Source organism: Triticum aestivum, chromosome 2B, assembly GCF_018294505.1.
Source record: "Triticum aestivum cultivar Chinese Spring chromosome 2B, IWGSC CS RefSeq v2.1, whole genome shotgun sequence".
In the NCBI taxonomy this organism is placed as follows: Eukaryota; Viridiplantae; Streptophyta; class Magnoliopsida; order Poales; family Poaceae; genus Triticum; species Triticum aestivum.
In genome coordinates this window covers 534,876,878-534,948,966 of record NC_057798.1, presented here as the reverse complement: position 1 = coordinate 534,948,966, position 72,089 = coordinate 534,876,878, and the positions used below count along the sequence as shown (strand labels likewise).

General features: G+C 45.1%; 1 pseudogene; it reads left to right on the top strand.

Annotated features, from left to right (window-relative positions):
• The first annotated feature begins 32,315 nt into the window (after window positions 1–32,315).
• LOC123039284 (uncharacterized) lies at window positions 32,316–55,231 on the top strand (annotated as a pseudogene).
• Window positions 55,232–72,089: the final 16,858 nt, after the last annotated feature.

Genomic DNA, 72,089 nt, shown 5'->3' with positions numbered 1-72,089 from the left:
CGAGAAATATTTTCTTAGTCCTCACTAAGGATATTCTTGACCGCTGTCCAGTGATCTACTCTTAGATCAAAATTGTACTCCTTTGCCAAACTCAGAGCAAGGTATACAATAGGTCTGGTACATAGCATAGCATACTTTATAGAACCTATGACTGAGGCATAGGGAATGACTTTCATTCTCTTTTTTATTTTCTACCGTGGTCGGGATTTGAGTCTTACTCAATTTCACACCTTTGCAACACAGGAAAAAACTTTTTCTTTGACTTTTCCATTTTGAACTACTTCAAAATCTTGACAAGGTATGTACTTATTGAAAAAACTTATCAAGAGTCTTGATCTATCTCAATAGATCTTGATGCTCAATATGTAAGCAGCTTCACCGAGGTCTTTCTTTGAAAGAACTCCTTTCAAACACTCCTTTATGCTTTGCAGAATAATTCTACATTATTTCCGATCAACAATATGTCATTCACATATACTTATCAGAAATGTTGTAGTGCTCCCACTCACTTTCTTGTAAATACAGGCTTCACCATAAGTCTATACAAAACTATATGCTTTGATCAACTTATCAAAGCGTATATTCCAACTCTGAGATGCTTGCACCAGTCCATTAATGAATTGCTGGAGCTTGCACATTTTGTTAGCACCTTTCGGATCGACAAAAACTTCTGGTTGAATCATATACAACTCTCCTTTAAGAAAACCATTAAGGAATGCCGTTTTGACATCCATTTGCCAGATTTCATAAAATGTGGCAATTGCTAACATGATTCAGATAGACTTAAGCATCGATACGAGTGAGAAAATCTCATCGTATTCAACACCTTGAACTTGTTGAAAACCTTTCACAACAAGTCGAGCTTAGTAGATAGTAACACTACTATCAGTGTCCGTCTTCCTCTTGAAGATCCATTTATTTAACATGGCTTGCTGATCACCGAGCAAGTCAATCAAAGTCCATACTTTGTTCTCATACATGGATCATATCTCAGATTTTATGGCCTCAAGCCATTTCGTGGAATCTGGGCTCATCATCGCTTCCTCATAGTTTGCTGGTTCATCATGGTCTAGTAACATGACTTCCAGAACATGATTACTGCACCACTCTGGTGCGGATCTTACTCTGGAAGACCTACGAGGTTTGGTAGTAACTTGATCTGAAGTTTCATGATCATCATCATTAACTTCCTCACTAATTGGTGTAGGAATCACTGGAACTGATTTCTGTGATAAACTACTTTCCAGCAAGGGAGTAGATATAGTTACCTCATCAAGTTCTACTTTCCTCCCACTCACTTCTTTCGAGAGAAACTCCTTCTCTAGAAAGGATCCATTCTTAGCAACAAATGCTTTGCCTTTGGATCTGTGATAGAAGGAGTACCCAACAGTTTCCTTTGGGTTTTCTATGAAGACGCACTTCTCCGATTTGGGTTCGAGCTTATCAGGTTGAAAACCTTTTTCATATAAGCATCGCAACTCCAAACTTTAAGAAACGATAGCTTAGGTTTACTGCTAAACCATAGTTCATACGGTGTCGTCTCAACAGATTTAGATGGTGCCCTTTTAACGTGAATGCAGCTGTCTCTAATGCATAACCCCAAAACAATAGTGGTAAATCAGTAAGAGACATCATAGATCGCACCATATCCAATAAAGTGCGGTTACGACGTTCGGACACACCATAACTTTGTGGTGTTCCAGGTGGCGTGAGCTGTGAAACTATTCCACATTGTTTTAATTGAAGACCAAACTCGTAACTCAAATATTTGTCTCCATGATCAGATCGCAGAAACTTTATTTTCTTGTTATGATGATTTTTCCACTTCGCTCTGAAATTCTTTGAACCTTTCAACTATTTCAGACTTACATTTTATCAAGTAGATATACCCATATCTGCTCAAATCATCTTGTGAAGGTCAGAAAATAGCGATACTTGCCATGAGCATCAACACTCATTGGATCGCATACATCGGTATGTATTATTTCCAATAAGTCAGTAGCTTGTTCCATTGTTCCGGAGAATGGAGTTTTAGTCATCTTGCCCAAAAGGCACGGTTCGCAAGCATCAAATGATTCATAACCAAGTGATTCCGAAAATCCATCTTTATGGAGTTTCTTCATGCGCTTTACACCGATATGACCCAAACGCAGTGCCACAAATAGGTTGCACTATCATTATTAACTTTGCATCTTTTGGCATCAATATTATGAATATGTGTATCACTACGATCGAGATCCACCAAACTATTTTCATTGGGTGTATAACCATTGAAGGTCTTATTCATGTAAACAGGATAACAATTATTCTTTAACTTCAAATGAATAACTGTATCGCAATAAACATGATCAAATCATATTCATGCTCAACGCAAATGCTAAATAACATTTATTTAGGTTTAACACTAATCCCGAAAGTATAGGGAGTGTGTGATGATGATCATATCAATCTTGGAACTATTTCCAACACTCATCGTCACTTCCTCTCAACTAGTCTCTGTTTATTCTGTAACTCCTGTTTCAAGTTACTAATCTTAGTAACCAAACAAGTATCAAATACTCAGGGGCTACTATAAACACTAGTAAGTTACACATCAATAACCTGTATATCAAATATACCCTTGTTCACTTTGCCATCCTTCTTATCCACCAAATATTCAGGGCATTTCCGCTTCCAGTGACCATTTTCGTTGCAGTGTAAGCATTCAGTTTCAGGCATTGGTCCAGCTTTGGTCTTCTTCACAGGAGTGACAACTTGCTTGCCATTCTGCTTGAAGTTCCCTTTCTTTCCCTTTGCCCTTTTCTTGAAACTAGTGATCTTGTCAACCATCAACACTTGATGCTCTTTCTTGATTTCTACCTTTGTTGATTTTAACATCACGAAGAGCTTGGGAATCGTTTTCGTCATCCCTTGCATACTATAGTTCATCACAAAGTTCTACTAACTTGGTGATGGTGGCTAGAGAATTCTGTCAATCACTATATTATCTGGAAGATTAACTCCACTTGATTCAAGTGATTGTAGTACCCAAACAATCTGAGCACATGCTCACTAGTTGAGCGATTCTCCTCCATCTTTTAGCCATAGAACTTGTTGGAGACTTCATATCTCTTAACTTGGGTATTTGCTTGAAATATTAACTTCAACTCCTGGAACATCTCATATGGTCCATGACGTTCAAAACGTCTTTGAAGTCCCGATTCTAAGCCGTTAAGCATGGTGCATAAAACTATCAAGTAGTCATCATATTGAGCTAGCCAAACATTCATAACGTCTGCATCTGCTCCTGCAATAGGTCTGTCACCTAGCGGTGCATTAAGGACATAATTCTTCTGTGCAGCAATGAGGATAAACCTCAGATCACGGATCCAATCCGCATCATTGCTACTAACAACTTTCAACACAATTTTCTCTAGGAACATATCAAAATAAACATATGAAACCAACAACGCAAGCTATTGATCTACAACATAATTTGCAAAATACTACCAGGACTAAGTTCATGATAAATTTAAGTTCAATTAATCATATTACTTAAGAACTCCCACTTAGACAGACATCTCTCGAGTCATCTAAGTGATCACGTGATCCAACTCAACTAAACCATAACCGATCATCACGTGAGATGGAGTAGTTTTCAATGGTGAACATCACTATGTTGATCATATCTACTATATGATTCACGCTCGACCTTTCGGTCTCCGTGTTCTGAGGCCATATCTGCATATGCTAGGCTCGTCAAGTTTAACCTGAGTATTCTGCGTGTGCAAAACTGGCTTGCACCCATTGTAGATGGACGTAGAGCTTATCACACCCGATCATCACGTGGTGTCTGGGCACGACGAACTTTGGCAACGGTGCATACTCAGGGAGAAGACTTCTTGATAATTTTTAGTGAGAGATCATCTTAAAATGCTACCGTCAATCAAAGCAAGATAAGATGCATAAAGGATAAACATCACATGCAATCAATATAAGTGATATGATATGGCCATCATCATCTTGTGCTTGTGATCTCCATCTCCGAAGCACCGTCGTGATCACCATCGTCACCGGTGCGACACCTTGATCTCCATCGTAGCATCGTTGTCGTTTACGCCATCTATTGCTTCTACAACTATCGCTACCGCTTAGTGATAAAGTAAAGCAATTACAGGGCATTTGCATTTCATACAATAAAGCGACAACCATATGGCTCCTGCCAGTTGCCGATAACTTCGGTTACAAAACATGATCATCTCATACAATAAAATATAGCATCACGTCTTGACCATATCACATCACAACATGCCCTGCAGAAACAAGTTAGACGTCCTCTACTTTGTTGTTGCAAGTTTTACGTGGCTGCTACGGGCTTAGCAAGAACCGTTCTTACCTACGCATCAAAAACCACAATGATAGTTCGTCAAGTTAGTGCTGTTTTAACCTTCGCAAGGACCGGGCGTAGCCACACTCGATTCAGCTAAAGTGAGAGAGACAGACACCCGCCAGCCACCTTTAAGCACGAGTGCTCATAACGGTGAAACCAGTCTCGTGTAAGCGTACGCGTAATGTCGGTCCGGGCCGCTTCATCTCACAATACCGCCGAACCAAAGTATGACATGCTGGTAAGCAGTATGACTTGTATCGCCCACAACTCACTTGTGTTCTACTCCTGCATATGACATCTACGCATAAAACCTGGCTCGGATGCCACTGTTGGGGAACATAGTAATTTCAAAATTTTCCTACGCACACACAAGATCATGGTGATGCATAGCAACGAGAGGGGAGAGTGTTGTCTACGTACCCTCGTAGACCGTTAAGCGGAAGCGTTATGACAACGCGGTTGATGTAGTCGTACGTCTTCACAATTCGACCGATCAAGCACCGAACGTACGGCACCTCCATGTTCAGCACACGTTCAGCTCGATGACGTTCCCCGGGCTCCAATCCAGCAAAGCGTCGGGGATGAGTTGTGTCAGCACAACAGCGTGGTGACGATGATGATGTTCTACCGGCGCAGGGCTTCGCCTAAACTCCGCGACGATATGACCGAGGTGGAATATGGTGGAGGGGGGCACCGCACACGGCTAAGGAACGATCCGTAGATCAACTTGGTTGTCATGGGGTGACCCGCTGCCCCCGTATATAAAGGATCAAGGAAGGAGGTGGCCGGCCCTAGGAGGAGGGCGCGCCAAGGGGAGTCCTACTCCCACCGGGAGTAGGACTCCTTCTTTCCTAGTCCAACTAGGAGAAGGGGGGAAAGGAGGGAAGTGGAGAAGGAAGGGAGAGGGGGGCCGCGCCCCAAACCCTTTGTCCAATTCGGACTGGGCTTGGGAGGGGCGCGCGTCACCTCCTGGCTCCTTCCCACTAAGGCCCATTAAGGCCCAATACTCTTCCCCGTATTCCCATAACTCCCCGGTACTCCGAAAAATACCCGAATCACTCGGAACCTTTCCGAACTCCGAATATAGTCGTCCAATATATCGATCTTTACGTCTCGACCATTTCGAGACTCCTCGTCATGTCCCCGATCTCATCTGGGACTCCGAACTCCTTTGGTACATCAAAACTCATAAACTCATAATAAAACTGTCATCGAAACCTTAAGCGTGCGGACCCTACGGGTTCGACAACTATGTAGACATGACCTAGAACTATTCTTGGTCAATAACCAATAGCGGAACCTGGATGCCCATATTGGCTCCTACATATTCTAGAAGATCTTTATCAGTTAAACCGCATAACAACATACGTTGTTCCCTTTGTCATCGGTATGTTACTTGCCTGAGATTCGATCGTCGGTATCAAGTACCTAGTTCAATCTCATTACTGGAAAGTCTCTTTACTCGTTCTGTAATACATCATCCCACAACTAACTCATTAGTTGCAATGCTTGCAAGGCTTTAAGTTATGTGTATTACCGAGAGGGCCCAGAGATACTTCTTCGACAATCAGAGTGACAAAACCTAATCTCGAAATACGCCAACCCAACATATACCTTCGGAGACACCTGTAGAGCACCTTTATAATCACCCAGTTACGTTGTGACGTTTGGTAGCACACAAAGTGTTCCTCTGGTAAACGGGAGTTGCATAATCTCATAGTCATAGGACATGTATAAGTCATGATGAAAGCAGTAGCAACATACTAAACGATTGAGTGCTAGGCTAACGGAATGGGTCATGTCAATCACATCATTCTCCTAATGATGTGATCCCATTAATCAAATGACAACTCATGTCTATGGTTAGGAAACTTAACCATCTTTGATTAACGAGCTAGTCAAGTAGAGGCATACTAGTGACACTATGTTTGTCTATGTATTCACACATGTATTATGTTTCCGGTTAGTACAATTCTAGCATGAATAATAAACATTTATCATGATATAAGGAAATAAATAATAACTTTATTATTGCCTCTAGGGCATATTTCCTTCAGTTCACCCTCGGGGCTAAGGGTATGTACCAGTAGCTATGTGTTTGATCTCTCTCTCTCTCTCTCTCTCGTGTTCTTGATTTGGCAAGATCTTGATGTACCGCAAGCTTTGCTATTATAGTTGGGATCTTATGATGTTTCTCCCCCTCTACTCTCTTGTAATAGATTGAGTTTTCCCTTTGAAGTTATGTTATCGGATTGAGTCTTTAAGGATTTGAGAACACTTGATGTATGTCTTGCATGTGCTTATCTGTGGTGACAATGGGATATTCACATGATCTACTTAATATACGTTTTGGTGATCAACTTGCGGTTCAGTGACCTTGTGAACTTATGCATAGGGGTTGGCACACGTTTTCGTCTTGACTCTCTGGTAGAAACTTTGGGACACTCTTTGAAGTTCTTTGTGTTGGTTGAATAGATGAATCTGAGATTGTGTGATGCATATCGTATAATCATGCCCACGGATACTTGAGGTGACATTGGAGTATCTAGGTGACATTAGGGTTTTGGTTGATTTGTGTCTTAAGGTGTTATTCTAGTACGAACTCTGTGATAGATCAAGCAGAAAGAATAGCTTCGTGTTATTTTACTATGGACTGTTGAATAGATCGATCAGAAAGGATAACTTTGAGGTGGTTTCATACCCTACAATAATCTCTTCATTTGTTCTCCACTATTAGTGACTTTGGAGTGACTCTTTGTTGCATGTTGAGGGATATTTATATGATCCAGTTATGTTATTATTGTTGAGAGAACTTGCACTAGTGAAAGTATGAACCTTAGGCCTTGTTTCCTAGCATTGCAATACCGTTTGTGCTCACTTTTATCATTAGTTACCTTGCTGTTTTTATATTTTCAGATTACAAAAACCAATATCTATCATCCATATTGCACTTGTATCACCATCTCTTCGCCGAACTAGTGCACCTATACAATTTACCATTGTATTGGGTGTGTTGGGGACACAAGGGACTCTTTGTTATTTGGTTGCAGGGCTGTTTGAGTGAAACCATCTTCATCCTACGCCTCCCATGGATTGATAAACATTAGGTCATCCACTTGAGGGTAATTTGCTACTGTCCTACAAACCTCTGCACTTGGAGGCCCAACAACGTCTACAAGAAGAAGGTTGTGTAGTAGACATCAAGCTCTTTTCTGGCGCCGTTGCCGGGGAGGTGAGTGCTTGAAGGTATATCTTTATATCTTGCAATCAAATCTTTGAGTTTCTTGTTTTATCACTAGTATAGTCTATAAAAAACTACAAAAATATGGAATTGAGGGTGCCTCATATGCTTCATCTTTTTAATGTCTTTCGAGAAAATAAGGATTCTGATAATTTTGCTCAAGTACTATAATAAGAATGCATTAGAATGTTTGGCAATAAATATTTGAATGATGAGCATAATTGCAATGTTGTTAGTATGAATTCCTTGAATATCCATGATGCTAATGATATGCAAAGCCACAAGCTTGGGGAAGCTATGTTTGATGAAGATGATATTTTTGTCCCCCAAGTTTTGATGAGCAAATTTATTATGATGAAAGCATGCCTCCTATTTATGATGATTACATTTATGAAAGTGCATTTGGAGAGGTCATGACTTTATTTAGTGATGAATCCACTATTTCGGAAGAGGTTCCAATTGATTATGAGAACAAAGTTGTTATTTATGATGATTATTGTGATGACACGTATGCTATAAAGAATAAAGATAACCATGAAACTTGTCATCGTGATTTTAATTTTCAATTGGATTATGCTTCACATGATAGTTATTTTGTTGAGTTTGCTCCAACTACTATTCATGAAAACAAATTTGCTTCTGTGGAGAGTAATAAAATTTATATGCTTGTAGATCATGAAAAGAATGCTTTATGTGATAGTTATATTGTTGAATTAATTCATGATGCCACTGAAAATTATTATGAGGGAGGAATATATGCTTGTAGGAATTGCAATAATATCGAGTTTCCTCTCTATGTGTTAAAAATCTTGAAGTTATGCTTGTTTTACCTTCCTATGCTAGTTGATTATTGTTCCATAAGTTGTTTGCTCACAAAATCACTACGCATAGGAAGTGGGTTAGAATTAAATGTCCTAGTCAGATTCTTCATGATTCTCTCTTTATGTTTCAATTCTTATCTTTTATGTGAGCATCATTGAAATCATCATTCCTAGCTAGGGGCGTTAAACGTTAGCGCTTTTTGGGAGGCAACCCAATGTTATTTCTGTTCCTTGCTTTTGTTCTTGTTTAGTAATAAATAATTCATCTATCCTCTGGTTAGATGTGGTTTTATGTTTTAATTAGTGTTTGTGCCAAGTAGAACCTTTGGGAAGACTTGGGTGAAGTCTATGCGATCTTGCTGTAAAAAACAGAAACTTTTGCGCTCACAAGATTAGCTGCCATTTTTTACCAGAGAGTGATTTTAGGTTGATTATTTTCGTGGATGAATTATAGACAAATTCCTCAGGTCCACCAATTTATTTAAGAATTTTTGGAGTTACATAAGTATTCGAAGGATACATATTACTACAGACTGTTCTGTTTTTGACAGATTCTGTTTTCATTGCGTTGTTTGCTTATTTTGATGATTCTATGAGTAGTATCGGAGGGTATGAACCGTAGAGAAGTTGGAATACAGTAGATATTACACATATGAATTTAGAATGAGTTCACAACAGTACCTAAGTGGTGATTTATTTTCCTATACTAACGGAGCTTATGAGTTTTCTGTTGAGTTTTGTGTTGTGAAGTTTTCAAGTTTTGGGTAAAGATTCGATGGACTATGGAATAAGGAGTGGAAAGAGACTAAGATTGTGGATGCCCAAGGCACCCCAAGGTAATATTCAAGGACAACCAAGAGCCTAAGCTTGGGGACGCCCCGGAAGGCATCCCCTCTTTCGTCTTCGTTCATCGGTAACTTTACTTGGAGCTATATTTTTATTCACCACATGATATGTGTTTTGCTTGGAGAGTCATTTTATTTTATTAGTATTTTCTTTATGTTATTTAGAATAATGTTTTGAATCTCTATTTTAAATAAAAATGTCAAGGATAGCCTTTACCATGCTTATTTTGCAAGTATACATGTTGCTGTTTCAAAACAGAAAGTTTACCGTTGTTGCAAAAATTCCCTAGAAAAGTCAGAGAATGATATAATATTGAAACTTTTTGCACACTGAGATCAAATAAATCTTCTACAGTGTAGTATTTTTCTCATAATTTTTGGAGTTAGAGAAGTATGATGAATCTTGCATTCTTTACAGACTGTACTGTTTTGGCAGATTGCTGTTATGTTTGCATATGTTTGCTTGTTTAATGATTCTATTTGAGGATAGGAGTATTAAATATGTAGAAACATTTAGTATGAAATGTTGAATAATAATTTTAGTAATTTTCTACAGCAAAAAATTATAAGGTTTTTGCATTGGTTTATACTAACTTATCTCATGAGTTCTTGTTGAGTTTGGTGTGGATGAAGCTTTCGAGATTTAGGAAACCGAGATATAAATGGAATTAAGGAGACATAAAAGCTCAAGCTTGGGGATGCCCAAGGCACCCCAAGATACTATTTCAAGAAGTCTCAAGCATCCAAGCTTGGGGATGCTCCGGTAGGCATCCCACCTTTCTTCTTCAACAATTATCGGTTAGTATCGGTTGAACCTAAGTTTTTGCTTCTTCACATGATGTGTGCTATCCTTGAAATGTCACTTTATTTTGTTTTTTTGCTGTTTGAATAAAATACCAAGATCTGAAATTCTTAAATGTTAGAGAGTCTTCACATAGTTACATAATTATTCGACTACTCATTGATCTTGACTTATATCTTTTGGAGTAGTTTGTCATTTGCTCTAGTGATTCACTTATACCTTTTTAGAGCACGGTGGTGGTTTTATTTTGTAGAAATTATTGATCTCTCATGCTTCACTTATATTATTTTGAGAGTCTTTTAGAACAGCATGGTAATTTGCTTTGGTTATAAAATTGGTCCTAATATGATGGGCATCCAAGTTGGGTATAATAAAAACTATCATATAAAGTGCATTGAATACTATGATAAAATTGATACTTGATAATTGTTTTGAGATATAAAGGTGGTAATGTTAGAGTCATGCTAGTTGGGTAATTATGAAATTGAGAAATACTTGTGTTAAAGTTGGCAAGTCCCGTAGCATGCACGTATGATGAACGTGGTGTTACAAATTTGAAGCATGGGGTGTTCTTTGATTGCCTTCCTTATGAGTGGAGGTCGGAATCGCGCGATGGTTAACTCCTGCCAACCCTTCCCCTAGGAGCATGCATAGTAGTACTTTGCTTCGAGGGCTAATAAACTTTTGCAATAAGTATATGAGTTCTTTATGACTAATGTGGGCCCATGGATTATACGCACTCTTACCCTTCCGCAATTTGCTAGCCTCTACGGTACCGTGCAATGCCCTTTCTCACCTTGAGAGTTGGTGCAAATTTCGCCGGTGCATCCAAACCCCGTGATACGATATGCTCTATCACACATAAACCTCCTTATATCTTCCTCAAAACAGCCACCATACCTACCTATTATGGCATTTCCATAGACATTCCGAGATATATTGCTATGCAACTTTCCACAGTTCTGTTTATCATGACACGCTCCATCATTGTCATATTGCTTTTGCATGATCATGTAGTTGACATCGTATTTGTGGCAAAGCCACCTTTATAATTCTTTCATACATGTCTCTCTTGATTCATTGCATATCCCGGTACACCGCCGGAGGCATTCACATAGAGTCATATTTTGATCTAAGTATTGAGCTGTAATTGTTGAGTTGTAAATAAATAAAAGTGTGATGATCTTCATTATTAGAGCATTGTCCCATGTGAGGAAAGGATGATGGAGACTATGATTCCCCCACAAGTCGGGACGAGACTCCGGAATTTATGAAAAATAAAAGAGGCCAAAGAAGCACAAATAAAAAAAGAGGCCAAAGAAGCCCAAATATAAAAAAGAGAAAGAAAAAAAATGAGAGAAGGGAAAACGTTACTATCCTTTTTCCACACTTGTGCTTCAAAGTAGCATCATGATCTTCATGATAGAGAGTCTCCTATGTTGCCACTTTCATATACTAGTGGGAATTTTTCATTATAGAAATTGGCTTGTATATTCCAATGATGGGCTTCCTCAAAATTCCCTAGGTCTTCATGAGCAAGCAAGTTGGATGCACACCCACTTAGTTTCTTTTTGATGAGCTTTCATACATTTATAGCTCTAGTGCATCCGTTGCATGGCAATCCCTACTCCTCGCATTAACATCAATTGATGGGCATCTCCATATCCCATTGGTTAGCCGCGTCAATGTGAGACTTTCTCCCTTTTTGTTCTATGACATAATCCCTATCATCATACTCTACTCCACCCATAGTGCTATTTCCATGGCTTACGCTCATGTATTGCGTGAGGGTTGAAAAAGCTGAAGCGCGTTAAAAAGTATGAACCAATTGCTTGGCTGAAACTGGGATTGTGCATGATGGGAGTATTTTGTGTGACGAAAATGAAGCATGGCCAAACTATATGATTTTGTAGGGATAAGCTTTATTTGGCTATGTTATTTTGATAAGACATGATTACTTTGTTAGTATGCTTGAAGTATTACTATTTTTATGTCAATATTAAACTTTTATCTTGAATCTTTTGGATCTAAACATTCATGCCACAATAAAGAAAATTACATTGAGAATTATGCTAGGTAGCATTCCACATCAAAAATTCTGTTTTTATCATTTACCTACTCGAGGATGAGCAGGAATTAAGCTTGGGGATGCTTGATACGTCTCCAACGTATCTATAATTTTTTATTGTTCCATGCTATTATATTACCTGTTTTGGATGTTTAATGGGCTTTACTAAGAACTTTTATATTATTTTTGGGACTAACCTATTAACCGGAGGCCCAGTCCAAATTGTTTTTTTTTGCATATTTCAGTGTTTCGCAGAAAAGGAATATCAAACGGAGTCCAAATGGAATGAAACCTTCGGGAGAGTTATTTTTGGAACAAACGCAATCCAGGAGACTTGGAATGGACGTCAGGGAAGCAACGAGGTGGCCACGTGGGTCCAGGGTGCGCCCTACCCCCTGGGTGTGCCCCCACCCTCGTGGGCCCCTCGTGGCTCCCGTGTCTGACTTCTTTCGCCTGTATATACTCATATACCCTGAAAACATCTAGGAGCACAATAGATCGGGAGTTCCGCCGCGGCAAACCTTTGTAGCCACCAAAAACCAATCGGGACCCTATTCCGGCACCCTGCCAGAGGGGGGATCCATCACCGGTGGCCATCTTAATCATCCTGGCGCTCTCCATGATGAGGAGGGAGTAGTTCACCCTCGGGGCTGAGGGTATGTACTAGTAGCTATGTGTTTGATCTCTCTCTCTCTCTCTCGTGTTCTTGATTTGGCACGATCTTGATGTACCGCGAGCTTTGCTATTATAGTTGGATCTTATGATGTTTCTCCCCCTCTACTCTCTTGCAATGGATTGAGTTTTCCCATTGAAGTTATCTTATCGGATTGAGTCTTTAAGGATTTGAGAACACTTGATGTATGTCTTGCATGTGCTTATCTGTGGTGACAATGGGATATTCACGTGATCTACTTGATGTACGTTTTGGTGATCAACTTGTGGGTTCAGTGACCTTGTGAACTTATGCATATGGGTTGGCACACATTTTTGTCTTGACTCTTCGGTAGAAACTTTGGGGCACTCTTTGAAGTTCTTTGTGTTGGTTGAATAGATGAATCTGAGATTGTGTGATGCATATCGTATAATCATGCCCACGGATACTTGAGGTGACATTGGAGTATCTAGGTGACATTAGGGTTTTTGTTTATTTGTGTCTTAAGGTGTTATTCTAGTATGAACTTTGATAGATCAAACGGAAAGAATAGCTTCGTGTTATTTTACTACGGACTCTTGAATAGATCGATCAGAAAGGATAACTTTGGGGTGGTTTCGTACCCTACAATAATCTCTTCGTTTGTTCTCCGCTATTAGTGACTTTGGAGTGACTCTTTGTTGCATGTTGAGGGATAGTTATATGATCCAGTTATGTTATTATTGTTGAGAGAACTTGCACTAGTGAAAGTATGAACCTTAGGCCTTGTTTCCTAGCATTGCAATACCGTTTGTGCTCACTTTTATCATTAGTTACCTTGCTGTTTTTATATTTTCATATTACAAAAACCTATATCTATCATCCATATTGCACTTGTATCACCATCTCTTCGCCGAACTAGTGCACCTATACAATTTACCATTGTATTAGGTGTGTTGGGGACACAAGAGACTATTTGTTATTTGGTTGCAGGGTTGTTTGAGAGAGACCATCTTCATCCTACGCCTCCCACGGATTGATAAACCTTAGGTCATCCACTTGAGTGAAATTTGCCCTATAAACCTCTGCACTTGGAGGCCCACCAACGTCTACAAGAAGAAGGTTATGTAGTAGACATCACATCTGCATAGTACAACACTAATTAATGTGTTCTGTTTGTTAGCATTGGTACAGTAATACCAAGATTTGTGTATGTCAACACTGTAGATATCGTTGAGGCTATAACCATTCTGTTAGCGGGGAGATGTGATTGATTCATCTATCAAGGTTAGCTGGGAGTTGTGATTGAATCAAATAAATAATGAGATGCACACGATGCAGGTCATCTCCTGCGAAAATATTTTATACAAAATAACCGTCCAAACCCTGTTTATTTAGTTGGAAAACCACTGATATATAATAGTCCATGAAAAAATGCCTTGATGGCCTCATTTACTCTTGTTGATTAAATAAGTTAGCATTATCGAAGTATGACGGTTAGCTTGAATTAGTGTCATCTTGGTTATGTGTTGTTTTTCTTTTGATCATTTTCTCACAATATGAAAATTCTTGCTTATAATTTGTTAAGGTTAAGAATTGTACTTAGGCTACTATTTCTTTTTTGATTTTGAGTTCATTCTCCTTTCCCATAGGATGGCTATGATAGAAAAAACTACAATGAACGGTGGCACCTTCTCGGCCTACATGTCTCTCTCTCTCTCTCTCTCTCCAGCTTCTTTTCTCTATTTATACATTTTTTTCTTACTCTGAACCGAATAATAAATTTTACATAACTACTCATATATCTTGCAACGGATCCAATTTTATAAAAACAGCAAGGCAGCAAGTAATAAAAGTGAACGAAAACGGTATTGAATGCTTCGAAACAAGGGCTAGGGTTCATACTTTCACTAGTGCAAGTTATCTCAATAACGATAACATAATTAGATGATATAATAATCCCTCAACGTGCAACAAAGAGTCATTCCAAAGTCACTAATAGCGTAGAACAAACGAAGAGATTATTGTTGGGTACAAAACCACCTCAAAGTTATTCCTTTCGATCAATCCAATGGGCTGTTCCTATAAGTGTCACAAACAGCCCTAGAGTTCGTAGTAAAATAACACCTTAAGACACACATCAACCAAAACCCTAATGTCACCTAGATACTCCAATGTCACCACAAGTATCCGCGGGTTTGATTATACGATATGCATCACACAATCTCAGATTCATCTATTCAAACCAACACAAAGAACTTCAATGAGTGCCCCAAAGTTTCTGCTGGAGAGTCAAGATGAAAACGTGTGCCAACCCCTATGCATAAGTTCACAAGGTCACAGAACCCGCAAGTTTATCACCAAAACATACATCAAGTGGATCACGTGAATATCCCATTGTCACCACAGATAAGCACATGCAAGACATACGTCAAGTGTTCTCAAATCCTTAAAAACTCAATCTGATAAGATAACTTCAAAGGAAAAACACAATCCATTAAAAGAAGGTAGAGGGGGAGAAGCATCATAAGATCCAACTATAATAGCAAAGCTCGTGGTACATCAAGATCGTGCCAAATCAAGAACACGAGAGAGAGAGAGAGAGAGAGAGAGAGATCAAACACATAGCTACTGGTACATACCCTCAGCCCTGAGGGTGAACTACCCCCTCCTTGGCATGGAGACCACCGGGATGATGAAGATGGCCATTGGTGATGATTCCCCCCTCCGACAGGGTGCCGACACAGGGTCCCTATTAGTTTTTGGTGGCTACAAAGGCTTGCGGTGGCGGAACTCCCGATCTTCATTCGGTTCTGGAAGTTTGAGGATATATAAGAGGTGTTGGCGTCGGGAACAAGTCAGGGGGTCCACGAGGTAGCCACGAGGTAGGGGCACGCCCTCCACCCTCGTGGTGGCCTCAGGACTGTTCTGGTCCATCTCCGATGCTCCGTGGGCTTCTTCTCATCCAAAAATAATCTTCGTAAATTTTCAAGTCAATTGGACTCCGTTTGATATTCCTTTTCTGCGATACTCAAAACAAGGAAAAAATAGAAACTGACACTGGGCTCGAGGTTAATAGGTTAGTCCCAAAAATCATATAATATAGCATATAAATGCATATAAAACATGCAAAATAGATAATATAATAGCATGGAACAATAAAAAATTATAGATACGTTGGAGACGTATCAACCCGCAGTTCATCGTTGAGGCCAAGGAGGAATTGGGTGATGAAGAATTTGTGACTCGGTGTCGGGTCTAGTGCCAAGAGGTGATACATGTGAGTGTCGAACACTTGACGGTACTCACTGACGGAGCTTGTTTGCCGCAACTGAAGCAACTTGTGCATCTCCAGTTCAAACTCATCCACTCCAAATTCCTCGGTGATGGTAGCACATAAAGCTTCCCAAGATAAACCACCATGAGTTTGGCGAAATGCCTAAAGCTAGTGGGCCACTTGACCCTCGATGTAGAGTGTCGCCGTGGTCAGCCAACTCTGCACCGACACATGATAGAGATCGAAGTAGGCACGATAGTGGTCCAGCCAGAGGTATGGTGCACTATCGTCGAAGCGAGGGAAATCGTGCTTGGGTGGCTTGATGTAGTGGTCGCCGTCTGCCCTTGGTGTCGTTGCTCGACGTGCGGTGGTGGATGCAGAGTGGCGATATTGGCCGCCGCCGCGAATTGCATCGTCCCGGCCGTTGGTTGTGTGAGGAGGGGAGGTCGCTGTCGGTGTCAAAACCGCTGATCTCGGGTAGGGGGTCCCGAACTATGGTCTAAGGCTAATGGTAACAGGAGGCTGGAGACACGATGTTTACCCAGGTTCGGGCCCTCTCGATGGAGGTAATACCCTACTTCCTGCTTGATTGATCTTGATGATATGAGTATTACAAGAGTTGATCTACCACGAGATCAGAGAGGCTAAACCCTAGAAGCTAGCCTATGGTATGATTGTTCTTGTCCCCTACAGACTAAAACCTACGGTTTATATAGACACCAGAGGGTGCTAGGGTTACACGAAGTCGGTTTACAGAGAAGGAGATCTACATCCGAATCACCAAGCTTGCCTTCCACTCCAAGGAGAGTCCCATCCGGACACGGGACGAAGTCTTCAATCTTATATCTTCATAGTCCAACAGTCCGACCAAAGTATATAGTCCGGCTGTCCGGATACCCTCTTATCCAGAACTCCCTCAGTAGCCCCCGAACCAGGCTTCAATGACGATGAGTCCGGCGCGCAGATTGTCTTCGGCATTGCAAGGCGGGTTCTTCTCCAAATCCGGCACACCCGTCATAGCGAACAGTGTCCGGCCTCCCAGTAAGGTCGTACTCCTCGGCTTCTGTGCTTTAATAATGGCCATCTCCATGTGTCGAGCGAAGACGAGAGGCCGGGGCATTTTTACATTCGCCACCCTAGTCCCGTAGGCAAGCTGTCTATTTGAAGAGACGGGGATCTTCAGATCCAAATCACACCATCTTCTCCCAAGCAAGCATTCCGCAGAGCGCGTCCAAAAGAGGCCATCCCATCATGACCGGTTGCCGCAGCCCTGCTCATCGCTCCCCTAGCTCGAAACCAGGGGATTGGGAAAAGTGTTCCATCCCTCATAGCCGCCTAATAGAGCTGCAGACCAAAGGGTTCCTCCCGCCCACATACATGGTCCCCGTCCGATCCGGACTAGCCACCTATAATGGCGGGGAGCAAGCGGAGAGATTCCCCAACCCCTCTTGGGGGGAGCGGGTATGCCTTGTCCCATATCTGCTAAGACGCGTCGGGTTTCCAATCCATCCATTCATCCGCGGGCTCCTGGAGTTCTACGGCCTCCAGTTGCATAATCTTACCCTCGCCTCCATACTGCACATCGTGGGTTATGTTGCCCTCTACGAGTTGTTCTTGGGCTGTGAAGCTCATTTCAAGTTATGGAAGAGGTTATTTTGCCTCGTCCCCCGCAACCAAGAGGGATCCATATATCAAGTGGGCGGAGCCGAAATATGGCGCATCGCCCAGATCGGATACCTGCCCGGTACTCCAAAGAAGGTGTCCGGAGACTGGCCCTCGGAGTGGTTTTATGTCGATGACGTTCCCCTTCCGGACCCAGTCCGGACGGGCCTTCCTGATTTTACCAATACTCCGCTGAAGAAACGCCAAAGCTGGCGCCCTCGGAGCCCCCAGGAGGAAGATAACAGGGAAGTCCTCTATCTGATGAACCGGATACAAACCCTGGCCAAATTAGGATTGACAATAATCGAAGTTATGTCAATATGCGTAATAAGGGGAGTGCAGCTACTTCAATATAGGGGAAAACCCATGTGGCACTTTAATGGAGATGACGATGCCTCCCGCTGCGATCGCAAAGGTCCGGACTCCGCCACATCTTTGGCGAGGATATTGTCTGAATTTTACAAAGGAGAAGAAGAGGAGTTCCTTTGCATTAAACCGCGGGATGGATTTTCCATGTATAACCCCCGAAGCTGGGTAAGTTTGTCATCCTTTACTCGACTCTATCCGTTCTTACCTTCTTTGGCGCAATTATTTACCTTGCCATTTCAAAACAGGAACTAAGGAAGGCCGTGAAAGAGTTCAACAGCCCCTATCCGCAGCCAGAGGATCCCGGCCGGGCTCTCGACCCCGGACTTGAAGAAGATCCGGACATATCCGTGGAATTCGTCAACGGGACTTTCTACCAGGAAAGCAGTGGCGGCTCTTTAGTGGCCATCATCACGGATTATCTCGGACTACTTCCCGTGTCGTATGTAAGTAATGTCGGGGTTCCAACCTTCCAAAAGAATTCCTTCGTTTTGCCGTACCTTATGCTCACATGCCGTATTCCTATAGAAACGGCAGTCGGGACGCTGTGCAGAACCCGCGGGGGCCTCTCAGCAAGAGGCGCCTAGACAAGGTAGGTTTAAAAGGAAGGCGGTTAGGAGCGAGACGCAGGCGCAGAGGTATTCATTAAACTTGCCCCGTGGTTATTTGGTATTTTAGCGAGACATGACAGCTTTAATTATGTCCTAGTAGGAAATGCCGGACTATATCCGGGAACCCTACCGGCCACGCCTCCAGCAGCCGGATTCCTGAACCGGATTGACGGGCGGAGGTTGATGTGGGGACAGCACCGAACTGTCCTCCTGCGGAGGATACGGATAGGCTTTCCGCCACAAATTCTGAGGTGGAGAGTGCCATGAACCACTGGCGTCGACGGGTCGTACTTCACGGTGGTATTTTTTTCTGAAGAGGCATTTAATGCCTTCAATTCCGGACAAGCATATATCTGCGCTGCTCAAGATGGACTTACCAGAGCAACGGACCAGTATGTGAAGGATATACGGGTAAGAGAATTTTAATAAGTATGTGTAGTAGTAGCCCCTAAGACTTGAAAAAGTTGGCACAACTGATTTAAGGATCATTAAATGGATAGGTTCTTGTAGAGAAGAATGCCCAGTTGTCTCAAGAGCTGGAGGAATGTAAGGCCCAAATGAAGGCCAATGTAGCCGAACAAGAGGAATCCAAAAAGGCTTCTTCTGGTAATAATTTCCTTCTACATGTTTGTTTGTTCGGCGTGGTTTATAAATCTGACGAAAGATTCGGCAGACAATCCCAGAGGAAATCTGAAGACTGTGGGAGATAATGAGCTGCATTTGCGAAGTCAGCTGAAGGCGGGCGAACGCGTGCTGACGCAGTCTATTCAGGAGAAGAATAAGCTGCAAGATGCTAATATCCAACTGAGCGTCGAATTGAAAGATGTTCGGGCTCAGCTCGCAGACTCCGTGAAGGAGAACCGGAGGCTTCGATGCGGCATTTATAGTAAGTGCTTGAACGAACTGTAGTATAGTTCGGCAAGGAAGCGTATTGACAGAGTTATGTCTGTAGGTATGCTGATGGGCCGTCCTGAAGAGGAGATGCCCGGTTCCGCAGGCGATATGCTGCAAGAGCTTTCACAACTGCACAAACGAGCTCGGTAGGTGATGCAGGGTATTGCCCAGGCCTTTGTGGCCATCTGCTTCCCTTCCAGGAGGCATGAGCGAACTTGTAGAGATGCTCAAAGGAGCACGGCGGCGCTTCCGATTATGGAAGATATCAGCCTGCCGGCAAGGTGCGAGAGAAGCTTGGGCCATGGTGAAGACGCGATACGCCAAGGCTAACCCGAACCATATGGCCGAAGTCGGACCGGTGGGGTCAGATGCACAAGAGATACCCGTTAGTCTGGTATATGACCAAGTAGCATTAGCTGCAAAGTATTCCCAACAGGATTGTAAACTAGACAGCCTGTTGGATGGTATAGAGGAAGAGTACAGCCAGTTTAAATGACTATGTAATTTGAATGGGACCATGTACTCCCTAGCCGGATTGAAAATCATTTGTCATGGCGGACCTTTTCGCTTCAGCCCCCGGATCCGACAGTCCGGGGTGTATCCGAATACCCACACAGTTATGAAAAACCGGGGTATGCGTGGAAACCAGGCGTAGGGGTCATAAGTGCTTGAACAGACAAGTACCCAACTAGTTATGTTATATTACATGGATAGTAAGAAACATCTTCCAGAGAGAATACTTCCGTTAGGGGTTCCTTTCTCTGGGTGTGCATGCATCGATGTGCATGTCCGAACTGCGAATAGAAGCGCAGGAAACAAAACATCTGGGTATTTTCGTTGTAATGAATGAGAACATCTTTTGTTCACCGACCGAATATTCCCTGAAGAACGCTACCTTTCGGCTTCACCCAGTCTGAGGTACACATCTGGCTCAACCGGCAGTAACAATCACAAAGGTGCTCCCCTTATGCCCTAGCCGAATTAACGGGAACGTAGGGCATAAATACAAGAGCCAGGCAACCCAGCATGGCCAAAACTTAAGTCATATCGATGCATACAATGGTGAAGAAAAGGCACATATGGAAAGAAAAATGCATATTTGGCTGGTAAGGAGCCATTAAAGTAGTTGTATTTAGCTTCCGAATAGGAAGCCCCCAGGTATAGTGTGCAAGCATAATGCGGCCGGAGTGCTCAAGGCATCAGTACAGTTTTAAGGTTGTATGTTAAAAAGGAAAAAGGGGGCGAGGAAGGAAGAAAGAGAACATAATTGAAGAGGCGGAGTTAAGGAGACGAACACTGAGTTCGGCGCTAGGCGTAGAATCCCCGGAGTCTGGCCGCGTTCCATGGGTTCGGCTCGAGTCTGTTATCAGATGCACTGTGCAGACAGTACGCTCCTCCGGTGAGAACTTTATCAATGATGAAGGGACCCTCCCACTTGGGTTTGAGCTTGTCCTTCTTCTTCTCGGGGAGGCATAGAACGAGTTCGCCAATGTTATAAGTTTTGGCCCGTACTTCTCTGCTTTGATACCTTCGAGCCTGTTGCTGATAGAATGCGGAACGGGCTTTAGCGACATCATGCTCCTCCTCCAAAGCATCTAAGTTGTCCTGTCGATCTAGCTTGGCTTCCTTCTCTTCATACATGCGCACGCGAGGTGAGTCATGGATTATATCGCAGGGCAGCACTGCTTCTACGCCGTACACCATAAAAAATGGTGTGTATCCGGTGGTACGATTCGGCTGGTCCGCAGCCCCCAGAGTACGGACTCGAGTTCATCGACCCAATGCGTGTCTGATTCCTTCAAGGATCGCACTAGTCTGGGTTTAATGCCGCTCATGATAAGATCATTTGCATGTTTGACTTGACCGTTTGTTTGGGGGTGATAGATGGAGTCATGGTCGAGGTTAATGCCCATTTTGCCGCACCAGGTTTTCACCTCCTCGGCTGTAAAATTCGAGCCATTGTCAGTGATGATACTGTGGGGGACACCGTAATGGTGTACAACCTCCTATATGAAGTCTATCACTGGTCCGGATTCGGCCATTTTAACTGGTTTGGCTTCTATCCATTTGGTGAACTTGTCCACCATGACCAATAAGTATTTTTTTCTTATGGCTTCCCCCTTTAAGGGGTCCCACCATATCCAGCCCCCAGACCGCGAAGGGCCAAGTTATGGGGATTTTTTGGAGAGCGGTAGAGGGCATATGGCTCTGATTGGCAAATAGTTGACAAGCAATGCAATGTTGGACAAGGTCCTGTGCGTCCGCCCGGGCTGTCGGCCAATAAAATCCTATCCGAAAGGCCTTGCTTACGAGAGCTCGGGCTGCCGCGTGGTGCCCGCCTAGTCCGGAATGGATTTTGGCTAAGAGCTGCCGCCCTTCCTCTTCGGGGATGGAGCGTTGGAGCACTCCGGTGGCGCTCTTCTTGTAGAGCTCTCCTTCATGGACTTTGTAGGCCTTAGAGCGTCACACAGTACAGCGTGCCTCATTTTGATCCTCGGGGAGCTCTTGCCTATTTAGGTAGGCCAAGAAGGGCTCGGTCCACGGGGCGATGACAACCATTATTTCGTGGGCCAAAGGTGTTATTTCGGTGGCAGAGCCTCCGATTACGTCAGAAGGTTCAGAATCTGGGGTTGTGTTCGGAGCCAGACTAATAGTGCTGGACTCCCCTTCCCATGCCACGGACGGCTTGAACAGCCTTTCTAAGAAGATATTAGGTGGGGCGGGGTCGCGTTTAGCGCCGATGCGGGTGAGGATATCGGCCGCTTGGTTATTTTCTCTGACCACATGGTGGAATTCAAGCCCCTCGAACCGAGCTGACATTTTGAGGACGACGTTGTGATACGCCGCCATTTTCAGGTCCTTGGCATCAAAGTCTCCATTTACCTGAGATATTGCGAGGTTCGAGTCCCCGCACACTTCGAGGCATTGGATGCCCATGGAGACTGCCATCCGATGACCATGCAATAGAGCCTCGTATTCGGCTGCATTGTTGATGTCTATGTATAATATTTGGAGGACGTACTGAACCGTGTCTCCGATGGGGGATGTCAGGACGACACCCGCTCCCAATCTGGCCAGCATTTCAGAGCCGTCGAAATGCATGCTCCAATTTGAGTACGCGCCGTACTCTTTAGCGAGTTCGGCTTCTGTCAATTCGGCGACGAAGTCAGCCAGTACTTGCGACTTAATGGCCCGCCGTGGTTTCTATGTTATGTCGAACAGAAGGAGCTCAATAGCCCATTTAGCAATTCCGCCCGTTGCATCGCGGTTATTTATTATGTCATTGAGTGGTACTTCGGAGGCCACCGTGATCGAACACTCTTGAAAGTAGTGTCGTAGTTTCCGGGATGCCATGAAGACCGCGTACGCTATCTTCTGATAGTGTGGGTACCAAGATTTGCATGGAGAGAGGACAGTGGACACGTAATATACCGGATTTTGGAGCGGGAACTTGTGTCCGTCTGCCTCTTGTTCGACGACGAGCACTGCGCTCACAACTTGGTTTGTTGCGGCTATGTATAATAGCATGGGTTCGCCAATGTTTGGCGGTCAGAACTGGGTTTGTGGTCAATAGTGCCTTTATTTCTTCCAGTCCGGCCATTGCCACATCCGTCCACTCGAAGTGTTCGGTGCGTCGGAGAAGGCGATACAGAGGTAGTGCCTTTTCTCCTAAGCGGGAGATAAATCGGCTTAAGGCAGCCACACATCCAGTTAGTTTCTGGATCTGCTTGAGGTCTGTTGGGATAGCCAACTGTAACGCCCCGGATACAACTTTCCATATTCGTAACTCCAACTCTTGCCTTTTCCGGAGATGTGATACGTTATTTCCTCCGTGGTTGGGTTTTTGTCTTTCGTTTTGCTTTTGTTTCATATCATGCATTTCATCATAGCATCATGTGCATCGCATCCATATGTTTTCATAAAACCCGTATCCTCTCGTAGTTGCCGCATCACCCCTTGCTTCCATTAACCTTTCTCAGACCAACCCTTCTTTTGCTGTCCGACCATTTGACCCTCTCTGCACAGTGCACTGACCCCCTCGCGCGCGCGTCCGAGACTTGCCCGAACCCGAACGAGTTTGTCATGACCGTTGGGTCCGAATCATCCCCAAAACATCTTTGGTTTCTTATTTGAACTCTCCTAGCCAATCTATTCTGACCTTCGATCTCGATCGGACATTTGCGATCTGTCCAAATCTTGCTCTTCTAAGCCGACCTAGTTGTTGCACATTTCGGAGCCATCCAATCTTGATCGGAGGGCTCCAAATAGCCCTCGGTCACCCCCTCCTACTATATATGGATACCCTCCTCCTCCATTTTCGGAAACCCTAACCCCTAGCCCTTCTTCCCCACTGCCCCGCCGCCACTTGGTGCGCAGCCAAAGGTCGCGCCGCCAAGCACGCGCCCTGTCTCCCTCCTCACGTAGGGCCCGTGGAACCCAGATCGAGGCCCTGGAAGCCCATCTGCGCCCAAACCGTGCCGCCGCCCGCTCCTCCCGTCGCTCAAACCCTCCACCCGAGCGCCTCCTTCGTACCAATCCATGCGCGCCTCGCCGGAGTCCGACCGCCGGACCAGCTCGTCGGAGCTCTCAACGCCGAGGACCTCCTCCTCGCGCCCTCTTTCTTTCTTCCTCTACTGTTTCCTCTCTCTCACACATCTCTCTCTGCAGGAGACTGGCAGCCATGGACAGCCCCAGGAGCTCCCTCGCAGCCGCCTGGATCTGGCATCTCACCGGAGAACGCCGTCCTCGCCCAGATCCACCCATCCCCAGACCTCCTCCGTGCCGCCCCTGTCCTCGTCGCCGGGAGACGCCAGCGCCAGGTCCACCGCCGCATGTGTCCTCTGCTTCCAGGACGAGGCGCCCGCTCGTCCGCGTCGTCGTGCGTTGACCACGGCCCCCAGCCCCCCTCGTTCGGCCCAGCAAGGCCCAACGGCGACCGGCCCAGCCGTCCCCTTCAGCCACCCCAGTACACCACCAAGCCGGCCTGCGAGGCCTCCTACACCGACTGGGCCGAGCCCATGGGTGAGCAGCCCCCCAGTGCCCCTCTGTTTTTTTCACCGATTGGGCCAGACAGATTCGGCCTGTGACGTGTTTTTTTCTGTGCTGCGAATTTCCTAATTATCCAGTGATTGCCAGTTTTTCAGAAAACCCCTTAATGTTCATGCATCAATTATTAGTTAACCATGCATCGGATTAAAACAAATTATATATGTAAAGTGCTTAAAATTTCATGTAGTTTCATAATATGCCACTTTCATCCATGTTTAAAATGTTTAAAATGTTGTTTGTGTTTATTTGCTCAAATGCCATGCTAAAATGATTTATTTCATAACTACGTAACCGTAGCTCGGTTTTAAATAAACTTTATATGTAAATGGGGTGGAAACATGCCTAGATTAACATGGTGCACTTTGTTTTATTGTTTAACAACATTAAAATATGATTTAGGGCAGAACAGTAGCAAATTCATAAATTGCATATGAGATTTTCCGGAGATGTTGTTCGTTGTTCCGGCCTCATTTAAATTTGCCTAGATAGGTAGTTTAATTATGCTACACCTCTTGCCATGTTAATCAACATTTAATATTGTTGGGTACCTAAACAAGAGCAAACTAAATAACTTGAATGTGGTGTTTCGTCAATATGCAACTCGTTGCATATTGAGCTCCACTTAACTTGTATTATCGTTTGTTGCACTTTGCCATGTCATGCCTCATTAAACAGGACATGCATCATACTTGATTGTGCATCATGCCATGTTTATGTGATGGTTGTTTACCATGTCATTTGCTTCTTTCCGGTTTGCTTCTCTCGTTAGCTTCGGTTTCGTTCCGGAGTTGTGAGGATTCGTTCGACTACTTCTGTTCGTCTTCTTCATGGACTCATTCTTCTTCCTAGTGGGATTTCAGGCAAGATGACCGCTACCCTGGATCTCACTACTATCATTGCTATGCTAGTTGCTTCGTTCTATCGCTATGCTGCGCTTCCTATTACTTGTTCTTCAAGCCTTCCCAAATTGCCATGTCAGCCTCTAACCTTTTCACCCTTCCTAGCAAATCGGTGTTTGGCTATGTTACCACTTTTGCTCAGCCCCTCTTATAGCGTTGCTAGTTGTAGGTGAAGTTGAAGATTGCTCCATGGTGGACAGGATTTTGTTGGGATATCACAATATCTCTTATATTATTAATGCATCTATATACTTGGTAAAGGGTGGAAGGCTCGGCCTTATGCCTGGTGTTTTGTTCCACTCTTGCCGCCCTAGTTTCCGTCATACCGGTGTTATGTTCCCGGATTTTGCATTCCTTACGCGGTTGGGTGATTTATGGGACCCCCTTGATAGTTCGCTTTAAATAAAACTCCTCCAGCAAGGCCCAACCTTGGTTTTACCATTTGCCTCACCTACCCCTTTTTTCCCTTGGGTTTCCGGAGCCCGAGGGTCATCTTTATTTTAGCCCCCCCCCCTCGGGCCAGTGCTTGTCTAAGTGTTGGTCCGAACCAGAGCCCTTTGCAGTGCCCCCTCAGGGAAACTTGAGGTCTGGTTTTAGTTGTACGGATTGCTCATCCGGTGTTGCCCTGAGAACGAGATATGTGCAGCTCCTATCGGGATTGTCGGCGCATCGGGCGGCTTTGCTGGTCTTGTTTTACCATTGTCGAAATGTCTTGTAAACCGGGATTCCGAGTCTGGTCGGGTCTTCCTGGGAGAAGGTATATCCTTCGTTGATCGCGAGAGCTTATCATGGGCTAAGTTGGGACACCCCTGCAGGGTATAAACTTTCGAAAGCCGTGCCCTCGGTTATGGGCAGATGGGAATTTGTTAATGTCCGGTTGTAGATAACTTGACACCAGATCCGAATTAAAACGCATCAACCGTGTGTGTAGCCGTGATCGTCTCTTTTCGGCAGAGTCCGGGAAGTGAACACGGTTTCTGGGTTATGTTTGACGTAAGTAGGAGTTCAGGATCACTTCTTGATCATTGCTAGTTTCATGACCGTTCCGCTTGCTCTCTTCTCGCTCTTATTTGCGTATGTTAGCCACCATATATGCTTAGTCACTGCTGCAACCTCACCACTTTACCCATTCCTTTCCCATTAAGCTTTGCTAGTCTTGATACCCATGGTAATGGGATTGCTGAGTCCTCGTGGCTCACAGATTACTACAACAATAGTTGCAGGTACAGGTTATGCGATGATCATGACGCGAGAGCGATGCTTGTTTGTGTTGAGATCTTCTTCTGCTTCTTCTTCAATCAGGGGATAGGTTCCAGGTCGGCAGCCTGGGCTAGCAGGGTGGATGTCGTTTGAGTTTCTGTTTGTGTTTCATCCGTAGTCGGATGTTGATATTGTGTATGATGTATTGTTTTATTCGTGTGGCATTGTATGCCTCTTGTATGTATCCCCATCTATTATGTAATGTTGATGTAATGATATCCACCTTGCAAAAGCGTTTCAATATGCGGTTCTATCCTTGGTGGGACCTTCGTGTCTCTTTAGGATAGTATCGCATATTGGGCGTGACACCAACTGTGACAGAGCTAGGATTTTTGCCGGATTTGCTTCAATTCCTCTATTGGAAACGATGAAGCCGAGCAATTTCCCAGAGGGTACCCCGAAGACACACTTCTACGGGTTGAGCTTGATGTCGTATGTTCAGAGGTTGTCGAACGTAAGCCTCAAGTCATCTATTAAATTATCAACACGTCTTGTTTTGATGACCATGTCATCTACATAGGCCTCTACTGTCTTGCCGATTTGTTTTTCCAGACATGTCTGAATCATGCGTTGATAGGTTGCGCCGGCGTTTTTGAGCCCGAAAGGCATGGTGTTAAAACAGAAGGGGCCATATGGTGTAATGAAGGCCGTTGCGGCTTGGTTGGACTCCGCCATCTTGATCTGATGGTATCCGGAGTATGCGTCGAGGAAGCACAATGAGTCGTGTCTTGCGGTGGCGTCGATGATTTGGTCAATGTGTGGGAGGGGGAAGGGATCCTTAGGGCAAGCTTTATTGAGCTCCTTGAAATCGACACATAAGCGCCAGGACTTGTCCTTCTTTGGTACCATTACCAAGTTTGCTAGCCAATCCGGATGTTTGATGTCTCTAATGAATCCGGCCTCAAGTAGCTTGGCTAGCTCCTCACCCATGGCTTGCCGCTTAGGCTCTGAGAAGCGCCTAAGAGTCTGCTTGACTGGCTTGTATCCTTTCAGTATATTGAGGTTGTGTTCGGCCAGCCTGCGTGGGATGCCCGGCATGTCTGAAGGGTGCCAGGCAAATATATCCCAATTCTCACGCAAGAAGTCTCGCAGTGCGGCGTCTATTGTGGGGTTCAACTGTGTCCCAATGGTAGCTGTCTTTGTAGGGTCCGTTGGGTGGAACTGGAATTTGACTATCTCGTCCGCGGGTTTGAAGGAGGTGGATTTAGGTCGCTTGTCGAGTATCACGTCGTCTCTGTCCACTGTAGCTCGCAGTGTTGTCAGCTCTTCGGCCGCGAGGGCTTCTGATAATGCCTCCAGGGCAAGGGCGGCGGTTTTATTTTCGGTGCGGAGTGCGACGTCCAGATTGCTGGCTAGAGTGATGATTCCGTTGGGCCCTGGCATTTTGAGCTTCATGTACCCGTAATGGGGTATAGCCTGGAAACTCGTGAATGCGTCCTGCCCCAAAAGGGCGTGGTATCCGCTGCTGAACGGGGCCACTTGGAATGTAATTTCTTCGGACCTGTAATTCTCCGGCGTACCGAATACCACATCCAGTGTGATTTTTCCCGCGCATCGCGCCTCCCGACTAGGGATGATTCCCCTGAAGGTTGTGCTGCTTTGCTCAATGCGGCTCCTGTCAATTTCCATTTTGTTAAGGGTTTCCTTGTAGATGAGGTTTAGCCCGCTTCCGCCGTCCATGAGCACTTTAGTGAGCCTGAAGCCGTCCACGATTGGACTAAGGACCAAAGCGGCTGGTGCTCGGACTGTTCGGAAATGAGCTTCGTCACTGGAATTATAGGTTATAGCCGTGTCGTTCCATGGGTTTATTGTTGCCACGTGGCAAACTTCGGCGAGGCTGCGCTGAGCTCGCTTGCGCCTATTATTTGAGGCGAAAGTCTTGAAGACTGTAAATACCGTATTGTTGTTTCCGGCGGGTTGTTGTTCTGCTGTATGGTTTAAGAGGAGATCCTCGCCGCTCTTTGCTACCTACCGGAGTATCCAACATGCTCTAAGGCTATGAGTTGGCGTAGTATCCGGTGTGCTGTGAATTTTGCACGATCCACTGAGCCATTCTTCCAATACGGTTCCGCGCCTTGTATCAGGCTTTGGTTTTTTAGTAATTGAATCGGGTAACTTATGAGAGCTTGCCCTTTTAGATCGGACAAAGGGTTTAGTGAGAGCCGGATTGTCCCAGAAGTTCGTTTGGGTTTTCCAGGCGCTTTCCATCGCGCAGTACTTCTGCACTATGGCCGCTAAGTCAGCGAAGTGTACTATTTCACGGTGACTTACAGCGTTGAGGATCCCTTTGTCCGTGCAATTTTTGCAGAAGAGTGAGATTGCGTCTTCCTCACGACAGTCCTTAACCCTGTTAAACACAAGGAGGAATATGGCCCAGTAATGATGTACTGTCTCTTGTGGCTCTTGTCTGATTTGTTGAATATTGAATAAATCTGGGTGGCTTGGTGGTTTTGAATCCGAATCCTGACCCGATCTGAGACCCAAGGGCAAGGAAGTTCCCGAGATTAACGGCTCGGGCTCTGGGATGCTGCCCAATTTGTTTGACCCATTGGCCGATCCTAAGTTCGGGGTTTGGGTCGTGCCCTCCCGCGAGCGGGTGTCCGGCTCAGAGAGCTTGGCAATCCAGACACAGTTCATCCTCAAAATAGAGGGAGAATTCGTATGGTGCTCCTGCACTACCGCGATCTCATGGGTGACCGACGGAGAATAAATCTCCCTTTGGTCGGGTTTAAGCCCAATCTTATCATAGTCTGTAGCGACGCCCAGGGCAGCGATGCGATCCAAGAGCTCATTAAGGGAAGAGAGCTCCATTGGATCCATCTGTTCGGCGAGTTCTGAACTGACCTGGAGGCAGTTTTTGATGACCTGAGAAGTCATTGTCGGTGCGATAGCCGATCGGGCGGTCATGACGAAGCCGCCCAGACGGAGAGTTTGGCCTTGGGCTAGTGCTCCTTCAGAGGTGATGTTGTCCCTGACAACGAGGTGGGCCATCAAGCCTTACTGCGACGACACAGAGGAACTCTCAATGAAAGCACCAATGTCGGTGTCAAAACCGACGGATCTCGGGTAGGGGGTCCCGAACTGTGCGTCTATGGCTAATGGTAACAAGAGGCTGGGGACACGATGTTTAGCCAGGTTCGGGCCCTCTCGATGGAGGTAATACCCTACTTCCTGCTTGATTGATCTTGATGATATGAGTATTACAAGAGTTGATCTACCATGAGATCAGAGAGGCTAAACCCTAGAAGCTAGCCTATGGTATGATTGTTCTTGTCCCCTACGGACTAAACCCTCCGGTTTATATAGACACCGGAGGGGGCTAGGGTTACACGGAGTCGGTTTACAGAGAAGGAGATCTACATCTGAATCGCCAAGCTTGCCTTCCACGCCAAGGAGAGTCCCATCCGGACATGGGACGAAGTCTTCAATCTTGTATCTTCATAGTCCAACAGTCCGGCCAGAGTATATAGTCCGGCTGTCCGGATACCCCCTTATCCAGGACTCCCTCAGTCGCTGACCCACCAGACGTGGGGATGGCGGGGGCCCCGGCGCGGTTGCTGTGTTCGGACGCAGGGGAGGGGGTGGCAGAGGTGGTGGAGGGTTGATTACCGCACCCGATCCCAAGGACTGCGGCGACGGGGAGCGCTCCAAGGCCTTGCGCGTCTCGTCCACGTCGGCTTGGGTAAGGTCAATTTGCTTGCCGAGGGTTCGCAGCTCCGTGGAGATCTGGTTGTTGAAGGTCGTTTGCACCTCCAGGCGCTTTTTGTTGTCGATCTTCTGTGCATCGCAGCGGTTGAGGAGTGCCTCGAGCATGCGCTTGAGGCTGGTGTTGTTGACGTCCATGGCTGCCAGCAGCTGCCGGGTCTGGACGGATGGCTTGGATGGGGCCGTCGCACGCGCCTGCTAGATCGAACCCCGCCGGCGATGTCGTGTGAACTCGCCGGAGCAAGTCACACCCGTGGCGGTGGATGTTACCGATCTGAATCAGGAGCAACAGAGAAATTTTTTGGCCAGGAATTGAGCCTCTGATTTCCAGTTGTAACGCCCTGATCTAGATCGCACGAGACCAGAGTAGGCAGGAGAGGGATCTAGAGAAGGGGGATGAGAAAACTTGCGGAAGGGGATGAGCAAGGGGAAAGGGGTGAGATTTCAGAATTTAGTTCATACAACTCTGAACCCACACACACGCCTCGTGAGGTTTAGGTACACAGCCCTACCACGGCCAGCTGGCCACGCACACACGCAGACCCACACTTGGTCCCACTCATTAGTCACATGGTGGTGTTGGCACCGTCGGTGCGACACAAGCCTCCAACATCACTACTTTACCATACGCGGGCCACTATATGCCATGCTGGTGCTCTCTTCCTGCGCGTGTAAGTTTTCTTTTTTTGCCGTCAGTGTTGACGATGAAAGGCACCATGTATGATGATTATAGTACAACCACGTTTATTGATGGTGCTAATATAAATGGAGCTATCATCAAAGATAAGATGAAATAAGTTTTGAAAGAGGTCAAAAGGTTAACAAACTCGTCCTACACAAAAAAAAGTTAACTAAACCCAAACAAAAGCGTTTTAGAACAAATTATACTACTCCCTCTGTTTTTAAATACAAGTCTTCGTAGATATATCAATATAGACATTTTTTAGAGTGTAGATTCACTCGTTTGCTCTGTATGAAGTCCGTATTAAAGTTTTTAAAAAGACTTATATTTAGGAATGGAGGGGAGTACAAGACTAGAAGAAGATTCATCGTATTAGCAGAAAAATAGCAAAAAAAATGAAGAGAATATTCATCTCCAGCTTCCACTAGACAATTGCGGCGCCCAATGTGCCGGCTCTCGGGCCGCGAAAAAACAAAACAGTTCTGCTTGCTCCGCCACAGCCGGCTGCCCTATGGAGTCTGGACCAATTAAAGCGCCACGAGAGCCGACACATCGGGCACTGTGCGCGCGTGGAAACTCAGGCGGAAACTTCTGCTGGCCACACGGAGGAGTCGTGTCGCCACGTGAATGCACGCTGGGTCTCCCCCTGCCGCGGCTGCAGCTAGCCAGCCGGCCGGTCTGTAGATCACCACAACCCTCCCCGCAAAAAAAAGAAGAGAGATCACCACTACCCAACGCGTACGGCAATCTTCATCGTCTCGAGCCGCGACCGTCGGAAACCAGAGAAGTGATGCCTGAAGTCGTTCGCGTGCGCCAACCGACGCATCTCACCGTGATGGGTCAAGTGGGCGGTGGCCGCACTTCGCTACGCGGGGTATGCATGATCGTCGGTGTCAGGCTCAGTCCGGCCGCTAATAAGCGCCACAGGGCTTAATATAAGCCCTTGCACTGGTCTAGGATGGTTTACTCCAAAACCGAGTGCTGAAAACCATACGGTCGGTGGGTACGTACTGCGGTAGCTTGATTTGTTGGTTCATTTCTACCCACATATAGAGCTCGAGAAAGACGAGCGGTACAAGTGCAAAGCTAAGGAACCATATAGACAATCGTGAGAAGGGTTACTGTTGGAGGCCATGACGAAGAGCACGCTTTATACGGCGCTCTTCTTGCTCGTTGCCGTGGCTGCTCGAGCGGCTTCTGCCGTCACCGATGGTAAGAACTACTAATACTCATGTACAACCGTTGTAGATAGGTAATTCCGGACGGAGGGAGTATGTTACTTGTCTCACTTTGTATGGAAGTTACAGTATTATGTTGATCATGCATGGGCATGTGCATTGTTCACAGGCCAGGCATACACGTGTGTATACACAGGTTTCGCCTTTCCCATCACATGGTATACACATGCATTGTTCATATACCACTCATCAGACTTGAGATTTGTGTTATGTTGACATGTACATGAACATGGCCAACTGATCTGTTTCTTCAGAATATTTGTCTGTTCACATTCGATCTAACTGGAGTGTATCAGGCCAGCTATGTCAGTGATCTTTCTGGACGAAATATCATGTGACAAGTTATTTGTTGGACATATCAGTGTGTGATCGAAAACGTTGAAGATTCGTTCAAGCTGCAAAATATTCTGATTTCCTTAGCTCAATATCAAGTGCTGATTGTTAACTGGACATTATCACTTGATGTGCAGTATCTTTAAGAACAGATGCCTAGGCATATTTGATTTAAAGAAAATCCATATGAACCTTTGAGGACTATATTTCATACAATTTTTTCCATGATCTCATTTGATTTATTAGATCCAACTTTTGGTACCTGTTTGTGTTCATTTGCACCATGATAATCCGATTATTTGAAAATGTATATCTGTACGTCGATTAGGACATTTGATTAAGGGTGTGTCTAGTTTCATCTAGATTGAGAATTAACTAATCTAAATCCTACACATCATTTGATTTTATGTGAAGATTTATGCATATTTTTTCTTTTATTTGATTAATCAATTTTTTTCTCGAATATGCAAGAGTGTGCATATTATATATTAAAGAAGAAAGGCAAAAAGCATGCCTCCACCGAGATTACAAGAGTATTATTACAATGGATTACTCATTCCTCGCCCACCACTCTAGCCGAAGGAAGAAAGGGTCTACCTTCCCTTTGAACTTCCCGGCTTGCAACCATAACCTTCCTTCCGTCGTAATCCTACCAATAGTTCCCATGATAGAAGGCGATGCCCCTTCGAAGACAATCGCATTCCTATGCTTCCACAGCTCCCAAAGTACAAGTAGGAAGATAGTTGTAGATCCCTCCGATTGTTGCTGTCCATCCCGTGCTTGTCCCTTAACCATAGGGCAAGCGAATCATGTTCCATCGGTGACCATTCCACCTTCCCCAAAGCTTCGCATACCACCGCCCATACCGATCTCGCGAGCACACACGTGAGTAGCACGTGGTTTATGGTTTCTTCCCCCTGGTCACAAAAGGGGCATGCCTCCTGGTGTGGTAGCCCCCTTTTGGCAAGGCGATCCGAGGTCCAACATCTGTTCCTGAACGCAAACCAGGCGAAGAATTTGCATGTGGATGGGGCCCTCGATTTCCAAGTCAGCTGGGCCATTGGGTCCATCGTTCGGCCCCAGAACTTTGCTGCGTACGCGGATCTTACGGAAAAGTGACCGTTGGGCTCCCATGCCCATGCAACAGAGTCTGGTACGTCGAGTTGCGGCTCCCATGTGCTCACTCTAGTCCATAACTCGAGGAATTCATGCAACTCTTGTACCCCAAGGTTCGGGCCAATCTCCATTGCCCAAGCCCCATCCTCGATGGCCGTGGCAACCGTCATTGTCGCCTTTATCCGCGGCGGGATTATGCTGTATATGGACGGTGCGATCTCCTGTGCTCTCATGCCATCAATCCACCGATCTTCCCAGACAAGGGTAGTGAGGCCACACCTTGCTTCGATTCGCGTTGCCGCCCGGAAAAGTTGCAATGCCTCCCTTGGTACCTTTATGCGGAACTCTGTCCATTGTCTACTTTCATCCACTCTTGCCAACCACGGCCATCTAGTTTGCATAGCCACATTAAGCCACTTGAGATTGGGTATACCTAGACCACCAGCCCATTTCGGTGAACACACCGAATCCCATGCCACCGCACAGTTGCCACCGTTGGCCTCTGCCCGTCTGCGCCATAAGAAACCACGGCACACTTTGTTCATCGCAGATATAGTCTTAGCAGGCAAATCCAGGGCCATTATGGCGTGAATGGGCATAGCACAAAGCACCGACTGCACCAACCTTAGTCTTCCACTCTTCGGCATTAAGGCCGCTTCCCATTTTGGTAAGAAGTTCACCATCTGGTCCACCAAGTACTGCAACTGCGATGCCGACTGCTTTCTAAGGGTCAACGGCAGCCCCAAATACTTGATTGGGAAAGCCCCTTTCTGGCAGCCCAATTCCTCACAGGCCATTGTGATCTCCTCTTCATTACACCTAATTGGAAGTGTCACAGATTTCATCATATTTATCCGCAGTCCGGAAGCCTCTCCAAACAGATCCAGAATGTTCTTGCACGCCTCAAGCTCCTCTGGCTTGGGCTTGATGAAAACTGCGACCACTGGTGGAAAAAGGGCCTTTGGTCGCGGTTCGCAACTGCCATTAGTCGCGGTTGCGCAACCGCGACCGAACGGGCGCGACTAAAGGCCCCACCCTTTAGTCGCGGTTGCTTAAGAACCGCGACTAAAGGCCCGTCCACGTCGGCGCCAGGTGGCCGTCGGGGCGGAGGACCTTTAGTCGCGGTTCTTCTGGCCAACCGCGACTAAAGGCCGCCGCAGGTTTAGGGTTTTAGCCCCCCCCTTAAACCTGTTTTCTGTTTAATTTGTATTGTTTTATTTCTTTTGTGCTTTATTTTAATTTTGAAGGAGTTTCACATATTCTACGGTACTACATACATGCATATGAATGTACAATTTCAAACAAATTTGAAATTAAAACCAAAAAGAATTCAAGAGGAATATACAATATATATTCAATATCATCGGATGACCATATACAATTTTGAACAAGTTTCCATACATAATTTAATGCATATAAAGTTCTACGTCCTCGTAATGGTGTTCTCCTTTAGGATGGAGGACTTCCCTCCTGAACCATCCAGCTAGTTCCTCTTGAAGTGGTCGGAAGCGAGCTTCTGGACTAAGCATCATCCGGAGGTTATTCCTCTGAGCATTGGTATCACTCGGAACCCGCTCAGAGGTGTATCTCCGGATCATCTCACAGACATAGTATGCACATAGATTGGTCCCCGCTGGCTGAATATCCTCACCATTCTTAGCCTTTGCCCTTTTGAATTCTAGCTCTTTTTTGAATTCACCGACCTTTGTATCTACGAACCGTCTCCAAACCCTACGAGGCAAAGAAAATTAAATGAACAAGAGAGTTATTAGTTACTTGATATTAGGAAATGAACGAAATAGGCCGATCGATATAGAGCGCAAATGAATGAAAATAATTACTTCTGCAGCATTCTTCTCATGTCGACCCAAAGCTTTGGATCCTTATTCAGAGAGTCGTGGACGAGACATTCTGAGGTGTCAACTTTAATTACTAGCAGAATCCAGTGGAACCTGCGGACACGATACATGCACAGTACGTCATGCATAACTCATCGATTAGCCGGCCACATACCATGCATGGAGTAAACAAAAGAGAATGTGCTCAAGACAGAAACACTCACCCAAAATGGTAAGGAAATAGAATATCACTTTTGAGTTCCTGCTTTGTAAGAAACTGCCACAGGTCTGCCTCCATGTCGGCGGGGTGATGCTCCAACACATATCCATTAACGATGTGTGGGTCAATGAACCCAACATCATGGATGTTCCTTACTCTGCATTCCTTAATCTTCATTCTGCATGTATAATAGCGGACACAACAATATAGTTAGGACATATATATAGTGCAGGCAATATGAACGAGATGGGGTAGAAATAAATCACTTACAGAACGTAGCAACTGATGATAGATTTGTCGAGCTCGCGCAGATTGAAAAGCTGGAACAATTCACTCAGATGAATTTGTACATAGTAATGTTTGAAGTGATGCTCATATCTAACTTCCGCATAAATATATTCTTTGGCGTTTTTATTTTTTATGTAACCCTTGTACCATTTCAGCAGACCTTTCATTTGTGGAGGTAGATCCTGTTCCTGCGCAGGCTCGACGAGAGGCCCATTCTTCACATATGTAATTACTACCTCCTTCACTGGCGCCTCATCAAGGCCTAACAGTTCACGAAGAGTAATACCTAAGTTGGCCGCTTGTTCTCTGGCACTCGTTACAGTCAATCCATGTGCTGCCGCAGCTGCTATGATATCGGGGTCATCCGGACCGGCGGCTTTCACTATAAGCGGGGCAATCGATTGTTTACTTTGTTCCCCGAGCTGGGCAACTCGTTTCCCGCTTTTTTTACTTTCTAATTCCGTTTTCTCGGCCTCCTCCAAGGCTTTGTTCTCCTGGTTCTCCGCCCGCTCTTTCTTCTCCTTCAACATGAGTGCCTGCCTACGAAGTTCACGTGCATAGTCGTCAGGCAGATTCTTCGCGGCTTGGGACGGTGTGCTCAAAAATGACTTAGCCCACTTCTTTTGCTCATCAGAAAATACTGGCTTGGGCTCGGGCTCTCTTTTCTTCTTGCAGTCCGCCTTCCATTTCTCATGATCAGCAGCCGCGGCCGCGGCAGTTTCCTCGGCACTACGTTCCCAAGGCCTTGTGGGGAGAGGCTTCAATGATGGCTCCGGTACCTTTGTGGTCTTAGGTACATAAGGGTCCGGGTTAATAATCCAGGACTGCTTCTGCTTCTTTGCCGGAGGTGGATTGGGGGGCGGCGTCTGATCACCCGCCGGACGAGGACTGGGGGGCGGCGTCTGATCACCCGCCGGACGTTGTGGACTGGGGGGCGTCGGCTGACGTGACGGAGGTGTAGGTGAACCGCCACCACCGTAGGGGGGTGGACTTGTTGTCCTTGGCGCCTCGCCTGGAAACTTGATAAACTTCTTTTGCCATAGAATGAAATGGCGCTTGACATCTCCAAGTCTTTTCTCCCCTTCAGGTGTAGCAATGTCAATCTCCAGGTCCTCAAACCCTTGGACTATGTCCTCCACCGTGACACGAGCATAGCCATCTTGAATGGGGGTGTTGTGGTGGAGTGCTCCAGGTAAACATGGTAAAGCACTGCCGATGGCTACCTTCATGGACATGTTCCCGATAGGATAATACAGATGACATTCTTTCATCTCCTTTATATCGTCCACGGGGTAGCGAGGAGGCTCCGGTGCAGTAATTTCGACCACCAGAGGCTCCGGTGCAGTAATTTCGACCACCAGAGGCTCCGGTGCAGTAATTTCGATCGTCGGTGCATCTGCACCAGCCGGTGGGGCCTCCGTGGAAGCCACACTGCTTCTCCGCTGCTGGCTTCTGAGATCCGCTGGATGATCTTCATGCTGCGCCCGAGCTGCATCTCGTTCGGCTACTAGTACACTCACGGTTTTCTTCATCACATCCATTTCCGATGCCAACCGCGCCACAACATCTGCTTCCCGATCCATCTTTCTCTTCCGGCTTCTGTAACCGTACGGGTCATCGTTCTGGGGGAACCCTATTTTCCACGGAATGTGCCCCATGCCTCGTACACGTCCTCCGTGTTCAGGATTCCCGAGGGCTTTTGTCAGCGCGTCGTTCTCTCTGTTGAACTTGATCTTCCCCTCTTGAGCATCCCTCATTGCGTCAATAAGGGCTTGGGTGGGTTTAATTATTTTGCCCCGGTAAACACAGTCCCCTGTCTCCGGGTTCAGCGTTCCCCCATGCCCGTACCACCAGCTTTTGGCCCTTGGGTCCCATCCCTCCGTACCTGGACGGATTCCTCGCGCCCTCAGCTCGTTCTCCATCTTCTCCCACCTAGGCTCCCAAAGGCGATACCCTCCTGGCCCCATAATATGATTGTACTCCTTCTTAGCCGCATTTTCCTTATTTTTTTCGATATTTGAATGAACTGCTCCGATTTCTTTTGCTTCACAAATTCTGGCCAATCATGTTTCAGTTTCTCATATTGTCCTTTGAAATCCGGAGTCTTGTTCTGCTTGACAAAGTCATGGGCTAGATTTTGCTTGAATTTCCGGAATGCGTCGGCCATCTTATGAAGAGCGAACTGTTTGACTAGCCTCCTCCTCTCCTTGTTTTCCTCAATCTTGTTACCCTCCTCATCGAATTTGTTGTATTCCGGAGGTAGAACGAAATGTTCCATAAGCTTTTTGAAGCAATCTTTTTTTGTTCTCTTATCGACAAAAGTGAAACCAGCAATTCGTGCCTTCTTTGGCTTATTCCACTCCTGGACGGTGATCGAGACGTTGTCTCTAACAATGGCTCCGCATTGGTTGACAAACTTGGTGGCGTTCTTGCGGGGCTCCAGCGGCCTGCCGGTTGCACTGTCGACAACCTCGATGGTGCATGTTTCTCCTTGTTTCATCGTCTTGGTTGCGCCACGCTTTGACGACGTACTCGATTGTTTCGACGATCCGGCCGAGGGCTAAAATAAGAAAGAGAGTCGCGCGCGTTAGTCCACACATATTTATTCAAATCAGTTAGTTTGTATCACCAGAGGCTCAATGTATATATATATACCTCGGCGCCGGAGGTGGTTGCTACTTCCATTTGAAGATCGTCGTTTATCGACGTTTGTTCGGCATCATCTTGCTGACGGCGCCCTTCATCTTCACCGTCAAGGTTCAGATAAGAAGAGATATCATCTTCTTCTTGTCCGGTCGGCACATATAGAATATCGCCGTTTATGATGCCGAACATATGTGCTTCACCGTCCGGATCATAGTTGTCCATAATCGGGTCAGCTCTATCGTCCGCCATTATGTCAGTCCTGAAAACATGTAGTAAAAACAAATTAATTAAGTGAACAAAAAAAAATTCTCTCTCTCTCTCCACGATCTCATCGCTCTCTGTAGAGCAGCGTTGAGGGCGGCGAGGCCGGCCCGAGGTGGATTGGGGGGCGGCGTTGAGGGCGGCGAGGCCGGCCGGCGGCGTTGAGGGCAGCGAGGCCGGCCGGCGGCGTTGAGGGCGGGCGAGAGGCGGCGCGGTGGGCGAGGGAGGCCGGCGGGCGGCGTACGAGGGCGAGAGGGGGCGGCGGGCGCCGTACGTGGGCGAGAGGGGGCGGCGGGCGAGAAGGGGTTCGGGCCCTTGTATTTATAGCCCCCCCCTTTTTTGTTGTTAATTATCAAGTTTTATATACGTTTTTTTGTTAATTATCAAATTTTACGGTTTTTTTGTTAATTATCAAGTTTTAAGTTATTTTACCGTTTTTGTTAAACTAATTAACTAGTTAAAATTAAAAAGAACAAAAAAAGAAAAAAAAGAAAAAATTCCGGTGGCCCGCGGCGCCCCTCTCTCTCTCCACGATCTCGCTCTCTGTCTGAGACCGGTGGCCCGTGCGCGCGCGCGGCAGTACCGAGAGGCCGGCCGGCGGCGTTGAGGGCGGGCGAGCGAGGCGGCGCGCGGCCGACGAGGGCGAGCGAGGCGGCGACGAGGGCGAGCGAGGCGGCGCGCGGCCGACGAGGGCGAGCGAGGCGGCGCGCGGCAAACATACGGCGGGCGACGGCGGGCGGCGTCGAGGGCGAGGGCGACGGCGGGCGGCGTCGAGGGCGACGGCGGGCGGCGTCGAGGGCGAGGGCGACGGCGGGCGGCGTCGAGGGCGAGGGCGAGACGGGGCGGCAGACCTTCGGCGCGGTGTTGAATCGGAGAAGACGAGAAGGGGTTCGGGCCCTTGTATTTAAAGCCCCCCCCCCTTTAGTCGCGGTTGGGGAGGCGACCCGCGACTAAAGGGTACCTTTAGTCGCGGTTGGGGAGGCGACCCGCGACTAAAGGGTAACCTTTAGCCGCGGTTGGAGAGGAGACCCGCGACTAAAGGGCTTTTTTGGCGGGTTTTTGTTCCCGCGCGCAACGACCTTTAGTCGCGGTTGGGCAGGCCAACCGCGACTAAAGGTGTTCTTAAAATACTTTTTCTTTTTCAAAATGTTAGAAATACAAATAATATATCGAAAAATTCAGAAAAATAAAACTAATTCGATTCAATATGTTAAAAACACAAATATTATATCAAAAAATTCAGAATAATAAAACTAATTCAATTCAAAATTCTGAAAATACAAATAATATATCAAAAAATTAAGAAAAATAAAACTAATTCAATTCAAAATGTTAAAAATACAAATAATATATCAAAAAATTCAGAAAAAAAACTAATTCAATTCAATATGTTAAAAACACAAATAATATATCAAAAAATTCAGAAAAATAAAACTAATTCAATTCAATATGTTAAAAACACAAATATTATATCAAAAAATTCAGAAAAATAAAACTAATTCAATTCAAAATTCTAAAAATACAAATAATATATCAAAAAATTAAGAAAAATAAAACTAATTCAATTCAAAATGTTAAAAATACAAATAATATATCAAAAAATTCAGAAAAATAAAACTAATTCAATTCAAAATTTTATACGCCTAGGCAGGAGTATGACTAAATCACTCCAAATTTCATGTATCATCAGTGGTATCTCGAATCATTCGAAAATGGACACCAAACACATCACGGGTAATATAATTCACATGATCCATTCAACAAAGTTTGGTACAATAAATTATTACACATCATTTCTTCCCTTGTGTCCCTGCTTGCTTACGATTGTGCCGTATCCATGGAGCATCCTCATCATTTAACTTAATGCTTGGGTCGGTGTTCACTTTGAAGGGCGGAATTTCAGCAAACATATTATAATCTTCTGACATGTCTGTCTTGTCCTCCACTCCCACGATGTTTCTTTTCCCTGAAAGAACAATGTGGCGCTTTGGATCATCGCATGATGTACTGATCGTTTTCTTATCTTTCCGTTTCCTCGGTTTGCTACTCATGTCCTTCACATAGAAAACCTGAGCGACATCTTTCGCTAGGACGAATGGTTCGTCAAGGTAACCAAGATTGTTGAAATCCACCATTGTCATTCCGTATTGCTGGTCCACCTTTACCCCACCTCCTGTTAGCTTGAACCATTTGCACCGGAACAAAGGGACCTTAAAGGAGGGTCCATAGTCAAGTTCCCATATCTCCTCTATGTAACCATAATATGTGACCTTTTGCCCATTCTCGGTTGCTGCATCAAAGCGGACACCACTGTTTTGGTTGGTGCTCTTTTTATCTTGGGCGATCGTGTAAAATGTATTCCCATTTATCTCGTACCCTTGGAAAGTCGTTATAGTCGAAGATGGTGTCTTGGCCAACATGTACAGCTGATCTACAACATCATTGTCATTCATTAAATGTTTTCTCAACCAACTGCCGAAAGTCTCCATGTGGGCCTTCCTAATCCAGGATTCAGGCTTCCCCGGGTTGTCCGAGCGTAAAATATTCTTGTGTTTCTCAAAGTACGGAGCCACCAAGCTGGAATTGGTCAGTACAGTGTGGTGTGCTTCAGTCAGAGAATGGCCGTCCATACATGTCGTTGATTTCCTTCCGATCGTGCCTTTTCCACTTAGTCTCCCCTCGTGCCGCGATCGAGGAAGACCAATCGGCTTAAGGTCAGGAACAAAGTCAACACAAAACTCAATTACCTCCTCATTTCCATAGCCCTTGGCGATGCTTCCTTCTGGCCTAGCACGGTTACGAACATATTTCTTTAATACTCCCATGAACCTCTCGAAGGGGAACATATTGTGTAGAAATACAGGACCGAGAATGAAAATCTCTTCGACTAGGTGAACCAAGAGGTGCGTCATAATATTGAAGAAGGATGGCGGGAACACCAACTCGAAACTGACAAGACATTGGATCACATCGTTCTGTAACCGTGGTAGATCTTCTGGATTGATTACCTTCTGAGATATTGCATTGAGGAATGCACATAGCTTCACAATGGCTACTCGAACATTTTCCGGCAGGAGCCCCCTCAAAGCAATCGGAAGCAATTGCGTCATAATCACGTGGCAGTCGTGAGACTTCAGGTTTTGGAACTTTTTCTCCGCCATGTTTATTATTCCCTTTATATTGGACGAGAATCCAGACGGGACCTTCATACTGCTCAGGCATTCAAAAAAGATGACCTTCTCTTCTTTGGTCAGAGCGTAGCTGGCACGACCTTGAAACCATTCCGGATGCCGGTCATCAGGGTCTTTCAAACGTTGCTGGTCCTGCCGTGCTTCCTTTGTATCATTTGTCTTCCCATACACGCCCAAGAAGCTTAGGAGGTTCACGCAAATATTCTTCGTAACGTGCATCACGTCGATTGCAGAGCGGACTTCTAGGACTTTCCAATATTCTAGCTCCCAGAATATAGATTTCTTCTTCCACATGGCTGCGTGCCCGTCAGCTCCCTTCGGAACTGATTGTCCGCCAGGACCCTTTCCAAAGATGACTTTCAAATCCTTGACCATATCAAATACCTCAGCACCAGTGCGTTCCGCAGGCTTCGGCCGGTGATCTGCCTTGCCGTTGTAATGCTTGCCTTTCTTTCTTACTGGATGAATTTTCGGAAGAAATCGACGATGCCCAAGGTACACGTTCTTCTTACAATTTGGCAAATGTACACTTTCAGTCTCATGTAAGCAGTGCGTGCATGCATTGTATCCCTTATTTGACAGTCCCGAAAGGTTACTAAGAGCAGGCCAATCGTTGATGGTTACGAAAAGCAACGCTCGTAGGTTAAATTCCTCTTTTTTGTGCTCATCCCACACACGGACACCAGGTCTGCCCCACAGCTGTAAAAGTTCATCAACTAATGGCCTTAGGTACACATCGATGTCGTTGCCGGGTTGCTTCGGACCTTGGATGAGCACTGGCATCATAATGAACTTCCGCTTCATGCACAACCAAGGAGGAAGGTTGTAGATGCATAGAGTCACGGGCCAGGTGCTATGGCTGGAGCTCTGCTCGCCAAAAGGATTCATGCCATCTGTACTTAGACCAAATCTTATGTTCCTTGCGTCAGCTGCAAAATCTTTGAACTCTCTGTCGATCTTTCTCCATTGCGTTCCATCTGCGGTGTGTCTCAACTCCCCGTCCGACTTACGGTCCTCTTTGTGCCATCGCAACAACTTGGCATGCTCTTTGTTCCTGAACAGACGTTTCAACCGTGGTATTATAGGAGCATACCACATCACCTTGGCGGGAACCCTCTTCCTGGGTTTCCCGCCCTCAACATCGTCACCAGGGTCATCGCCTCTGATCTTATAACGCAATGCAGTGCATACCGGGCATTCATTCAAATTCTCGTATTCACCGCGGTAGAGGATGCAGTCGTTGATGCATGCATGTATCTTCAGAACCTCTAAACCTAGAGGGCAGACAACCTTCTTTGCTTCGTACGTACTGGCGGGCAACTCGTTATTCTTTGGAAACATATTCTTCAACATTTTCAGCAAGTTTTCAAATGCCGAGTCAGCTACACCTGCCTGTGCCTTCCATTTCAGCAAATCCAGTGTGCAGCCCAGCTTTTTCAGACCATCATCGCATCCAGGGTACAACGACTTTCTGTGATCCTCTAACATGCGATCCAAATTCTCCCTCTCCTTTTCAGTTTCGCAGCGTCTCCGTGCATCAGCAATGGTCCGACCAAGATCATCAACGGTCTCATCACGTGCCTCTTCTTCACCTTCACCTTCACCTTCCCCTTCACCTTCACCTTCACCTGCCCCTTCACCTTCCCCTTCACCTTCAGCATCCTCCATGAAAGTATCACCGAAATGATCAGCAAGATAGCTTTCATCGATGAAATCATCCCCTTCTTCATCTTCTTCCATTATAACCCCTCTTTCTCCATGCTTGGTCCAACAATTATAGCTTGGCATGAAACCGTGCCGAAGCAGGTGCAGGTGAACTTCTCTTGAGGAAGAGTAACCCTTTTGATTCTTACAGTCAACACATGGACAGATAACAAAACCCTTCTGCTTGTTCGCATTAGCCACTACGAGGAAATCTTTCAAACCCGTAGTGAACTCGCGGGAGAGTCGGTTACCGTACATCCATTGCCGATTCATCTGCATTATTATAATATAAAATATATAATTAACCATCATGCATTTGTTAAAGTAACTAGCTATAAACAATAGAAATTAAACAATGAACAACACACATGCATATTTTATCAATGACACACATGCATGAAAGGTTCAAGTTGCTAACCGCGATCGAGGAGGAACCTCAAGTGTGCCTCCAACACTTCATATCATGTTTGTTTCACGCTGTTGGGCATTTCATCAAACACCTTGTGTGCATAAGAGGAACCAAAAGCAAACCTACACCCCCTTGTGAAGAGAAGTGGCACCAAATGGCTAAGTGAGTGCGCTGAACTGGTATATATAGGGGAGGAGCTTTAGTCGCGGTTGGCCAGGCCAACCGCGACTAAAGGCCTTTGGGCACCTTTAGTCGCGGTTGGCCTGGCCAACCGCGACTAAAGCCCCTCACGTGCACCAGCTGGCCACCGAGCGCCCTGGCCCAAGCCTTTGGTCGCGGTTCGTCTGCCGAACCGCGACTAAAGACTTCATTAGTCGCGGTTCCTACAGTTTCGCGACTAATGGGGCTGGACGGAAGCCTCTTTTTCTACCAGTGGACGTCGTCCGCAAAGATGGACAGACGTTGTTTCATGACAGACGTTGATCAAATGGTGTGGATGTTAGACATGTGACTTTGTTAACTCTCGTCTAGATAGAAATTAGCAAATCCGTTTGATTAACTTTATAGGTATGTTAAAAATTACCATGCATCTGTCTGCCTAGGCCTGCTACCCAACGAAAACTTCAAAAAGGGACCCGAGAAGTCACAGTTGAAGAATGGCACGATGGTGACGGGGAGCTACTCGGTACCATACTGGGAGACTTCAGGGTTCATCGAGTACATCGAGTCAGGGCACAAGCAGGATGACATGATCTTGGCGGTGCCCGAGGGAGCCAACGCCTTGCGTCTGGCAACGACGCCACCATCCGGACGCAGTTCAATGTCACCCGTCACATGTACTACTCCATAACCTTGATCGCGGCTCGGTCGTGCGCCCAGGAAGAGAAGCTCAACGTGTCGGTCGCCCCCAACTCCGGCATGCTTCCCATCCAGACCGTGTACACCAACACCGGCTGGGACTCCTCTTCCTGGGCCTTCAGGGCGAAGCATAGCGATGTATGCATGTCCATCCACAACACCGGCATCGAGGAGAACCCGCGTGCGGCCCTGTCGTCATCGCCGTCGCCATTAAGGCCCTCTAACCTCCCCATCATAATCATTCTAGTTGTATGTACGATAATAATTTTCGGCATGTCTGAAAGGAACTACTGGAGGAGTATATGTGATCAATTGAGAAATCTAAGGCTAGTCATAGCACATTGTAACTTAGACTAGTAACATACATATGTTACTAGTCTATGTTACCACCATCATAGTGGGTAGTAATATAAGTGTAGTGTCATGTAAGTCTTTATTTATTATGTTGTAGACTCATTTTGCATTGGGGTGCGTTATGTTATGGTAACATATTATGTTACCACAAGCACCTCTCTTTTTATTAACTTCATGCCACATAAGCATATATGTCTTGGAATGTGCTATATTACTATCTAAGTTACTCCCACTATGGCTAGCCTAACTCGGAACGAACAGGCAACATGCTGAGGAATGGGGACTTCGAGGAGGGCCCGTACATCTTCCGGGACACGCCGTGGCGGGTGCTGATGCCGCCCAATGTCGAGGACGAGCACTCGCATCTTCTAGGGTGGATGACCATGTCGGAATCGAAGGTCGTCAAGTACGTCGACACACCGCACTGCGTTGTGCCGCACGGCGCGTGCGCCGTGGAGCTGGTCGCCGGTTTGGAGTGCACGCTGCTGCAGGAGGTGAGCACCGTGCCTGGACGATCGTACAAGCTCTCGTTCTCCGTTGGTGACGCGGGCAATGGTTGCAGCGGGTCGGTGGTCGTGGGCGCGTACGCGGGGTAGGAGACCAAGGTGCCGTACGAGTCCCAAGGCACGGGCGGGTCCAAGCTCACCTCCACTTCACGGCGATTGCCAACCTGATGCGTGTGGTGTTCCACAGCTGAATCACCACGGACGTGTTTGGTAGCCGTAGGAGCCGGCCTGGCTAGCTCAGCATGGCTCAAGTAAAAAGTTGGCATCCACATTGTTTGGTTGCCCGTATTTAGGCCTCTTGTATTAAGGAAGCAATTTTGGCATAGCGTTTGGTTGCCTGCATTGGCTCGGTTCATGCAACTACATAGTGTTCGGTTGTATACGCGGGATATGATTAAGAGCTACTTCCTCCGTTTTATAATATAGTGCGCCCACGCATCCCGAGATCTAAGTTTGACCCTAAATTTAACCAACGAGACCGATTGCGGCTACGAATTCAGTGGTATAACTTTTGCTCCCGCCGCAATTGATCTCGTTGGTTAAATTTACGGTCAAACTTAGATCTGGAAAGCGCGGGTGCACTACATTGTAAAATGGAGGGAGTGACACTTACACTTAACACACACACTTACACTTGACACACACACACACACTGTGCCTCGCGACTGTGGTGAACGGTGACTGCGGTGCATCGTCCGACACGATGAGCACGGAGTCTCGGGCGAGTGTTCTTATGGGCGTCACGACGAACTAGTTGATAGCGTCACCGCCGCAGAGAAAGTACGTGCGGATGAGCATTGAGACACAGGAACAGTGAGGAGAAATGCAGTGCGTGTCAGACCATGGCGACTGCGGTGGACGATGGCCGTGGCTCCGCGTCCAACACGACGAGCACAGAGTCATGCGCGAGCGACCCTGTCAGTGGCTCGCTGAACTAGTTGCTAGCCTCGTCGTCGCAGAGAACGACCGCAGGGGTATAAAGGACAAAGAAGCAGAAATGCAGTGCGCGTGCCATGGCAGAGCCAGTGCAGTAGGGTGAGAGAGAGGAGGGCGAGATGAACGATGCTGTAAACAACTCCAGTGTAGTCGGACACGGGCAAGAAGGTCAAGAGGAACGGCGCCGCCGTCGAGAGGGACGAATAGGAGAGCTCTGAAAAGCAGAGGACCGAGTAGAAGAAATATAGTGCGCGCATCATGGTGGATCAATGAGAGAAGGCCGAGATGAATAATCATCGAAACAGAAAACTTGCAACACAATGTCGTGAGGAACTGCAAGATTAGGCTACTGGTCAAAGGAAATTTCAAACGGTCGATCGTGCGCGATGAATTTAACAAAATTCATCTAAAATAGCTCCAAACGTGAACACAAAATTGAGCATTTATGCTCGATGAAACTACGATCCGTTCGCCTGAATGAAACTGTAACATTGATGTGCATCTTTTTTATGTAGAGTTTATCTCGAATCAAAGCACGATTATGTAGATTAGAGGGGAGAAGAAAGAAAGGAGATTAGGGAGGAGATTAGTGGTGATAAAAGAAGCACTTACACAACTCACATCCCTCTAGCCTCCACTCATCCAAGGGCCCCACTCCTGTGTGCTTGATGTGGCTTAGCTCGGTTTGCCTTGCTAGAAACTGTCGATCTGAACATTCCCACCACAGGCCCAGAGCTGTTTAATTGAAGACCCAATAGTATATGCGGGTAATCAAACAACAAGATTCTTTCTCACGGGCAACCAAACAGGTGACGTCCAAAGCCACGCTTTGTCGTGGAGGACATCTCGCTCCTCGCTATGCACGCGCACGCTGCTCGACAGCTGCTTCTGTAGCTAGCCCACGTTTTAGACCGCTTTATGTGGACTTGGTTTGAGCGTGAACGGTATGTGATTGTTTTGGTCCTTAATGGCTCAAAAAGGAATGATGGCAAACCATTGATGGCTCAAAAAGAAATTGATGTTGGAGCACTTGTATTCAGCCATATTTGTGTTATATTTCGGCAACATAGACACGTGCTTTTGTGTTGTCCAGTTATCTTGTAAGAGGGTTTTCACGCTACCTTGTATTGTTCGACCGTGTATTTTAATTTATTCTTATCTCTAAAGTGGGGCAAGAGCCTGTTTTGAGAGGTTTTCTCAGGTCACAACAACACAACTTGGATTGCAGTATTAAGGTACTCCAGGGTGCTTCGCACATCATGTTTACTTCCTTCTGGGCATGCTTTCTAAGATGGCATATATTTAAGAGTGACACATCTTAACATTCCATCAGCACTAAAGGTGCTATGATGTGGCTACATTTTTAACAATCAACTATTTCGCTTAATCAGAAGGCATACTTCATAGTATTGGCAGTTGTAGAGGTCTCGGAAGTAGCTCCATGACTCGATCAAACTAGCTGCTCTGCCCTGCACATTCTCACAGTAAGCCGCGTTGGCTTAGTTGAAAATCATGGTACTGGTGTCGTCGAAGAGCCGTAGATACTGATGTATCTCACGTCACTGATGTTGATGGTCGAAGTCTACTTGCAAATAAAACGGTGAGAAAAGCTGCAATTAGGATGACATTTATATACATTGAATGCACGTGTGTGTTCCCATTACCTAGCTGGGGCAGGGGCAGTAGTGTTGGCCAATCAGGAAGGGATTTTGCAGCTTGACATGTTACAGTGCATGAATGTACTTGCTTTACCAAGCCCGGCTTGGAATTAGCCCATGTGTTTGACCCTAACATGTTTGTGGTGCTCGTGAACACACCATCATGTTCTTCACCTACTCGTAGTTCAACCCCTGCTGGTGACCAGACTCCTAAGGCTGGTCATAGTGGGAGTAACATAGGTAGTAACATAGATGCCACATAAGCAAAATTGGTGATGTGGCAAGTAGTTAATGAGGAGAGAGGCAAATAGAGTAACATAATATGTTACCATCACATAGCGGTTTCCAATGCATAATGAGTCTACAAAGTAATAAATGAAGGCAACTATGTTACCACACCTATGACACTACCCACTATGAAGGTAGTAACATAGACTAGTAACATATGTATGTTACTAGTCTAAGTTACTCTCCACTATGACCAGCCTAATACTAGTTGAGATGGGGGGGGGGGGGGGCAGTGCCCCTCTCCCTACAGAAATTGATCATCAACCATAATTCCCCATAATATTACTGCTTTGGGAGACCAAATTATGTGAAATACCTTTAGTTATTAAACTAAAATCTTGAAGAGACCATCGGCTGATCATCAACCATAATTCCCCATAATATTACTGCTTTGGGAGACCACATAGTGAAACAACAAGCTGTTCACGGACTTCACCCCATCTATCACCACCCCGGTTGAGTCCGATATCGTGAGAGACTGTTACAACGTTGTCGGATTGTAAAATATTATTAATCCATAATGTAGATATATATAAAAACACTAAAGAACACACCATTATTACTATATGTAAAGAATCATTAAGTTGCCATGAATAAAAATAATAACTCTAAAAAAACGTACATCTATCTATACCGAAAAAGGCTTCCGCTCCGTTTTATAAATAAAGCAAACCACCACAGCCAAACGGTACACATAAGTTCACCCCCACACACACAATCACACGAACATAGAGTACAAATAGGTTGTGCTGAGGGCACAGCTCAACAGCCCTAAAAAAACAAAACAAAAAAGGCGGCGGGACAACCGCAGTAGCAAGAAGGAGCTAATCTGGCTCGGGCGGTGGGGGAGGGAGCGGTTGTGCCAAGCGTAGAGCCATCGCGCGAAGGTCGGAGATGATGGTGGTGATAGCGTCTCGGTCCTGGTGACGGCTAAGCGGCCGCCAAAGCTGCAAGTAACCACACAATTTGAACACAGCATCAGTAACACGTCGGAGAGGAACCCGCTGAATGACAAGCTTATTACGCACAGTCCAGAGCGTCCACGCAAGCGTCCCAATGAGCAGCCACCTAATGTGGCGGCCCGTTATGGGAGAGGCCTGAATCTCGGCAAGGAGGTCAGGGAAGTTGGTGTTACACCAAACCCCACCGACCACCTCACGGAGGCAGCCCCAGAGGAACTGGGCAGACATGCATGAGAAGAAGATGTGATTCGAGGTTTCTTCCGTCCCACATAAGGGGCAGATACCGTCACCCGGACCATGGCGTTTAATCACCTCCACGCCAGAGGGAAGCCGGCCACGGATCCATTGCCACATGAAAATTCTGATGTTGAGCGGCAAACGAATGGTCCAAATATACTCGAAGATGGACGGGCTAGGATAGGAGGCAATGGCTCGGTACAGCGACTTCGTAGAGAAGCGGTCTGAAGGCTCGAGACGCCAAGACAACCGGTCATGGGGCTGAGACAAGTCAGGCTCATGAAGAGCCACGACATCAAGGAGATCATGCCAAGCGGCAACTTCCGGGGGCCCAAAAGGCCGTCGGAACGCGAGACGCCGTAAGTCAATAAGGGCCGCCTCGACGGAAATCCTAGACTCAACGGCGATGGAGAAGAGATCAGGAAACCTCGCCGCGAAGGGGAGGTCCCGAGCCCAGCGATCCAGCCAAAACAGCGTGGATGACAGACTTCCAGAACTGTGACCCTCCAGACCTAACGCAAAAGGCGAGGGGCTGTCCGCGCAGGTATTTACGGCGCACGATCTGCAACCACATGCCTCCATCGCCATTAGCAATGCGCCAGAGCCAACGAGTGAGGATCTATTACGTCATATATATTAGTTTATATAGTTTTTGTCATGTATGCCACTAGTTGTGTCCCACTACTCAGTTTTACCACCAGGAGTTTTAATTGCTCAAAAATGTAATCGCTCCGTTAGGCGCATGCTCAAAAGTGCCACTAGACACAATTACAACCAGTTCAAATCCCGTTTACCATGTTATATGACCAAAATATCCATGGACTAACATGTCAGCTCTCCCTCTATTTTCACTACGATAAAGTGTGGGTCCCACTCGATCCCCAATAGTGTTCTTCTTTTCTTCTAAAATTATTCGTTTGCTTACACCTGACAAGTGGGGGCCACACTTATCATTGTGAGATAGAGAGTTGACATGTCACTCTAGGGGTATTCTGGTCATATGGTATGGGTAACAGATTTGACCTGACAAGAATGATGTTTAATGGCATATATGAGCAAACATCTAATGGAACGATGACATTTTTTAGGTGTTTAATGGAATTTTTGAAGAAGTGTCTCATGAAACAATGGTATTTTTTAGCAGTTGTAACTTCTAATGGCAAAAATGAGTAGTGGGGCACAATTAGTAGTATAAATGATGAAAACCCTTGTTTATTTAGCTAGTTGAAAAAATGATTTGTGAAATGCATGTGTACTGATCTTACGGGATATTTAGTATATACTATAAAAATGGACTTGTGAAAGAATAATCGATAACGTGATCATGTTATGTACTTATATTTCTCAAAAATGTTAGTAAAATGAAGAGAATATATATTTGAGTATTTAACAATTGGATCGATGACCGAGAAACATATTAGAACGAGAATCAAGGGAACGTCTTAAAACAACTAGAGTATATGAAATGATTGTTAAGTAATGAAACTATCTAAACTTGTAGAAATGTCTAGTGTTGTTGTTCATGGTTGATAATTGTTTTGCTACACTAGCGAATGCAAGGTGCAATCGGCACAGGCTATGCCACTACACAGACAATATGACATATGAAGTTATGAACTCTTGAAGGTAGATACATGCAGTAGGGATGATTTTACATTTCAGACTTGAGAGCTTGGGGTGATCCTTGGTTAATTTGCTAGCCCACCCAAGCATGGAAGACATATAAAATCGTGTCTCTTAAATGCTTGCACGTAAACCAAATAAGGTGGTGTTTGTTTCTCTAGTCCTAGGACTTTTTCTAGTCCCTGGGACTTTTTAAAAAAAACTCTCAAGGAGGTGCTTCTAAGGACTTTTAGCAAAAAGTCCCAAAAAAGTCCCACCATGTTTGGTTTGCTAGGGACTTTTTCTAGTCCCTACACCAAAAAATCTCTGGAAACAAACACCCTCTAAGTGTACCATCAGGGCCGGCCTGGCCATGGCGGCGAGTGTGACGGCCTAGGGCCCAGCCCGAGCAGGGTCCCATACCGTGTGCATGTATACGTATATATGTATTCCTAGAAAAACATCCCAGCCTATGAAGAAGCGGCGCATGAACAAGTAGAACATGCCGCCAACTCATCTGTCTCCCTCGCCCTCCTGTTCTCATCTTCTTCCTCTTCCCCAAATCCAATTAATTCCTCGAGTTTCTAAGAGGTCATGACTTCAAATCCCCAAGCTAATCAATGAATTTTCCGTAATGGAAAATTGTTTACTTTGAGTACACAGGGGCACTGTCTACTGGTCCTTTGCATCTTACCAATACCCGCAGGGCCCCCGCGAACAGAGCCGCAGAGGCAAGCCGGCCAGCGGCGACACTCCATGTGCCTTAGTAGGAACGCGGAGAGCAGCAGGCCGCAGCCTTGCCATCCATCGTTAGGGCCATGATTATGGGTCTGATCATCCAAGGGCAGGCGGTGGAGACGTGGAGTCTAAGCACTTCCATGTAATTTTTTGCCACTCAATTTTTTCCCTTGTCTACTTTCTGTTATGATGAATTGATGTAGGTATATTTTACATGCTTTATTCCTTACCTGTTGTACAACATTGCAGTCAGATAGATTTTGTTGTTGTGTCATTGCTGTTGTGAAGCTATGCTCATGCTCATACCCTTTTCATATGAGAGAAAAATGTACGAGCATGAGCATAGCCTGACAATAGAAGGAAAAACACTGCAGGAATCAACACGCAATCCCAGCTATCCTAGGAAATGGCACAGCTAATGTCTCATAGGCAGGCCGCAAAGTCAATAAAAGAGAGTATAGGATAACAAGAATAAATCACGTACCATAGGGGGCCTTTGCAGGAGTTGCAACGACCATGGTGTGGCATGGTAGGACGTGCGTTGAATTGAAGGGATCTCCAGGTTTGTACGCACCTTCAGGAGCACAGTGGGGTGACCATGGTACATCAATCTCGCCTCAGGGAATCACATAGCATGTTGTGTCATAACCCTGTAAAACAGAGAAAAAATTACTACTTGTCAAATTTGTCCACTAACAAACGTTGCACATAACTAAACAGGGAAGAATGAAATGCAACATATTCAAGAATCGAATGCTCATTCCTTTCTATCTACTTTCTGCGAGGATCATTATTCTCTCTTTAACAAGGCTAAGACATCATAATAAGAATTTACACTAATCTTCAAATGGTGGTTATCCCATGTGAATCTGAAAAAATTATAAAGCAGATGCCAAGTCTGTTGATGCTGGTACAACAATTGCACAATCAGCAGCGAGCATCATAAATATTGAGCAACATAAGCTATGAATTGTCTATAGTATATTTCAGAATTAATAGATTCTCATCTCTCCTGATCTCCAAATCCAACGTCTGGCCTATCAGCCAAATTGAAAGAATAGAGTTTGAATGAAATATATAACATATGCAACAATTGAACATTTGTAGATCTTGTCGCGATGTGGATGAGGTCGGACGAATGGGACTGGCCATCGAGGCCGGTCGGCTTCATCCAGTCATGCAGTACCCCGCCAGCAGTGAGAACATGATTCATCTAGAGGCCTGACCACCTTGCCTTCGGACGATATGCATGGCCAGATCAAGTTGCGGCCATGGTGAAGAGGTGAGTCTAAGGACGCAAACAAGCACGTGGGGAGTGTGAAAGAGGTAGAGACTCACCTCGTGGCTATAGGCACCCGCATAGAGGAATGGGAGGTGGGTTGGCGTGGAATCTTCACCGGCGGCTGCCGCGGGGAGGGCAGTCATTGTCCTCTCGTGTTCGTCGGTGAAGAGGAGGTGCGATAGCGTGAGGGAATTCGGGTGGAGGGAGGAAGGGGCCGCGACGCACGGCAAGATCCTATCACATGGATAGAACCCTACCGTTGGCGAGGGATGTTGCCGCAGCCCCTCCCCGCCAGTGAGGATCTTGCCGCAACATCTTGCCACGACGAGGGAGTAAAACCCTAGCGAATGGGATAAAAATCGAACCGAAAATAAACCTGAAATTCTTATCGAGAATACCCTCGAAATATTTGGGAGGAAAAATCTAATCAGTTCAAAATATTTTTCTCCCAAAAATGCCCCTCGGGGTCTGATATAATATGCGTGACATCAGTGTATTGCATCGGATATGGACCGTCGAATTCGCTCCGACGGACAGTCCATATCGGCCGGATGCACCGTAAAAGGACTCATTTGCTGAGGAATGGGAACTTCGAGGAGGGCACGTACATTTTCCCGGACACGCCGTGGGGGGTGCTGGTGCCGCCCAACGTCGAGGATGAGCATTCTCTTCTTCCAGGGTGGATGATCTTGTCGGGATCGAAGGTTGTCAAGTACGTCGACACGCCGCACCACGTCGTTCCGCACGGCACGCGCACCGTGGAGCTGGTGGCGGTCTGCAGTGCGCGCTGCTGCAGGAGGTGAGCAATGTGCCTGGACGGTCTTACATGCTCTCGTTCTCCGTCGGTGACGCAGGCAACGGGTGCCTGGTCGTGGGTGCGTACGCGGGACAGGAGACCCTGAAGGTGTTGTACGAATCCCTTGGCACGGGCGGGTCCAAACTCGCCGAGCTCCACTTCACGGCAATCTCCAACCTGATGCGCGTGGTGTTCCATAGATGGAACCACCACATGACGTCCGAAACCACGCTCTGTGGTCCTGTGTTGACGACATCTCGCTCGTCGCTGCGCACGCGCACACTGCTGGCGGCTGCTTCTGTAGCTAGCTCACATTTTAGACTGTTGGTGCGCTTCTGTGTGTTTATTTTGTATCTGCAAAATGCAGCGACTGTCTTTGGAATAGGTAAGGATGACATTAAATAAACTGAAATCGCATCTTCGTATTGTATTACTCCAAAATCAGGACTTGAATGTGCCATTTTAGTCCATGTCATTCAATGTCAAGTGGAACAAATGAATAATTTATTGAAACACTATGCAGCTCAAACTGAATTGGAAATAAGTTATGACAAATCAGGCACGGTCCCTATTATGTGCAAGAAGTGATTTCCACACCGCTCCTCAATGCTCTCGGATGCAAAGGAGGGAACTTCCCATTCACATATTTAGGGTTAGCTCCCAGTGCTAACATAGATTTTATCCCTACTTGCCAACAAATTAGAAGACTGTCTGGGTGCTCAACTATGCTTTCATATGATGGAAGATTTCTCCTAGTTAAGTTAGTTTTTTCAGCCCTTGCAACATTCTTCATGAGCACCCTAACACTGCATGCTTTCATTATCAGCAAGAAGATAGGTATCTTGGGAATTTCTTATGAAGAAAGTTTGGGCAACAAATTGTTGGACCTACCCTAATTGCCTCGGACAAAGTGTGTAAGCCCAAAGATCGGGGGGTTGGGGATTTTAGATGTGTCCCCGCGCATACCAAAGAATTGATGATGATGAATATTCAAAAAATATCAACAAAGATCCATTGCCCTGGGTGTCTCTAATTTGGGAGAAATATGATTCTCTACCTGGATTTAAGATGGAAGGGTCAAGTTGGTGGAAAATCATCTAAAACTGCTACAAGAATATAAGGGGAACTCCAATTGCATTACGAAATGGCAAATCAATCCACCTCTGGCAGTCTTTTTTTAGAAAAGGATCAAGACCCTCGGTCTCTGCATCTAGACGATGCATGCATCCACTTTATTAATTATTCACACAAGACCCTACAAAGTCATACAACAGTAAGACTAAAGCCACCGTCTAGGCAACATCTGTCGCTACTCCTATCTAGTTGATGAAGGGATGTCGATAGTCTGGGCCTAATACCAAACAGACCTCGCAGCCAAACCTTACATATAAGACCTGAGATCCCAACCAGGACGCCTGCCGGGCACCCACTAGTCCGGCGCACTCCTCAACCAGGACGTCTGCCGGGTATGAGGCCGCCGCAGCCACCCGCGACCAATCCACCCGGTCTAGCTGCCGTCGACGCCACGATGACGCCAGACAGCGTCATCCTCCTGCGTGAGTCCATCATCGCACATCAGACGCCTAATCTCTAGAGCGCCATGCCATCGAGATCTGCCACCATCAATGTGCATGATGAAGCACTGCTCCACCAAATACGTCGTCCACTGGTCCTCGAGCCTGCGTACACCTCCAAGAAAGATGCCCCCAAGGGGGAAACGACACAAACGCACCACCGTCTTCTGATCTATCGATTTAGGGTTTCCCCCGGAGGTAGCAGATCGTAGTCTAGAACTTCTCCACGGTGATGCCTTCAAGAAGGGAACGACACCATAGAGCGCCGCCATCGCCGGCTTTGGCATCTAGACAAGAGCAGGTTTTCACCCAGATCTGTTCAAAGAACTCCATCCTCTTCTTGTGCACGGACCGCCGCCTTCTCTGTTGAAGACTAGACCAAGGGTCCAGCCGTCGCCGTCAGATCCATGTAACCAGCACCAGGAGATGACGACAGTCTTCCTGTACCGGAACTAGCACAAACCAAAGCAAATTGAGTCGGAGACGATAATGCCCCTGGATCTCCGACAGGCCAGCGAGCCGCCGGCCCCACCACGTCCAGATCGCCGGCCATGCCAGGCCGCTGCCATCCCCCGCGCCGTCCGGGTCGGAGAGGGAGCGCCGACCGTGCAGAAGGGCCACCGCCGCCTGCACACGCCAGGGCGCCACCGCGAGCCCAGCGCCCGCCATCGCTTGCCAAGGCCCGCCACCGCACACCCCACGCCCCGTCACCGCTCGCCGAGTTTTGCCACCTCGCACCCGACCGCGAGCGCTGCAGGACACCACCGCCCGCGGAGGAAGGGGAGTTGGGAGAGGTAGCCCCCCCCCCCCCGCCGCTGCCCTCTGCCACGCGGGTTTCACCCGGCGGCGGCGCGGGGAGGGAAGGAGGAGACGGTTGCGGCGTCGCCTAGGGTTGGAGAGCCCGCGAGTCGCCCAGGGCGGCGGCGGCGCGAGGGTTTGTGAATCTTTCTAAAATTGGGGGAGAATTTCACTCCCCCGGCCTCTGCACCAATTATGAATGCATACGGCAATTTTAGTACGAGTACCAAGATAAACATGGTCCTCAGAATTTTTTTAAATGAGTATCAAGATATTTTTTGATTAGTGGCTCCACCACACACCAAACGTGATCCTTAATAAATGGGGGAAAAATACCTGTGCATCACTTGTCAATTCTAGGAATTGAACTTGAGTCGTTAGGCAGCACAACTGAAAGCACAAGTTCTCCCTGGGTGATTTTGGTAATTAATGCCAACATATCTCTTGTTGGACTAATACTTTTACCTAGTATGTTTCAGATAAGTTCAACAATGGAGTGGCATGGACTAGAGGATGTGGAACCCCTTCAAAATGCTAAGGACAAAAGGATTGGCTTAAGCTCAAAGCACAAGACTCTACATTTTACTTTTAGTGATCCAAGATCACATTGAGTCCATAGGAAAAGCCAATACTATCAAGAGGGGATGAGGTGTTGCTTAATGAGTTTCTTGCTTAAAGTGCTTAGTGATATGCTCCAAAAGACCCTCAACTACTTTATCATATCCACATATGTCCCAAACCAAAAGTAAAACTTGGCCCTACCGAAACTTTCTATCCAGCGCCACCGCGTTCTCTTGACATAGCCACTGCCAGAAACTCTAATCAAATTGGTCTCACCGATAGGGATATCGGTCTCACCGAGATGGGATTGCAAACTCTCTATTGCCCATTGCAATGATTTCGGTCCCATCGAAGTATGCAATCGGTCCCACCGAGATTGCAATGCAAACTCTCTGTTTCCCTTTCATAACGTTTCGGTCCAACCGAGATGAGCGAATCGGTCCCACCGAGTTTGCCTGACCAACTCTCTGGTTAGCTCATTACCAAAATCGGTCCCACCGAGTTTGTGTAATAGGTCTCACCGAGATTACATTATGCCCTAACCCTGATGATATCGGTCCCACCGAGTTGACTTGTCGGTCCCACCGAAATGCCTAACGGTCACATTATGAACTAAATCGGTCTGACCGAGTTTCACAATTCGGTCCCATCGAATTTGGTAAGTTGTGTGTAACGGTTAGATTTTGTGTGGAGGCTATATATACCCCTCCACCCACTCTTCATTCATGGAGAGAGCATACCTGCCTACACTTCCAACATACATTTTCTGAGAGAGAACCACCTACACTTGTGTTGAGATCAAGATATACCATTCCTACCACATAAATCTTGATCTCTAGCCTTCCCCAAGTTGCTTTCCACTCAAATCTTCTTTCCACCAAATCCAAATCCTGTGAGAGAGAGTTGAGTGTTGGGGAGACTATCATTTGAAGCACAAGAGCAAGGAGTTCATCATCAACACACCATTTGTTACTTCTTGGAGAGTGGTGTCTCCTAGATTGGCTAGGTGTCACTTGGGAGCCTCCGTGAAGATTGTGGAGTTGAACCAAGGAGTTTGTAAGGGCAAGGAGGTCGCCTACTTCGTGAAGATCTACCCTAGTGAGGCAAGTCCTTCGTGGGCGACGGCCATGGTGGGATAGACAAGGTTGCTTCTTCGTGGACCCTTCGTGGTTGGAGCCCTCCGTGGACTCGCGCAGCTGTTACCCTTCGTGGGTTGAAGTCTCCATCAACGTGGATGTACGATAGCACCACCTATCGGAAGCACGACAAAAACATTCGTGTCTCCAATTGCATTTGCACACTCCAATCCCATCCCTTTACTTTCTTGCAAGTTGCATGCTTTACTTTCTGCTGCTCATATACTCTTTGCATGCTTGCTTGATATGTATTGTGAATGTTCAAACTTGTGCCAAAACTCCACTTCGGTTCAAAAAGATTAAAAACTGCAACTTTTCTTACTTAGAGTCTATTCACCCCCCCCCCCTCTAGACACCTCTTCTCGATCCTTTCAATTGGTATCAAAGCATTGGTCTCCATTGCTTTGGTTTAATCACCATTGGAGGAAAATGGATGAGTCTACTTTGGGGACTCTTAGACATAGGGTGCCTATACTTGATGGAGAGTATTTTCATGAGTGGAAAAATGAGATGCTTGTGATTTTCAATGAATATCATTTGAACAAGTACATTACTAGCCCTTGTGCACCTCATGTTGATCCTATGCATCCTACCCGTGATGAGTCAATTGACATGATTCGCAACTTAGAACTGTTGATCTTATCACTAGAGGTTTGCCTAGAAACTTGATAGGTTGCTTGCCTACTCTTAAGTGTGCTTACACCATATGGAAATTTCTTGAGGAACGATTTCTAAATTATTCCTTGCAAAATCTACATTAAATTCTCCATAAGTCTATTGCCTTGAGTAAGATGAATTCCAATGATCCTAAGTTTGGTGATTGTCTATTTGAGCTTACAAATATTATGTGTGCCAAAGGAGATGTTGGAATCATTAGCGATATTATTTCCAAAGCTACTAGAATTCACAAAGAAGATTATTGTTAAAATCATTTATCTAATGAATTACCCTCTCTAGGAATTGATCCATCACATGACAATGTTGAACATGGATACTATGATGATGATGATAGTGACTTTGATCTTGATGATGCAATGAGACACTTTGGTCTTATGGCAAATCTTCGGGGATACATGGCAGGAGGAAAGGAATGGGTTCTTGATAGTGGATGTACCGATCACATGACCGGAGATAAAGATATGTTTCATGAGCTTGCTGAAAACAACAACCCTCAAAAGTATGTCACTTTTGGTGATAACTCAAAGGGTAAGGTGGTTGGCCTCGGTAAGGTGGCCATCTCACATGACAGCTCCATACAAAATATCATGCTTGTTGAATCTCTTGGGTACAATTTGTTTTCAGTGTCTAGACTTGCTGATTTCGGTTTCAATGTCCTATTTACTGAAGTAGATTGCCAAGTGTTTCGAAGAGATAATCATAAAATGGTCTTTACCGATATATGTAGAGGTGATCTTTACATTGTTGATTTTAGTAAAAAGGCTCAACCTAGAACTTGCTTAATTGCTAAATCCTCTAAAGGTTGGTTTTTGGCATAGACGATTAGGTCATGTGGGCATGCGAAACCTTGACAAGCTTATTAAAGGTGATCATATCCTCGGTCTTAACGATGTCATATTTGATAAGGATAAACTTTGCAGCACCTGTCAAGCAGGTAAACAGGTTGGAGGAAGGCATCCCGTGAAGAACATCATGACCACAAGGAGGCCACTCGAGCTACTTCACATGGATCTTTTTGGTCCCAACGCTTACAAAAGTCTCGGTGGAAATTCTTTTGGTCTAGTTATAGTTGATGATTTTTCAAGATTTACGTGGGTGTTATTTCTCGATGATAAATCACAGGTCCAAAAGATCTTCAAAAACTTCGCTAGGAAGGCCCAAAATCAATTTGAAGTGAAGATCAAGAAGGTTCGCAACGACAATGGAACGGAGTTCAAGAACGCAATTGTGGACACCTTTCTTGATGAAGAAGGGATTTCACATGAGTTCTCGGCTACGTACACACCTCAACAAAATGGAGTTGTTGAGAGGAAGGACCGGACGCTCATCGAAATGGCGAGAACGATGCTTGATGAGTACAAGACGCCAAAGCACTTTTGGGCGGAAGCGGTTGAGACAGCTTGTCATGCAACAAATCGCTTGTATCTTCACAAGCTACTCGGCAAGATGGCATACGAGCTCCTCACCGGTAACAAACCCCAAGTTGGATACTTTCGAGTATTCGGCTCAAAGTGCTACATTCTTGATAAGCATCATCGTTCTAAATTTGCTCCTAAATCCCATGAAGGTTTCCTACTTGGTTATGGCTCAAACTCTCACACTTACCGTGTCTACAATAATTTCACCCGAAAGGTTGAAGAGACGGTAGATGAGAAGTTTGATGAATCTAACAGCTCGCAAGTAGAGCAATTGTCAATTGATGTAAGAGACAAAGACCCATCGGAAGCAATCCAAGACTTGTCTATTGGCAAGATTCGTCCAAAGGAGGTAAAGGAGAGTACCTCGTCCGTCCAAGTGGAAGCTTCCACCTCATGACAAGGTGAACGAAGAGTTGATTGATGTCTACTACACAACCTTCTTCTTGTAAACGTTGTTGGGCCCCCAAGTGCAGAGGTTTGTAGGACTGTAGCAAATTTCCCTCAAGTGGATGACCTAAGGTTTATCAATCCGTGGGAGGCGTAGAATGAAGATGCTGTTGGGGAACGTTGCAGAAAATAAAAATTTTCCTACGGTTTCACCAAGATCAATCTATGAGTTCATCTAGCAACGAGAGAGAGGAGTGCATCTACATACCCTTGTAGATCGAGCGGAAGTGTTCAAGAGAACGGGGTTGAGGGAGTCGTACTCGTCGTGATCCAAATCACCGGAGATCCTAGCGCCGAACGGACGGCACCTCCGCGTTCAACACATGTACGGTCAGGGAGACGTCTCCTCCTTCTTGATCCAGCAAGGGGGAAGGAGAGGTTGATGAAGATCCAGCAGCACGACGGCGTGGTGGTGGATGCAGCAGCGATCTCGGCAGGGCTTCGCCAAGCGTCTACGAGAGGGAGAGGTGTAGCAAGGGGGAAGGGAGGCGCCAAGTGCAAGGGTGCGGCTGCCCTCCCTCCCCCCTCTTTATATAGGGCCCCTAGGGGGGGCGCCGGCCCTAGGAGATGGGATCTCCTAGGGGGCGGCGGCCAAGGGGGTGCCTTGCCCCCCAAGGCAAGTGGAGGCACCCCCACCCTAGGGTTTCCAACCCTAGGCGCAGGGGGGCCCAAGGGGGGGTACACCAGCCCACCAGGGGCTGGTTCCCCTCCCACTTCAGCCCATGGGGCCCTCCAGGATAGGTGGCCCCACTCGGTGGACCCCCGGGACCCTTCCGGTGGTCCTGATACAATACCAGTAACCCCCAAAACTTTCCCGATGGCCGAAACTTCACTTCCTATATATAATTCTTTACCTCCAGACCATTCCGGAACTCCTCATGACGTCCGGGGTCTCATCCGTGACTCCGAACAACTTTCGGTTTACTGCATACTCATATCTCTACAACCCTAGCGTCATCGAACCTTAAGTGTGTAGACCCTACGGGTTCGGGAGACATGCAGACATGACCGAGACGCCTCTCCTGTCAATAACCAACATCGGGATCTGGATACCCTTGTTGGCTCCCACATGCTCCTCGATGATCTCTTCGGATGAACCACGATGTCGAGGATTCAATCAACCCTGTATACAATTCCCTTTGTCAATCGGTAGGTTGCTTGCCCGAGACTCGATCGTCGGTATCCCAATACCTCGTTTAATCTCGTTATCGGCAAGTCACTTTACTCGTACCGTAATGCATGATCCCGTGACCAGACACTTGGTCACATTGAGCTCATTATGATGATGCATTACCGAGTGGGCCCAGAGATACCTCTCCGTCATACGGAGTGACAAATCCCAGTCTTGATTCGTGCCAACCCAACAGACACTTTCGGAGATACCCGTAGTGCACCTTTATAGTCACCTAGTTACGTTGTGACGTTTGGCACACCCAAAGCACTCCTACGGTATCCGGGAGTTGCACAATCTCATGGTCTTAGGAAATGATACTTGACATTTGGAAAAGCTCTAGCTAAACGAACTACACGATCTTTGAGCTATGCTTAGGATTGGGTCTTGTCCATCACATCATTCTCCTAATGATGTGATCCCGTTATCAATGACATCCAATGTCCATAGTCAGGAAACCATGACTATCTGTTGATCAATGAGCTAGTCAACTAGAGGCTCACTGGGGACATGTTGTGGTCTATGTATTCACACGTGTATTACGATTTCCGGATAATACAATTATAGCATGAATAACAGAGAATTATCAAGAACAAAGAAATATAATAATAACCATTTTATTATTGCCTCTAGGGCATATTTCCAACAGATGGTCTCTCTCAAACAACCCTGCAACCAAATAACAAAGTCTCTTGTGTCCCCAACACACCCAATACAATGGTAAATTGTATAGGTGCACTAGTTCGGCGAAGAGATGGTGATACAAGTGCAATATGGATAGTATATAAAGGTATTTGTAATCTTAAATTATAAAAACAGCAAGGTAGAAAGCGATAAACGTGAGCCTAAACGGTATTGCAATGGTAGGAAACAAGGCCTAAGGTTCATACTTTCACTAGTGCAAGTTCTCTCAACAATAATAACATAATTGGATCACATAGCTATCCCTCAACATGCAACAAAGAGTCACTCCAAAGACACTAATAGCGGAGAACAAACGAAGAGATTATGGTAGGGTACGAAACCACCTCAAAGTTATCCTTTCTGTTCTATCTATTCAAGAGTCCATAGTAAAATAACATGAAGCTATTCTTTCCGTTCAATCTATCACAGAGTTCATACTAGAATAACACCTTAAGACACAAATCAACCAAAACCCTAATGTCACCTAGATACTCCATTGTCACCTCAAGTATCCGTGGGCATGATTATACGATATGCATCACACAATCTCAGATTCATCTATTCAACCAACACAAAGTACTTCAAAGAGTGCCCCAAAGTTTATATCGGAGAGTCAAGACGAAAACGTGTGCCAACCCCTATGCATAGGTTCATGGGCGGAACCCGCAAGTTGATCACCAAAACATACATCAAGTAGATCACGTGAATATCCCATTGTCACCATAGATAAGCACGGCAAGACATACATCAAGTGTTCTCAAATCATTAAAGACTCAATCCGACAAGATAACTTCAAAGGGCAAACTCAATCCATTACAAGAGAGTAGAGGGGGAGAAACATCATAAGATCCAACTATAATAGCAAAGCTCGCGATACATCAAGATCGTGCCATAGAGAGAACACGAGAGAGAACACGAGAGGGAGAGAGAGAGAGAGAGAGAGAGAGAGAGAGAGAGAGAGAGATCAAACACATAGCTACTGGTACATACCCTCAGCCCCAAGGGTGAACTACTCCCTACTCGTCATGGAGAGCGCCGAGATGATGAAGATGGCTACCGGTGAGGGATCCCCCCCTCCGGTGGGGTGCCGGAACGGGCTCCCGAGAGGTTTTTGGTGGCTATAGAGGCTTGCGGCGGCGGAACTCCCGATCTATCTTCTCCCTCGATGTTTTTAGGGTATATGGGATTATATAGGTGAAAGAAGTCGGTCGGAGGGTGCTCGAGGGGCCCAAGAGACAGGGGGCGCGCCCTCCTATCTCCTGGCCTCCTCGAGGCTCTTCTGACGTGAACTCCAAGTCTCCCGGATCATATTCTTCCCAAAAATCACGCTCCCGAAGGTTTCATTCCGTTTGGACTCCGTTTGATATTCCTTTTCTTTGGAATACTAAAATAGGCCAGAAAACATCAATATGGGCTGGGCCTCCGGTTAGTAGGTTAGTCCCAAAAATAATATAAAAGTGTATAATAAAGCCCGTGATCATCCAAAACAGATAATAAAATAGCATGAATGCTTCATAAATTATAGATACATTGGAGACGTATCAGCATCCCCAAGCTTAATTCCTACTCGTCCTCGAGTAGGTAAATGATAAAAGAAAGAATTTATGAAGTGTGAATGCTAGCAGGTGCACAAGTTTGATCAATGATAATTTCAATCACCTTTTCTAGCATTTTATATGTCATAATAGTGGTTCATCTCATAAAACTTTTCATGATCAAGTAACAAGCTATTCACATGTTAAAGCATAGACCATAAACTTTCTTGAAAACTAGCAAACTTCATTCTCAGTCATCAAACAATTACAATTAATCTTATTTTTAGGAAGGGTCTACGTCAGAGCTTTGATTTAGCAAACTCCACATACTCAACTATCATATAGTCTTCTACAATTGCTAACACTCACGCAATGCTTGTGGTTATGGAGTTTTAATCGGACACTGAGAAAGATAGGGGCTTTAGTGTTGCCTCCCAACGTATTCACCTTTGGGTGATGTCAACGATAATAGTTCATGCTAACTTACATTCAATTGGATATATATATCAGGATCACCCCAACACAAAGTGCTTTCCAAAGGATAAAATGAAAAAGGGAAAGGTGAAGATCACCTTGACTCTTGCATAAGGTAAAAGACATAAAGTAAAATATAGGCCCTTCGCAGAGGGAAGCAGAGGTTGTCATGCGCTTTTAGGGTTGGATACACAAAATCTTAATGCAAAAGAACATCACTTTATATTGCCCCTTGTATATGGACCTTTATTATGCAGTCCGTCGCTTTTATTGCTTCCATAACAAGATCGTACAAAGCTTATTTTCTCTGCATTAATAAGTCATGCATATTTAGAGAGCAATTTTTATTGCTTGCACCGATGACAACTTACTTGAAGGATCTTACTCAATCCATAGGTAGGTATGGTGGACTCTCATGGCAAAAACTGGGTATAAGGATATTTGGAAGCACAAGTAGTATCTTTACTTGGTGCAAGGAATTTTGGCTAGCATGAGGGGGAAAGGCAAGCTCAACATGTTTGAATGATCCATGACAATATACTTTAACTGAGATGTGAGAAAACATAACCCATTACGTTGTCTTCCTTGTCCAACATCAACTCTTTAGCATGTCATACTTAATGAGTGCTCACAATTATAAAAGATGTCCAAGATTGTATATTTATATGTTAAATCTCTTTTCCTTCAATATTCTTTCATGAATTGTTCAAATGACCAATACAATGCTTGCTAACCTTCAATAAATTTACAACCTCTACTTCTTAGATGTGAAGTCATTACTCCCCAAGGGATAAGCAAATGATACATATATAATTTCAGATTTATGACATCCAACTCATTCAACCATTTACTCATAGGATATAAGTGAAGCACACGAGTAAATGACAAACTATTCCAAAAAGATATAAGTGAAGATCAATGAGTAGTTAAATAATTATGTAGCTATGTGAAGACTCTCTCTCATTTAAGAATTTCAGATCTTGGTATTTTATTCAAACATCAAGCAAATCAAAACAAAATGATATTGCAAGGATAGCACAACTCATGTGAAGAAGCAAAAACTTAGGTTCAACCGATACTGACCGATAGTTGTTGAAGAAGAAAGGTGGGATGCCTACCGGGCATCCCCAAGCTTAGATGCTCGAGACTTCTTGAAATATTGTCTTGGGGTGCCTTGGGCATCCCCAAGCTTGAGATTTTGTGTCTCCTTAATTCCTTTTATATGTTGGTTTCCTAAATCTCGAAAGCTTCATCCACACCAAACTCAACAAGAACTCGTGAGATAGGTTAGTATAAATCAATGCAAAACCTTATCATCTTCTACTGTAACAAATCACTAAAATTATTATTCAACATTGAATACTAAATTCCTCTGCATATTTAATACTCCTATCCTCAAATAGAATCATTAAACAAGCAAACATATGCAAACAATGCAAACATAACAGCAATCTGCCAAAACAGTATAGTCTGTAAAGAATGCAAGATTCATCATACTTCCCTAACTCCCAAAATTATAATAAAAACACTAAGATGTAGAATATTTATCATAGCTCATTATGCAAAAAGATTCAACATTATATCACTCTATGAATTTTCTAGGGAATTTTTGCAACAGCGGTAAACTTTCTGTTTTCAAACAGCAACATGTATACTAGCAAAATAAGCATGGAAAAGGCTATCCTTGACATTTTTATTGAAAATAAAGATGCAAAACATTATTCTAAATAACAGCAAGCAAATACTAACAAAATAAATTGACTCTCCAAGCAAAACACATATCATGTGGCGAATAAAAATATAGCTCCAAGTAAAATTACCGATGAACGAAGACGAAAGAGGCGATGCCTTCCGGGGCATCCCCAAGCTTAGTTGCTTGGTTGTACTTGAATATTACCTTGGGTGCCTTGGGAATCCCCAGGCTTAGGCTCTTTCCACTCCTTATTCCATAGTCCATCGTATCTTTACCCAAAACTGAAAACTTCAACCACACAAAACTTAACACAAAACTCGTAAGCTCCGTTAGTAAAACAAAACAAACCACCACTTTAAGTTACTGTAATGAACTCATTCTTTATTCATATTGGCGTTAAACCTACTGTATTCCAAGTTCTCTATGGTTCATACTCTCCGATACTACTCATAGATTCGTCAAAATAAGCAAACAACACAATGAAAACAGAATCTGTCAAAAACAGAACAGTCTGTAGTAATCTGTATCAAACGTATACTTATGGAACTCCAAACATTTTGAAATAAATTGGTGGACCTGAGGAATTTTTCTATTAATCATCTTCAAAACGAATCAACCTAAAATCACTCTCCAGTAAAAAAATGGAAGCTATTCTCGTGAGTGCTAAAGTTTCTGTTTTTTACAGCAAGATCATAAAGACTTCACCCAAGTCTTCCTAAAGGTTCTACTTGGCACAAACACTAATTAAAACTTGAAACCACATCTAACCAGAGTCTATATGAATTATTTATTACTAAACAGGAACAAAAAGGAAGGAACAAAAATAAATTGGGTTGCCTCCCAACAAGCGCTATCGTTTAACGCCCCTAGCTAGGCATGATGATTTCAATGATGCTCACATAAAAGATAAGAATTGAAATGTAAAGAGAGCATCATGAAGAATATGACTAGCACATTTAAGTCTAACACACTTCCCATGCATAAGTATTTTGTGAGCAAACAACTTATGGGAACAATAATCAACTAGCATAGGAAGGTAAAACAAGCATAGCTTCAAAATTTTCAACACATAGAGCGGAAACTTGATGCTATTGCAATTCCTACAAGCATATGTTCCTCCCTCATAATAATTTTCAGTAGCATCATGAATGAATTCAACAATACAACCAGCACCTAAATCATTGTTTTCATGATCTACTAGCATAGAAATTTACTAATCTCCACATAAGCAAATTTCTTCTCATTCAGAATGGTGGGAGTATCATCAAGAGACTTGAATACTATAAATTGTTTCCACATTAAAAGAGTAATGTTCAGAAAAAAGGCAATCATAATCATGACAAGTTTTATAAATATAATCATCACTACTTTTTATAGCATAAGTTTCATCACAATAATCATCATCAGTAGCAACTTTGTTCTCGTCATAATCAATTGAAACCTCTTCCAAGATAGTGGAATCATCACTAAATAAAGTTGACACTCTTCCAAATACACTTTCATAAATATTATAAGATTCAACATCCTCCAAAATAGTGGGATAACTACTTCCTAAAGTTGACACTCTTCCAAACCCACTTTCATCAATATAATCATCATAGGTACAAGGCATGCTATCATCATAACAACTTTGCATATCAAAACTTGGGAGGCTAAAAATACCATCTTCATTAAACGTAGCATCCCCAAGCTTGGGACAAACATTAATTTCAGCAAATATTTAATACTCATCAAACATAGCTTCCCCAAGCTTGGGCCTTTTCATATGATAAGCATAATCACTCTCATCATTAATAGTATGGATAGCACCAATAGTATAGCAATTATCATCATCACAATGAGTAGTAGGAGCAACATCATTTGGGAGGGATAACTTTTTATTGCTGCTCCTTCTCTTCCTTTTCTTCTTCACATTATGTGTGGGTTCAACCCTCTTCTTTGAGCTCCTTATTGATGAGATTGGTTGACTAGAAGGCTCCTCCTCGATACCTGATTCATCATAAGAAATAATAGGAGGATAATGGGAAGTCTCTTCCCTTTCATTAGTATTATCTTCATCTTCTATTTGCTTTCTTTTCTTTATGTAATTGGCAATATAAGGATTTTAAATGCAATTCACTGCACAAAACATATAAATAGTCTCTAGATCAAAATCAAGAAGTTTATAACGGGCAAATTCTGGAAGGTGCTTAGTTAAACGATTCATTTCTTCATAACACATAAGCAAACTAAGTTCATTATAATGTGCAAGGGAAATCAAATCATCACAATTTTTGGACACGATTCGATCATGAAACAACTTGCATCGGAGATGTAAATGACCACTTTGATTGCAAAGTTCACAAGTACGGCCAAGGAAATATAATTTTTCAACACTCTCCCTTAGCCTTTCTTGCAACAATTTAGTTTCTACATGCTTATGCCTCTTGCAATATCTATCTTCTCTATTTGGTGTATCTATGCAAACCCAATGCTCTCCACAAAAATCGACATGCTTATAGGATACATTTTCATCATAACTAGTGCAATCATCATTAGTACTATGGATATTCAAGGAGTTCATACTAAAAGCATTGAAATCATGCTCATCATTCAAAAATTTAGTGCAAAACATTTTATAGATTTCTTCTTCTAGCACTTGAGCACAATTTTCCTTACCATCATTTTCACGAAAGATATTAAAAAGATGAAGCGTATGAGACAAACTTAACTCCGTTTTTTGTAGTTTTATTTTATAAACTAGACTAGTGATAAAACAAGAAACAAAAAGATCTGATTGCAAGATCTAAACATATACCTTCAAGCACTCACCTCCCCGGCAACGGCGCCAGAAAAGGGATTGATGTCTACTACACAACCTTCTTCTTGTAGACGTTGTTGGGCCTCCAAGTGCAGAGGTTTGTAGGACAGTAGCAAATTTCCCTCAAGTGGATGACCTAAGGTTTATCAATCCATGGGAGGCATAGGATGAGGATGGTCTCTCTCAAACAACCCTGCAACCAAATAACAAAGAGTCTCTTGTGTCCCCAACACACCCAATACAATAGTAAATTGTATAGGTGCACTAGTTCGGCGAAGAGATGGCGATACAAGTGCAATATGGATAGTAGATAAATGTATTTGTAATCTGAAATTATAAAAATAGCAAGGTAGAAAGCGATAAAAGTGAGCGTAAACGGTATTGCAATGGTAGGAAACAAGGCCTAAGGTTCATACTTTCACTAGTGCAAGTTCTCTCAACAATAATAACATAATTGGATCACATAACTATCCCTCAACATGCAACAAAGAGTCACTCCAAAGACACTAATAGCGGAGAACAAACGAAGAGATTATGGTAGGGTACGAAACCACCTCAAAGTTATCCTTTCTGTTCTATCTATTCAAGAGTCCGTAGTAAAATAATATGAAGCTATTCTTTCCATTCAATCTATCACAGAGTTCATACTAGAATAACACCTTAAGACACAAATCAACCAAAACCCTAATGTCACCTAGATACTCCATTGTCACCTCAAGTATCCGTGGGCATGATTATACGATATGCATCACACAATCTCAGATTCATCTATTCAACCAACACAAAGTACTTCAAAGAGTGCCCCAAAGTTTCTACCGGAGAGTCAAGACGAAAACGTGTGCCAACCCCTATGCATAGGTTCATGGGCGGAACCCGCAAGTTTATCACCAAAACATACATCAAGTGGATCACGTAAATATCCCATTGTCACCACAGACAAGCACGGCAAGACATACATCAAGTGTTCTCAAATCATTAAAGACTCAATCTGACAAGATAACTTCAAAGGGAAAACTCAATCCATTACAAGAGAGTAGAGGGGTAGAAACATCATAAGATCCAACTATAATAGCAAAGCTCGCGATACATCAAGATCGTGCCATAGAGAGAACACGAGAGAGAACACGAGAGAGAGAGATCAAACACATAGCTACTGGTACATACCCTTAGCCCCGAGGGTGAAATACTCCCTCCTCGTCATGGAGAGCGCCGGGATGATGAAGATGGCCACCGGTTAGGGATCCCCCCTCCGGCAGGGTGCCGGAACGGGCTCCCGAGAGGTTTTTGGTGGCTACAGAGGCTTGCGGTGGCGGAACTCCCGATCTATCTTCTCCCTTGATGTTTTTAGGGTATATGGGATTATATAGGTGAAAGAAGTCGGTCAGGGGGGTGCTCGAGGGGCCCAGGAGACAGGGGGCGCGCCCAGTAGGGGGGTGCTCCCTCCTATCTCATGGCCTCCTCGAGACTCTTCTGACGTGAACTCCAAGTCTCCCGGATCATATTCTTCCCAAAAATCACGCTCCCGAAGGTTTCATTCCATTTGGACTCCATTTGATATTCCTTTTCTTCGAAATACTGAAATAGACAAGAAAACAGCAATATGGGTTGGGCCTCCGATTAGTAGGTTAGTCCCAAAAATAATATAAAAGTGTATAATAAAGCCCGTAATCATCCAAAACAGATAATAAAATAGCATGAATGCTTCATAAATTATAGATACATTGGAGACGTATCATTGGTACGGAAGCATCCACAAGTGGGACACAGCAAGACAAAGAAAACGAGGAAGTACACCAAGATGAACATCAACAACCTCCTTCTCCACCATGATAAGAGAACGACAATGTCAACAATGAAGAATGCCAAGGAGAAGAACAAGATGAAGAAGATGTTCCACAAAAATCCAAGCAAAAGCTTTCACGAGTTCGAGCAAGAGTTGCCAGAGACCATCCCATCGAGCAAATCTACAATGATATCCAAACCGGGAGAATCACTCGCTCTAAAACTCTTTTGGCTAACTTTTGTGAACATTATTCATTCATCTCTAGCATTTAACCTATGAAGGTTGAAGAAGCATCGGAAGATCCAGATTGGATAAATGCCATGCATGAAGAGCTACACAACTTTGAGAGAAATCAAGTTTGGACATCGGTTGAGAATCCCGACAACAACCACAACATTATTGGTACCAAATGGGTGTTTCGCAACAAGCAAGATGAATATGGACAAGTAGTTCGCAACAAAGCATGTCCCGTCGCCCAAGGCTACACTCAAGTCGAAGGTATGGACTATGGTGAGACATATGCCCCCCGTTGCTAGACTTGAGTCCATTCGCATCTTACTTGCCTATGCTAATCACCATGATATCACCTTGTACCAAATGGACATTAAAAGTGCTTTTCTAAATGGTGAAATAGAGGAGGAAGTTTATGTTAAGCAACCTCCCGGCTTTGTCAATCCTAAGAAACCTGATCATG